Source organism: Spinacia oleracea, chromosome 6 (genome assembly GCF_020520425.1).
Source record: "Spinacia oleracea cultivar Varoflay chromosome 6, BTI_SOV_V1, whole genome shotgun sequence".
Taxonomy (NCBI): domain Eukaryota; kingdom Viridiplantae; phylum Streptophyta; class Magnoliopsida; order Caryophyllales; family Amaranthaceae; genus Spinacia; species Spinacia oleracea.
Window position 1 is genome coordinate 141,169,763 of NC_079492.1, and position 72,089 is coordinate 141,241,851.

Sequence of the window (72,089 nt, forward strand, 5' to 3'; positions counted from 1 at the left end):
CATGTCTCTATTACTTTTAGTTAATCATAACCGTTCATGCAATCAGATCTTTCTTTGACTATCTTTGAGAGTGCCAAACCGTCCGTACACCTTACATCTAATCATGATTCATGTCTTTACAACCACTAATTATTTGTTTTATTAATAATATCAACAATTACAAATATGACCCTCCATGCCTCCCATCAAGTTGCATTGATCTGTAGTATTTGACTAGTGAAGTACTCATCCGTCCTGAAATACTCGCATCGATTTGATTGTCATATAGTTTAAGATAATTTATTTGATATTTATTTAATTAGGTGGTAGTTGATATTGAGTATTTAAAAAAAAAAAATATAGTTAGTGGTAGATGTGTCAACTTTTTGAGGATGGTGGGCGTATGAGTGATTTTTTTAATGGGTTTTTCATGAAATACCCCCGAGGTTTGACTTTATTCACAAAATACCCTCATTGTTTCAAGTATTTACCCTATACCATGAGGTTTCATTTTCTCGCATGACGTGACCCTGCCGTTAAGTGACGTACTGTCAGAAACTTTCATTTTTTTCATCATATGCCCCTATGGTATCTCTAACTTTCACCATATACACCCATGTTAAGCAACGACTAGTTTTTTAAATTCTCTATAACAACATATACCCTTGTTAAGCAAAGACCGTTAGAAACCAGTGCGGAAGGATTCACATTCTCTGTAACAACATTCATATTTTAAGATATGAAATGTTATTTCCGACCATGCTTGTAAATTTCATGAAGTTGCCAGCCAACCTTATCTAACAAATGAATTATTGTGGTTTATGTAAATGATTAACAAAATACCTTGTCAAACATGGGGTATTCAGCTTTGAAACGCGTGCACGCAAACTCTATGACCTCCTCCGCGGCTCTTGATTACCAAACTGGTTAATGTGCGGGAAGTAATGTTGCTGCTTCTTTATATTGAAGAGGATGCTTAAAATATTGGCCAACGGGTTGCTTAATAGAGGTATATGGTGAAAGTTTTAGATACTATATAATGAAAAAATGAAAGTTTCTAACTGTCACTTAACGGCAGGGTCATGCCATGCAAGAAAATGAAACCTCATGGGTATATGGTGAATTCCTGAAACTACGAGGGTATTTGGTGAATAAAGTCAAAACTCGGGGATATTTCATGAAAAAACCGTTTTTAATATTTTTTTTATATGTTAGGAATACAAGTGGAACCTTAGGTAAGTGAGAGAAACAATATAAAATTTTAGAAAAAATATGTCATTTATAGAAACGGTGCAAGAATTCAAGGACGACTTTACAAGAAAAACGGTGTGAGTATTCCAGCACGGAGGGAGTACATGATCTCATATTTGCCAAACTTGGTTCATATACAATTACCCTACCCTGTATTTTAACTTTCTCAAAAACTACATATCTTGATTTAGGCTCGAATTGAATTGATTCAAGTTAAATTGGCTCAATGCATGGTGTTTATTGTAACATTGATTACTCTTTCATACATAGTAATAAGTTGTTTGTCATTAGCTTCTCTATGACTCTAATGTGTCACAACTCGTAATAAGTCTAGACGACTTTATTGCCATCTCTGCCTATAATGTAAACATATATGTATTGTGAATTTGTGATGAATCAAGATAGAGTGAAGTAGAAATATGAGAAAGTGTCCAAAAAATGAGCCCTAATGGCATGAACGCAACACAAAAGACGATTGTCAGTTTGTTGGGCAAGTCATGTGGAATCGTGACCTCTAATGCCACCCTTTATCAATTGCATATTACCATTCACCTATTTAGGTTCAAGGGAAATCGAGGAAAAGTGTTAGTATACTTAGTGACGGACCTTGAATCGTTTTTGAAGGGGGCCCGGAGAAAAATTTAAGCAATGTAATATAGAATACATATAATTATATTCAAAGTTTAGGGGGTCTAAACCAAAATTACAGTACGGAATTTTTTTTTTTTCTGGGGTTGGGGGGGGGTGAGTATACTATAGTGAAGATCCGCCTCTGAGTATACTCACACCTCTCTTAGAAAATTGTACTACTAATTTTAGGTACAATTGTACAAATATGAATGTGTTAAGATCTTTTAATATGTAATCAAAATAGGATACTCATTTAAGCGAAATCCAATTTAGATTGTAAGGGGGCGTTTGATTGGAGGTCTTTCGGAAAGGAAAAGAAAATGATGAGTTTTCATTCCATTTGTTGTTGTTTGTTTGGTGATTTTGACATTCTCTTTTATCCTCTTTTCTTTTTCACTTACCCTCAAATACCTCTACAATGATACCCTACGTGGCTACGTCCCTACCCCCAAGGTTTTCCATTCTCTTTCCCTTGACCACCCTCTTTTCATAATAAAATAATAATAAATAGAAAATAATAAATATTACTCCCTCCCTATTTAATTAAATGATACACTTTGACCGTCACGTAGTTTAAGTATAGTGAGTAAAATTTATTAAAATATGATGAAAGTGAGGTAGGGGTGAATTATTTATTGTAGTAAAAAAGTGATGTAAGTAAGTGTAACTGTGTTAGGACCACAAAGAAGGAGAAAAATATTAATATAATTGGAAGTGGAAACCGTGATAGCCAAAAAAGGAAAGTGTATCATTTAATTAAATACAACCGATTATAGAAAATGTATCATTTAATTAAATACGAAGGGAGTAATAAATAATAATAAATAATTATTTATATTAGTATTATAAATATTATTAGTATTTATTATTTGTTATTTTTTTTATTAATAGTAATATTTGTTATTTTTTATTTGTTATTTTTTATTTGTTATTTGTTATTTTTTATTTGTTATTTGTTATTTGTTATTTTTTGTTAATATTTTTATTTATTCTTATTTATTACTACTCCCTCCGTTCTTTTTGTTTTTCACGTTTGGTATTTTGCAAGCGTTTTAACGACTAATTAATGTGCATTGAGATTCCTCTATTTTTTATTTAAACAAGACAAATTACGTATATTTATAATGTTTTCACTTTTATCAAATTTCTGATATTGAGAAAATGAGAAAAATTTAATGTCCCAATGGAAAAGTGTGTGAGATTAAATGTTTCCCAATGAATTTAATTGGTTAAAATAATATTGGGAGTAAATTTTGATAGAATATTAAAGCATTTATGTAATATTATAAAAGGAAATATAAACACATTTTGGGACACCAAAAAGGAAAACGTAAAGAATAAAAAGAGTTGTAGGTAATATTATTTATTATTTATTCAGTTCAGTAACTTGGGAGAGAGAGAAGGGAGAAGAATGGGAAAACCAAACACCATTCCTTAACATAAAATTTTCTTTCCTTACCCCTTTTTCCCCTTTCCCTTTTCCCTTCCCCTTTTCCCTTTTCCCTTCATGAACCAAACAACCCCTAAATGTGATTAACCTTAACATAAACGTACAACATTGCTTGTGCCAATATTATTTTTTGTCATAAAAGGTTTATTTTCATCATCCAATACACATGTGCTATAACAATTTTTTTACGAAATATCTTACGGAGTATTAGAGTTTAGAAGATAGGAAACGACAAATCAATACTAAAAAAAATTCATAAAAAATGGTAGTCCTCCTATGAAAGAAATAACAAGTGGAAGATGTCTAGAGGACAAAATGCATCACAAAATCATTGCTTATTTCTTTACTCTCACGATTCCTCAATCAAACATGACTTTATTATTTTTAAAATATTATGGTTGATTGCCCTTGAAAACAAAACTAATGATAGAAAAACTAAAGCATTGACCAAGTTATGTCACATGAATAAGTCAAATAGCCAACTCTTCTAGCTACTCATTAACTCTATGTGGTGAGGCTGATGCCTCCAACCCTTTGACTTTTTAGGCAATAACATAAACACCAAATTTTGCAAAAGGATGCTTCTAGGAATGTTCTTATAAACTCTTATCCTTATATCTCCATAACTCCACTTGAATGATTCTAGGGAATAGGGATTCAATTGATTCTAACAAACTATGAGGAACTTTTATAATAACTTATTACAACACATCTGTAGAGACATAGAGAGGGATGCTATCAGATGCATATATCATTAAGGAAAAACAATATAATGGTGCTAGTTCTAGATTATGAACTTGGTCCCTTGTTAGTCTAAAAGAAATGAATAGCCTATTGAGAAAGCAAGGATTTAATTTTATTACTTTAAGAAAGAACGGATTCATATATGAAATTTTGATATAAGCCTTTACTCATACATATGACACAACTAATCAATGTCATTCGCAAACACAAGGTTAATATAAAAATGGTTAATGTAATATGGTAATGCACAAACGCATCCATCTTAAGAGAGTTTGATTATTTACAAATGCAAGGTGTCACTTTAATAATGTAAGACGGCTAACTCATTAGTTTTCGTTTTAAAAGGAGACGCCATATAATATGTCGCTACGATGTTTTTGGGTTAAATAAATGTCACAATTAAACTTCTTGTGTAAGTTTCTACACTAGCTTTGAACGCGGCCATATGTGTCACCACTGTGTTTTTGGTTAGATCAATGTCAAAATTGAACTTGGTCATTCGTAAGTGTTCCAAATTAGTTTCACCAGGTCATATCCGTTGTAAGTAGGAGAGGGAAAATATAAAAAACACATCCCATCTCGTAATGAGACCAAGTTTGTTTTGATCCCATGACCTAATTATTTTTGGACAAAATCTTTAATTATCATCACAAAAGATCTAAGGTTTTACTTTACATGTCAGAGAATTATACAAGCTTTTTGTGTTTATTTTTTCTTAAGAAAATGTATTTGCAATACTAAGAATCACACGGGTTATCGTAGTATACAAAGTATCTGAAAAGAATAAACGTTTATTAATCAAAATACAAAAATGTCAACTGATTAAATTAAAGCTTGACTAAATTATGGATTTCAGACAGGAACGCTTCAAGCTAATCAATATCAAATGAGTAACTAATTCAAGTCAAATTGTATAGGCGAGTCCGTACATCATTCATACGTCATCAGTTCATCACTAAAGTTTGAAACCTCCATAGTTTTTGCTCAACAAATGTGAGCTTAAAGTAAATAATCCGAAGAGATATCGTTCAGACTAGCTGCAATGAGGAGTTAAGCGCAGAGGAACAAGATGCCAACCGAGTATTATCGAGCTTAATCTTCAAATTCTTCCCGAAATCAGAAATAAAAAGAACATAAATTATGCAATAATCTTACACCAACTTATCAAGTAACCCATACGCAAGTCCCGAAAACGCCCTGGTCTCGTAATAAGTTACAATGAGACCACACAATATGATATTATGATACAAGATTCTTCTTTCATCTAAAACAACACTCAAATTTAATTACACGAAATAAATAAATAAATCAGAAACAGTCATGTTAGATGTACATTTTGGGCACCATGTTGAACATGTCTACTTGTGATGTAGAGGCTCCTTTCATGCCTTAGATTGATCTGAAACCCATTCGTCAATGTCACCACCATATTTTACCATCATAGATCTGATCTGCATTCATCACATACGCAAAAGTTATACAACATTCATATTTAATTACTCCCTAAAAGTTATGTCACTGGAGATAAAATGTTAAAAACCAGCGCACTAAAAGTCCAACAGAGTGGAACTAGGCCAAAAAGTACATTCTGCAATAACAGTGACGCAGAAACAGCAAAGAATCAGAGCAAAGAACCAGATCAGGGACCTAGTCTATATGGCAGCAGTGTTATGCAAACCGGAGAAGATTTGTCTAATATTAGTGAAACTTTAAACTACTTTGGCAAATGCATTCTTTAGCCAAACTGGAAGATGTTTGATTGTTTTCTTCCAGGATATCCAGAATATATAAGCACTATTATTTGTAAATTGTACTGTCCTACCATAGTAGTACATTCCTTCCATTCAATATGACTGTCACATTTTACTTTTAAGACTAATTTTAAAAAAATTGTTCATATTTTTTTGTTCTTAGTTCATCTAATCTATTAGTTCAGTAAAACCTATTCATTGGTTCATTTCCACTTCCATAATATGCGTGAAAAGTTGACTATGACAATCACAGTGAGCTAAGAGTAGTTTCTGGAGTTGTGTTGCCTTGCATGCAGTATAAATTATGAACAGACATCTATAAATTATGGAAGAAGGTATTGAAAACTTGAAAAGATATTCTCCGCTCAATGTGTGGAGGATTGTGGTTCATGGGGAAATGTTTTTCCTAATACATTTTTGGCTTTCCTTATACGTCTCATTGGTTTGTGCAGAACTGCAGACCATGGACCAGGTTCACAGGTGGGTCATGAAAGTACTGGATCATGTTTGGATGGTTTATTGAAAGGGTTTGTGAATATTATCCCCGGAGAAAGCTTTAGTATGCGTCAAGGACCATGCCATATGCATGCTCCCTCCACCCGAAAGATATTTCCCGCCCTCCCATTCTGATTTAACCCATTGTATAGTTCTTCTTAGTCAATAAATGCATATTTACGCTATCAACTTTCTCTATTGTCACAGCACTCACTATTACTTCCTCCGTCTCTTAATACTCGCACCGTTTTGACTGGATACGTTTGCCAATGCACAACTTTAACCACCAATATCTTTAACTACAGATTATAAAAACTTATTAAAATATTAATATTTTAAAAATATATATTACTACCTCCGTTCCTTAATGTTCTTTACGTTTACTATTTGCACGGACTCCAATGCAATATTTAACGACTTATATATCCATTTCCGTGTGTGAAAAAATTATAAAAACTTGATATTTTGAAAATACATAATGAGATCAATCTAACAAGATCTTACATGATAACATTTTGATGTATATAACAGTGAGAATTCACGGTCAAAGTTTTCACACTTTGGACACATATTCCAAAGCGTAAAGAACATTAAGGAACGGAGGTAGTAAGATAAAGCCAACAATATATTATATACTAGCATTTGTTTTCATATACTAGAAATAAAATAGGGTCAAAGTGAATTATGTGAATGGTGAAAAAAGTCAAAATGGTGCGAGTATTTAGGGACAGAGGGAGTAGTTATTAACCACTCATTAAATTTGTAAACAAAATAATTACAGACAATATCTTTGAGACAAAAGGAAATTTATGTTCTAGATACCAATGGGAATATCCATGGTTAAATGATCTGTGACTTAGACACAAATTATCTAGTAGATGGAGGTTGAGAATTTGAGATGTTGATGTAAGACATGCGAATATGCGATGGCGTAACCCTTTTTATTATAGTTATGGAACATAGTAGTTTTCTTCACCCTCGTCATACAAGGCTTTCGATGCTTATACTTGTGATATTTTATGTGCTTCAGGCTTCAACGATGCTAGTTAAGACAAAAACTGATAAATGATTGGCCAAAATGTCATTTAATGGTTAATACCTAACAAAATTGTAGAAAGCTCTAGGGTAAGAAACTAAGAATATCAGACTTCAGCTGAATTCATCACATATAATGCAAAATGAAAGATTAAATGAGTAAGACTATGTTTTAAGTATCCAGTGCACAAAAACTTGTATTGTGCAATGGATCAACTTTTGGATTAGTCATCCTTTTGTCTGTGAAGTCAGTGTTTTAACGTTATGAGTTATGAAGGGTCTTTGAAACACATGAGAAGGAAACTCTGACATGGTAATTAACAAATGGTCACTCAAAAGCATAGAAGAATAACTTAGGAAAGTGTTTACAATGAGATTATTCTGCACCCAATGCAAGCAAGACGAGTTGATCCCGACCTGGGTGAAAGTCAAACTTGAAGGACTAAAGTAATGAATATGAAACGCATTTATCACGTTCACATATAAATGCAAATTGAAGCTATACAACCAAGTCCGGCAAGACAGAAAATTTGCATAAAAACACTAGATAAAGAATTCAGATGTGCACCTTTTCTAAAGTCGCAGTAAGACCTGATGTGTCTTCAGACTCTGCGTGTTTCTTTTTAAGAAGTTTGATCCGAGCTTTGGTTGTATGTTTCTGATCATCAACCTGGTTATGAGATTCATATTAATATGCAGTAATTACTAGATTAAGACTGTTCTCATTTCTTTTTAAGAATTGTTAACAGAATATGAACATCTTAAATGGAGCCCTATAAGTAAAACACAGGTAGAGCTTAGTATAGAAAACATGAGACAAAGGCATCTGGGTAACTGCAAGGCACATAGCAAGAACAAAAAAAAAAAAAAAACAAGATTAACCTGTCTACCATCAGGTAGAAAAAACTAGCAGGACAGGAACAGCATAAGTAAAAATAAAAGGGACAACTGCCATACACTCATCTAGTGCTGGAAATTTACTAATACAAGAACAACTTTCAGCACATAATGCACAATTTGACAGTCTGCGGCTCTGCGCAAACTTACATAAAAAAAAGAATGTATCAAATGTCGGTTTTACAAATTCAGATTGCCCTGCCATATTTATTGAAGTTGTCCAGATGTAGACATTGCCGCAACCATCTGATGCTCTTACAACAAGTTTCTCCAAGAACATACTCACTAGCACTAAATAAGCATAAAAGATTCATATTTACCCATCATTTATGTTCATCAATAGGTAAGTTCGTAAGTACACGCCATGATAATACCCTTATAAGAATTCCGAAAAATACATCTGTAAAAGTAGAGATCTAAAAATCTATATATTGATGGAAACTTATCAGTGTACTTCAGATAAATTGTTTTTAAAGAGGATTACAAATCAAACTTGGCCTTTTATTTAGGGACAAAAGGAGAATTTTTCTAGCTAGTGTTCGAGAAGATAAAGCTCATTAAAAATTGGAATAAGCATGTTTTTTAACAGAAAATTACTTAAAAAGTTCGAAATAAGAAGTAAATCATCAGTTACTAATTGACATAATAACTCTTGTAAAGTAAGGTTCTAATCACAACAAAAATTTCATAGCTATGAGATGCATATCTTTCTCCACGCACAATGAATAAAAAGGAGAGCAAAATTGCAGAATTTTACAAGTTATAAATATCCTGTTCGAATGCAGAATCCCTTTAGCAAGTCCTTGGAATGTTACCTTATCTAGCAAACCCTGCAATAATCGGACCTCGTTCTCCTTTGTAGCTAATACATCATGCTTGAGATGAAATAGATTCGTTCTGCATGCATGATAAAAATACCCAGGTGAGCACAAACGGATAAGCACAACTTCTATAAGATTAATAAGCTCTGCATCCAAAAACAATTAGTGATAGCGTAATTAAAATTAGTAATGAGACAATGAAAACCGATTAAATTATCATAACCAAGATCTGGACGTTTGCGCACTTAGAGTTGCTGGAGATCAGGTAATCAAAATATCAATTACAAGAAAGGATTTGAAACCACTAAAGAGAACTGGGACATCTGAGACTAAGGGATATGTTATTTGAAGAAACACTGTCATAAAACATTGCCAAAAGCTTACAAGGGCCATAGAAACATCAAACCCCCTTACAAGCAAAAACCTCAGCCACGGCACAAAAATAATAACTCAAGAAACAGTTAAGGAAGCTACAAAGTTCCATACAGTCTATTTTGACATCTTTAGCCAATTACTAAATCCACATTGGTCAAGTAATATCTTCACAAAGCAAATTAGAGGGAAGTACAAAGAAATCTACCAGGACTAGAAGATCATTCTCTAACCAACACCCTAAAAGAAGCCCAGTTTGATAACTGTTAACAGATCAGTATTCAGTTTTGAACTCCCAACGAAAAGTTATGAAATTGGGGTATCCATTTTGACAAAAGTCAAATTTCTATACGTGGTGTCCCAAAAGATTGTCCCAACTTCAGTCACCAGTACTTTGTACACTAACAGTACAAATTATTTTGACAAAGAAAACCTTTACTATACCGATACCAATAGTGTAAATAATTTAAGACAGGAAATCTCTCCAAAAACAGCCCCTTTCCTTGGCTCTTCTTAGACAAGAAAACAGATAAAATGTTTTCCGTTTACCCACATGGCATGAATGAATATGAACTACCCTTAAGACCCCTGCCAAGTGGGGAGAAGGAGCTTACTGTCAGTCACTACATTACTAAATCTGGGTAGGATTTGTCAAATCTTTCTTTCCACCTCCCTCATGATGTTCTGAAGTTGTGCCTTTCTGTTCCCTTCAATAAGCAATCTTCTGATTTTATTTTTTTCTCAATTAACTACGAAATGAAGATTTCACTTAAAAGGCTTTAAACGTTCTTAACCCTAAAACTCTTGCTCATCATAGTTTTCAATCTTTTGATTTATCTTGGATTTGGAACTTAAGCACTCTTCAAATAGTGAAGTTTTTTATTTGGTCAGTTTTCTTAGACAGATTGCCTCACAAGAAAACCCTTCTGGTGTGGCACATCATTGATAATTACAAGTGTGATTGGTGTTAAGACATCCCTGAGGACACTATCCATGTGCTTATTGATTGCCACCAAGTAAGAGAATTGTGGGATCTTCTACACATGTCTTCCTCGTTCTTCACCCCTCCTCTTCAAGAATGGCTACTCAAAAACCTCAAAAACAAACCCCCATCTGATCAGTTTGATGTAACCCTCCCCTGGTCTATTCTCTTCTCCTTCGTCATCTGGAAGTTTTGGCTCAAGAGAAATAAGAGTATCTTTTGTCACTCAAATACCAACCCTGATAGGTGTCTTATTGAGGCCCACGCTCTCGCTTGGGAATTTTTCACCTCAAGAAGCTACAGCCTATCCGAACCCAACCAACCAACCTTCCCGGTCCATCCCCCAATTCTTGGCTTAAACTGAATTGTGATGAGTCATTTACTATGATTGGTGAAGATTCTGGTATAGCTGGGGTGTTTCATGACTACCAAGGTCCTCAGTTCTTGGTTTTCAGAAGTGCAAGGTAAAATCAGTATGAATGGGTGAGCTCAAGGCAATTCTTATAGAACTGCAAGTTGTAAACAAAAAAGGGTGGATGAATATAATCATTTGCTCTGACTTGAAACAGGTTGTGGAGCTTATTTGGCAGGATATCCAGGTTAAAGATGATAACTATCTATTGGTGGAAATTTTCTGGGCTCTAAGGTTGCAGACACATAAAATTAAGCTGGAATTTGAGCCAAGAGGTGCGAATAGAGTAGCTGACTGTTTGGCTAGGAGCTGTAGAACTAATGTATCGCTTAATTATGTTAAACTATAGTTGAACCAAAACCCTGGATTTGTGGCTGTTGTAATCTTGGAGGACATATCTCCCTAAATGCTTTTAATTATTAATTATGTCCCCTGCTTGCGTCAAAAATAAATTGCTCCTCTCCTCTTTCTTTTTCACCTATTTCCCAACCAATGAAACCGTTCTACTGAAACAATCATTTATATGCCTTCTTGTCTCTACTCTCTAGATGCTCTAATTTCAGTGGCTTCTTTCCTCTAGCATCTTCCTCATAATTTTAAAATTACGATTCTAACATTGTTCATTTGTCATCATATTAAGCCTACTGTAATTGGTACATAATTTTACAGTATTGCCATAAATCCCATCAAAAGTGTTTGTTTTCCATCTCTTTCTCCATTTCTGTCTCTGTACAGTTTAGTACAGGATTGTGTGCGGTATCAAAGAGAGAAAGGCTATCTAAATAATGGGTATTCAACATAATTACACAACTCAAAAAAAAAAAAAGATAAAAGGAAATCCCAAATGAGATATATATATTTTGTAATTTTCTGTATGGTTGACAAGGTTCTGTTGCAATCCACATGCTGTCCTTTTAGTATGGAACTATGGACTACTGTGGTATTCCTTAATTCAGTTGCTCAGAAATCGAAAATAACTAACATTCTCCACCCCCTACCCTGTACTCTCTAGAGCTCATTACAAATTAAACCCCAAAAATGCCAAAATGGAGGAGTTTGGAATTACTTTTCATACTGATTGCACAGAAAAAAGAGACATCTTTCACCAATGATCATCAAATAGTCACCAATTTGTAGTTGATGGAGCTTTAAAGTGCTTGAGCAGGGTTTAGTAGATGAAAGTAAAAAGTAGCCATTTTTTATAAGAGTACGAAAGGAAGAGCACCATGTAATTGGAACTCAAGCCTTTAAGGGAACCATTTGGATTTTAAATGTTGAATTTTTTTAATACAAGGGCACCATACGGAATTTCTCAAAATAAAACTTCCAACATACCACACAGACTCTTTTAACAGTTACAAGTGGGAATTGTAGTTTGGGATTGAAGAATGGGATAGACGGTGGAAAAGGGTGATAGAGAATCTCCTATATGAGTATATATCAACGTTCCCTTATTTGGTTCATGAGGGGATTGGTTGGTAATGTATGTATAACTTACTTTTCTAAAGTACCAGTACTAATGCTTTCTCTCCGTCTCTCTCTTTTTTCATTACCCCCCCCCCCGCCCCCCCCCCCCCCCCCCCCCCGCCCTCTCTTCCAAATTAATTCCACATAGTAAATATAGTAAGACTAAAAGCAAGTCTGTTGTAGATTCTCGCCACCTGACAGGACAAGAATCTCTACACACCAAATTATTTGGGTGGAGGCATTTGACATTGATTTGGAGTTGTCTACTTACTTTTTCCTTGGGTGGGTGGGGGGGGGGGGGGGGGGGGGTGGGGGGTGGGGAGGAGGTGGAAAACGAAAGAGATGACATGAATTCTCAAAGACGAAACTCGATGTTTAGAGGTCATTATTCAACCATTACTCTAACTTGGAACAGAAATATGTTCCGCTTAAAACATTGATCAGAAATATCTTTTGATGTTCTCTAGTGTGCTCCAAATTACATACTACCAGTTAAAGGTTTGGGGTGGGGCAAAGCATGCACAACAAAATGGGAAAAGCAATGCAAAATCATTCATGGACTGATATGACAAACTTGGACCACCACAGACAAACTAGATTCCATGCAGGGTTTTAAAATACATTAGTACAGACTTCTCAACATGCAGTAATCCAGCTGTAATTATATAACATCCTCAATGAGAGCAGAAAAACCTGAAGATACAGTAGCTTTTAGTAAACATATGATGCATTAATTCAAATCTGCTAAAATAGTATTTGCTATCTCCTTTAGTACGGAAATAACTTAATTTGACTAAGAGTGCATACATAGAAAAGCATCCTGATCAAATTAATTCAACAAAGGTATTTCATAAACATTCACTAAAATTATATATTTGACATTTCCCACTTCCCAGCCCCATAAAGCAAGAGCATTGCTTTGAACAGTTATGCTCACATGGACTCAGGTAAAGGATTCGGATGTGGTTAAGAGTCAGAATGCCCATTTCATCATGACCCAAAGTTTTGAAACATAAAGACTATCCTAGATCGGGATGTGCCGATGTGGATACATAACACAGCATTTGTGTACTACTATTCTAAGTCCACAAAATCTTTAACAATCCAATTTTACAGCTTCTTAATCAAAAGTACACATCTATAAGTCTCAAATGACCAGTACTATTAAAAACAACTTATTTTTCCTTTACCCATATTCTTCCTCTTTCATCCCAAATACCTGCTCTCTCTCATCATGAAGCAAGTGTGCAAGTAAGAAATTATTGGTAATGCAGTCCTCCTTTAACAATGGACTCCCATCAACTACATTAGTCGTATTTCCCTAGAGCAAGATTATGCAAGGGTATCCAAGGAGATCATAGCGGGTCAATTAGAATTTTATAATGAGAAATAAGAAGCAACAGACACCAGATAGGCTCTCCTCACAATTCGTCTCTGGGTACTATTAAAGTGGAATACTGAAGACTCTCCTTAGTTGAGCCACCCTAACTGTAAACTTGCAACAGTTTAAGCAACCTGAGACCCAAGTAGAGCAAAATAGTCCACCTGTTAGAACCAATAGGTCAATATCAAAGAGTAACGCTGGATAATTATCAAGCTTATACCCCTAGAAATAGTCTTCACATGATCTCATGGTCTCAAAAAGTAATAATACACACCAAGTTCATTTCAAATGATAGACCATTAAGAACTCTAAGAAAAAGTAATAATACACACTAAGTTCATTTCAAATGATAGACCATTTAAGAACTCTAAGAAAAGTAATTCTAAGAAATACATACTTCTTTGAAAATAAAGGATCCAGACTTTGTTGCTCCACAAGGTGCTCAACGGTGTCCAGAGTGGTACCGACCTGCAGATCAAATGAACATGTAAGCGCATGTTGCGCTAGATAAGATGCTTTGGATGCAACAGTGAAACTAAATGCTAAAAGAGTTGTTTAAAGTAAAAAAATATGCTCTTTTCAGTGTTCTACAGGGCATAGTTATGTCCTCAATTTAGGAACTTGTTAGAGTAGGTAAAATATGGTTGACAGATGCAGCACATACCTCCCGTCCTAATATGTTTTTAAGACATGAGAACAAGAACCTGAACAAGTGTGGATCCTCGAGTTGGAGATGGCTATTTCTGAGAGCGTTGTGTCTTTGGGTATAACTTGGTGTTTCTAAACATCGAATCCTATCTAGGATCCAAGGGAGATCCTGAGTTCCTGTGTATTATGGGTCTACCCCCCCCCCCCCCCCCCTCTCCCAATCGCGACCACTCTCCACTGAATACACATGTTCCTTTTTATCCTTTGTAGCAGGCAAACATAAAAGTTGAAATACAATCTTTACAAACCTTAGAACTAAGAATTGCTAGGACCTGCTCCACCAATGTCTTAATGGCCTCTACCAAGTTACTTGACAGCTTTCAGGTGCCCGACACAAGTAAGCACAACAAAGAAAATAATGGCTTTCCACTAACACTTAGACATGAAGCTCAGCCTCTTTCTTTTGTCCCACTTCCTTCTTAATGGAAACCCAATGTGGATAACAGCACCCCACAGGAAGAGAACAAAGCTAAATGCATTGAGCCTCCAGTCCATCAATTACATTATCATACGAAGAATGTGGCATACTAATTGAAGCTTCTACATCACTCAAAAAAGACGCAAAATATGATACGACACTCCTTTGTATGTATTTTTCATAATATTAAAGCTTCTAAATCTTGCTTTAGAAAGAAACTCAAAATTTTCAAGGGTGATAAATAAAGGATATGATTTAGAAAACAAGATAAAATCTAAAATCATGCAATCTCAACTTCGTAACAACAGGCCCATTTAAGCTTTGATCAGCAGAAAGGGATGCTGCATTTAGCTAGTAGGAGAAATCGGGAAGCAGAAGTCTGGAGTGAACTTATTACATGAGGGTGATCTGAACACAACATTCTTTCACAAGAATAAGAGAAAGGCACAAATTTTGTAAGCCATGCCACAAAATCAATAAGCCGGTGAACAATCAGAATACCCCGCCACATATGAAATAATGAATTATTGGAAGCAGATGCGCAGCTCTGATTAGAATCATGCTTTCTGGTCCTCTAAAGGAGCTCCTTTAAAAAATGCGAAGGAGATTGGGACCCTAAAACTGAGATGTTTCAGAAAAGGCTGTTGGCTTACATAACTAAGCCTCTGCCAGTTGAAGAGCACACTATCCAGCCCTCCCGTAATCCCATTTACTTGCCTTTATTCCAAATCCCCATTAGGTTTGCAAATAATTAGGAAATGATTGAGAGGAATGATTAAGGTTATTTATGATAATGAGAGTGGAAACGATTTATTACCCTGCTTTGTACTCCAACAATGCCACTTTTCATCCATACATGTATGTATTTGTTTCTCATCCTCCAAAGGAAAGAGTAAGCAGTCAATTTTAGACACAATTCCAGCGACCTTTGCTAGAGTATCACTAACCAATCGTGACCTAGCATAACATCAAGGTAACTTTGGAGCTAATGCTGAGAATACGAGGCGAAAATCGTACAATCAACAGTTCCATATTTAATTGGTGTTGCTGGTCCCTAACAGTGCACCAGCGTAGCAGATTTAGTTATTAACCAGATGAAAAAGAAAACTATAAAATAGTAAAATCCAAACATAATTTAGTCTCACGGGTGGAAGTGACTGATTAATGAATTAGGTGGTCAACCAACGAAGACGCTAACAATACGAGCACAGAAAAAAAATACACACAAAAAAAACTAACGGGAAATTTCTGGGTCTCTTACAATGTGTTTGGGAACTCTGGTTTAATGAGGAAAAATGTGTAAAATTGTGGAAATAGGCGAATTCCTTAATTTAGCTTGTTTGGCAATTTAAATGGAAAAGTAAGGAAAAATTAATGTGTGGAAATCAACTACTTATATTTTGCCTGTTTTATTTTTCACACCTTTTCCCTCAAAAGTGATGGAAAAACTATGGAAATACCCCCAATTCATTCAGAAAACGAATCTCCTCAGGGTGTGGAAAACAAAATAAAAGAAGTGAAAAATATGTCATATTCCAATTTCCCAAGTTTTCCGTAATAATTAGCCAAACAAATTAAAATCTAGACATTTCTACATATTTCTTCAGATTTATTTTTCTACCTATTTCCATAGTTTTAGTTTTCCTCACATTTACAAGTTAACTTGGTTTCCAAACACAGTGTTAAAACATAGGCTTAATACCAGTTGTTCGAGAAAGATATCATCATCATCCTCTCATATGACCGAGAAAGAAACCCTTCAGCCAAATGAGATCAACATCTACATTTCAAGTATATTATCATTCAGTGCTATCTGCAGAGTAAACTTTTTTGCTACCAGTTTGGCAATAGCTATTACATTTACGGAGATATTAGAAATAGTACCTGTGTTGCATGGCATACTACATTGAACTCTTCCTGAAAAGGTAAAACGATAAAACTAGAATTAACAGCAGCACGGGATGTTTCACAAATCAACATCAGAAACTAAACAAAATGGGAAAAGGGTTTCCAAACGTCTAGGGTATTTGCTAGATGCATGTAGTTATGTTATTTTAGCATACACTACTATGGAAACCATTTAGAGACAAGCACACTATTAATTTGATAAGGAAACACAGAAGCTAGGGAGGGGTGGGGGGTGGGGGTGGGGGGGGGGGGGGGGGGGGGGGGGGGGTGTTGGGGTAACCAGAGAAAGCATACAGGTTAACATCAGTTAGATTGTTAATAGAAAAGAAAGATAAGGTGGGATGTGGATTTTTCTTGAAAGATGAATGAATCAGAATCAGAAGGAAAGAGTTTGGTGGAGAGCAAAAACAGGGCTTAATTAGAATAAATTTTAACGCGACCCAGAAACAACAATACAAAAGGAAGGTTAGCTGGCTAGAAATCAAACATCGCTACGTGACAATGCATGCCAAGTGATTTTCCATCTCCTCACTAGCAGACACAAGAAAGAGGATGAAGACTTGTGTGGTCTCCGACAGTTTATCACAAGTATTGAGTTCCCCAAACTAGCAAACCCAGACAAATCTATCACCCATTAAGGAACCTTAGCCTTCGAAACAGTAGAAAAAAGCAACTAACATCCCCATTGTTCCGTTGAAAACCATACAGCTAGCGATCACTCTGCGCCAAAGACAAACACCCAGAACATGTCTCAACCACTTCCCTACCAAAGAGTTGGTTTCAAACACCACATTACCAAGAGCCAGACCACTCTCTGCCTTAGACCTAGAGTCATGCCTCATAGGTTGATCCTTTTACAAATACTACTCTAGATTGCAGAAAAACGAATCTTAATAAGCCTCCTCAACCTCTTAATTATACCCACAGGAAGCTAAAAAAAAAGAGAAATAGAAAAGGGAGTATTAGAAAGAAATGTCTGAAATTCTGAATTGGGATTATACGGTACTCTAAAGAAAAATGAGCCTTCCATCCATCCAACGTCCTAGAGAACTTCTCTACAACCAGATTTAACTACTTCGGGTTGAACCTTAATCCATTTATCCAAAAGACCTGATAGCAACTCGGAAGCATGAAAGAGAGTGAAGACATTTTTAAACCAATGCAAAATTGCAAATCATTTGACAAGAAAAAAGCAGCAGCATCAATGTAAGAGAGACACGACCACCCTTTCGCTTTTTATCTGAAAAACATCTACGAAGCCCAACTTTTTTTTATAAGAAAAATTATTTTTTTAAGAAAAAAGAGAAGTATATCAAGGTGTCCTCATATGGAAACAATAAGCTAATTACAAGACAGTCCAATTTTATTGTAATTCCCCGATTGAATAAATTTTAGTATCCCAGCTGCCTTAGCCCACACGGATGCCAATAAAGTTACTTTTCCCTACACTTAACGTGAAATTAATACTTCTGTAAAAATCTGAGTATGCCTTTCCAATGAAACCCAACTATTCTCCCCTCGAAACCATACGGCAACAACCACCAACTATGTTCCTCGTACTCTTCTTTTTACGTCAAACACCCGTGTCGGGTCCTCGACACTCAAACATGGGTATGGACACTTTATTTTGGGCTTAAACCATAGAAAATTTTCCTAATTTATCCGAGTTAGACACTTGGACAAATACCCGTGTCCGACACTAGTGCTCGAGTCCCAGTAACATAAAAAGTAAAATGAGGATTACCCTATCTTGAACCACGAGTACCCCAAACAACCCCCGGAAAGAAATCCTAATACAAATCCTTCACCTCGGATCAAAACCGAATTTTTTCACCACCTTGTACAAAAAATTCCAACAAACGAACATAGGTTTATCAAAACCAAGGATTTCGAAACTCTTTAGCTAACAAATTTAAACACTTGTGAGAGATTAAGATTCCAATTACCTTAACTTGATCTTTCCTTCTCATGAACTATGGTGAAAAGATTCTTTCTAAACCCATCAAGAACCACAGGACATATCAGCCTTCATACCAAAAAGTGAAATATATCAAACTAAATGGGCCAACAATAATAGGACGACCAACCTTCTCAACCTTAAAAAGGGACTTGTAAAACAAAAAAATATCCACCAGAAAGAGTATCATCTTCTCTGATAAGATCCTAAATCTCAACTTCAAATCCTAGTAAAAAGGCACCTTTTCCTCTCACTAACATCTTTAAAGAACAAACTCGGACAATGTCCCCCACTTTAGCCCAAAACATTAACAAGCTACATATTACCCCAAATTGTGATCCGCGCCAAATCAAGGAACTCCTAATTCCAGGATCATCAAATTCTCAATTGAGTTATTCTTACAAGAAAAGACAAGAAAAGTATATACTTCCTCCGATTTTTAATACTTGCAACGTTTGTGATTTCTACACTATTCACATATTATACTTTGACCATTGTTGGTGATTTATACGTAAGATAAAACATAGTCATGTGAGATTTTGTTAGATTCGTCTTAATGTGTATTTTCAAAATATTAACTTTTATAATTTTTGCTTAAAGAGAATTAAAGATATCAAAGTTATGCATTGGCATGCGTGAAAGTGACAAAAGTTGCGAGTAAAAATGAACGGAGGAAGTATAAGAGAATGGGGAAAATCAATATAAACTTCGTGAAAGATTGCTATTTCAATAAACAATCAATGATCCAGCCAAATCTAGAAAATAGTTATACAATGTGCAGAAAGAAGAGAACTATTGTGGGAGACTACAGAAAGAAAATAACTTCACCTTTTCTTCTAAAAAATTTGACGCGTTGGATATGTTAGCACGAATGAAACTTGTCACTAGTACAATCTCCGTTTTTCTAAGTTCTACTCACTTTCCGTTTCATCAGTTTCTGAGTTTTACTAGCTCTTTATTATCCTCCATATCAACATTTCATTCACATTTTATATCTCTCACTCCACTTTGTGGAACGCAGTTATAATTAATAATTCTCTTAGTCTCTATCTCTCCCCTCTTAAAAGGAAAACTAACCACATGAGTGATCCCCCTCTTGAGTTATAGATGGCATGAAAAATATCGTATGGATGGTTTGGGCTCCCGACAAAGCACAGAGGAGGAGACCTAAACTAAGACTCTGCTTTTAAAACACTTCATGCACAGAGGACCACTTAGAATATCCCTTGTATGTACATAATCATAAAGCATTAGCATTCAGGAATTCAGGAGAACATACTGATTTTTATTTTGCATTCTCTAAGTAAAGAGGTTCTTCTGGGTGATAACGCACATGTCCTCCACTCCTCTTGCATAAGTGAAATATGTTACCTAGCAGGAAAATGATATTGAATTTCCATTTATAGGAGTTGCAAATTTAACATGCAGAGAAGGGAGGACGATGAATTTCAAACAAGGTAAACAAACCAAAGACCCTTCCTAATGTCCTTATAAAGGTCATTTTCATATTTCCAATTGAAACCTTGCTTTTTGGCATGATCATTGAGGAAGAGAAGAGAGATACTAAAGAGATAAGAATCTTCTCTTTGGGATGAGGGGAGAGAGAGGGACCCATGTGTCAAGTTTACAAGAAAGGATACCTCACTTATTCTAAAACAGGCACAAAAGAAACTGTTCCAAATATTGGGAGGGAGAGAGTATAATTTGCAAATGACATTTATCTTTTGAGAAAAAGAAAAAAACCAGTTGAAGAAGAAAAGAGCAAGACACAACACCTGCATATTTTCATGTAACGATGTGATGACCTGCTAAGAAAACAGAGAACATAAAGTCAGCTAAAATAGCAAGATATTTGAAACCATAAATGTTTGAGGCAATTAAACCAACCAGGGACAAAGTAGAATAGCAATTTAACTAAAATAAGAGTTATCTATTTACTGCAGAAGGTCAATCAGTATATAGTACACAAATTTTTGGTGTAAATGGAAGTGATTCAAATTCAAGGTAAGAGTAATCTGTGCCTCTATCCTTTATCAATGAAGCCGCTATTATAATACTACTGCTCTAGTTGTACATATAATACCAATCCTACAGATTGACGTACAGTCGATGGTGCTAACTGTCAAGTCCGTCATCTAATTCTAATCAATGCGCAAGTTTTTGGTCTAAGGGCTAGGTTGACGTCATATTGAAGAATGGGCTTGCTTAAAGATTTACATGCCTGTACTGCATTATTTCTAGGCTCTTAGATATTATGGACTTCAGATATGGCCTCCGACAACCTTAAAAAGAAGCCAACAAGCTAATAAGCTGCAGCTTATGCCAAAACAGTACAGTATGAGGTATAAACATAATTATTTTCTTTATGAAGATCACGAAGTGCATTGTCTCCAGATTCATGTTCTATTGCCAATAGCCCCCAACTTCTGCAAAAGTCTTTAGTAGTTAAAACAAAAATCTCTTGACTGCATAAAGGCTATAGCAATCTAACAGGACAGCAATATACAAAGCTCAACTTCAAAGAGTTGAAGCGCCACTGCATGGTTGAGATAGACTCACCACATGTTAGACACCATATGAATCATAGAAAACCTGAAGGACAAAAGGTGCAAAGCTAAAATGTTCTACTTAGATGATGTGTGAGAACAACTGGCCAGAGGAAAATAGTAGATGCAGAACCTGAAGTCACGATAGACAATTTAAATCTTTCATGACTCTACGTCCTCAAAAACTACTCAAAAGTGAAAGATTGCAAGGCTTCATGCATGATTCACATTGACGCACAACCAATGGCCTTAGAGTGGCTCCTGCAACATTTTCTCAGAATAAACACCCAGGCCCATCATCCATGTAACTATATAAGACAGTAAGGCTCCGTTTGGTATGGTGTAAAACGTTTTCATGGAAAACAATTTTCCCCTTTTCAATCATTTACATTGTTTGGTTGGGTAAGGGGTGGAAAACAATTTTCCATGACTCCTCAAAGGTGGAAAATCCTTTTCCATTTGAAAGGGAGGGAAACCACTTTTCATTCCTCCTTACCTCCCTCTCCTTTCTTCCCCTCAATTTTCACCATCTTCTCCCATTTTCCTTTAAGGTACCAAACAAAGGAAAACTAGTTTGGAATTGTGTTTTCCCTTGAAAAATGTTTTCCATGGAAAATCATTTTACGATGAAAACATTTTACGCCCTACCAAACGGAGCCTAAGTTATGTAAGCCTAATCAAGGGAACATGCTACAAGCCTACAGTGAACAGTTTAATGGAGATCGCGTAATTTGTTATTTGGTAGAACCTGGTGTATCGGCTTCACGGCTTTCACCTAGGTGCTATGAAGGAAACGTCATAAAGGAATCTATGCTGCAAGTAGCATGACTAAAATTCTCAGCAAACTACTACATTAAAACATGATCAATTCATTGAGTAGAATATAACAGACATCTTTCTTCAGACCTATATAATGTTCTTGGACACCATAGGAGTCTTGTTGACTCCTTTTGAACTCCATCATTAGAAAAATGTCTCCATTAACAGTCAAGCAGATCAGCTGACTGTTCATTACAACTCTCAATGTACTAGCAATGTTCTCTCACCAATGGACGAGCAGGGTGGAATATTGCCAACATACATGTCGAAATACCATATACGAAATACAATAAAATATTTCCGCATTGAACAAAGGAAATAAGTCAAATCTACTTGTACAACGTTGAGAAGAAGAACCTGAACATATAGCTGGTAGAGCAGATCCTGCTCGGCTCCGGTGTATCTCGGAAATGCTTTAGCGAAATCCTAAAAATGGCATAACAACATAAACATGTAAAACACACACCATCAAACGATTGAAAGTTGAAACCTAATACACTAAACTATACTCCCTCCGTCCGGGTTAAGTTTCATATTACAAGTTCAAATCACACTATCAACGCGACCACTAATCCCGAACAAAGGGCATAAGGAAGATCCTATTCACGCATAATTACACTTCTAAAGTTAATAATTACAGAGTACCTCGAAAGGAAAAGCCGTAAGCAGGAAACCAAGACACTGCCTAAATGACGTCTTCAAATTGGAATGTCTAACTCCAGGGATAACAGTTTCACTTTTAAAAGCTTCCTCCATTTTTCAACACTTCAAGCAAAGCCTGCACAATAATTCCTACTTTTCAACTTACAATTTAAAAAAAAAATACTCTCAATTTCCGAAAACCCTAAATTTGCAAACTCTTATTGATGATTATACAAAACTTGGGTCGTTGATCGCTAAAAAGAGCTCACATTTCAAATAAGGATGCTAATTTAGAATTATTTCATGAAATTGTTGACGAAAAGTACTGTTTGAATTGAATTTCATAGCATAACTACTCAATTGCTCAAATTGAAGAGAGAGATTGAATAGTGGAGAGAAAAAATTGAAGAGAATGTACCTGAAGCGAATTGAATATTCTCTCCTCCCCTTCACTACTTGAATATTTTGAGGAATTGGGGGTAAGCAGTTGATCTTCGGCAGTCCGACACCTTCTCCGGTCCCTCACTTGTTTTGGCACCGTCTAAATACTTGGTGACATTGTTAGTGAAGCAATGTATTTTCGTAAATAAATGGTTATAAAAGGTAAATTTGTAAAAAAAAAAATGATTTTTTATAACCCAAATTTTATTTTATTTTGTAAAAACATATCTTGTTTTAGTCAAAGGAAAATTCTGGCATTAACTGAGCTTTTTCGGTCATTGACTTACATTTGACCATCACGTGTGGATTCATTTTACATTTTAACTTGTGAAAACGAGCATGTTTAGTGGATACGAAACAATTTCCGTTAACCACGATACAATATATCAAAATTGAGCACTACCAAAATAAACATCACTTTAACAATGTGTTTTGTTGAAAATGTAGCAAAATGAAGCCATATATGCTTCTCACGTGCAAGTCAATTGCCGGAAAAGCTCAGTCAATGCCGAAAACTTCCCTAAGGTTGTCCTTTCGCGAAAAAAATTTACATTAAGGTGCGATTTCATAAAAAAAATTATATTAGGTCCTTTCTCGCAAAATTTGGGTTATAAAATGTTCTTCTTGGCAAATTTGTCTTGTTAAAATATATGGTCCAAATATTAAATATAAGTGTTTTTTTTATTATAAATTTATTTTCCTTTTTTCTTATTTTCTTAAAATATCAATTAGACTGTATATACACTTTTAAAATTGTATATTTATTTTATTATATTTACGGTAATGTTACTAGATTGACATATTTGCCAATCAAGGAGGTTGTTTAGAGATTTCTCGTGTGACTATAGCGCACAATACTCTTCATTGCTTAGTTATTGACTACTTCGTGGAAAAAATAGGTTGTGTTTGGCAATTCGACGTCAACTTTGTACTCTGTAATTTTTAATTGTTTGTCTAAGCTCATTTGACTCGCTAGTATATAAGCAGTTTGGGTAAGTGACTAATGAAATAAATAATGATGAATAGGGCATTGAAATAATTAATAAGAGCTACTTTACATATATTCCTAAGAAACTCGTTAAAAGTACTAAATTTGACCAACTTTAGAATATAAGAGACATTTTCACTAAATATTACAAACTGCGACTCACACCAAAGAGCTCAAACCTCTATTTATCTCAGACATCTCCTAATCAAATATTGTCTTTCAATTATAGTCCTACAATTTGGAGATGAGAGAGAGTATGTTTTTTTTTTTATATATATACAAATGTAGGGGGGATTTTGACACAAGAGAATTACGTTTAAAAAAGAGTTCAAATTACCAATATTGGTATTAATGAGTCCTTTGAAACTAGTGAGTACTAACAAAAAAAGTTGATTTACAATGAGATCTTGGCCTACTAGTGGAGATTAAAAGATTACGTTCGATATATCTCGGGTTCGACTCCCCCTCCCCATATGTGATGCTTTTATGTTTCATTTACAAACACGCAAAAATAAAGTTAAACGAAAAGTGAATTGGTACCCATAAAAGCTAAATCTTACCAACAAAAAAAAATGTTGGTACTTAGTTGGGTGGAGTTTGATTATATTGTACATGTCAGAATGGATTGGAAAATTGGAATGCATCTCATTTCATTCCATTGGTAAGCTAGGCGTTTTAGCTATATAATATCATACCGATGGCTTCTAACTTTATTCCAAATCCTTAATATCACACCAACATAGACTTGTTTAAGGACATTTTTTAATATATTACTCCTAATATAGATTTAACAAGATTCATTAATTAGTTGAATCTACTAATTAAATTGGTTGCATAACTCATTTTTCCCCTTCTCTTGTCCCTTTCTTGGTTGCATAACTCGTTTTATCCCTTCTCTTGTCCTTTTCACTCACCCTCTCTCTTCATCGTTATTTAAAAATCAAGATTAGAATAAGTTGTTGTCAATGATGAGGGTTTCACAACCAATAAAGTAAACCAAAGTTCACATATTCCAAAACCCTTCTAAGACAACAAGCTAGATTGGGAATACATTTTTTTTATTAATTTCTTTTAATAATGTTTAATGCTTAATCTGTTACATACAATACATTCCAAGCAAACAAAATGAGAAACTAACTACTCTTGCTTCAAAGAAACCCCCTTCTTTCCAACCACCACATTCCCAAAACACCAACTTTGATCATATTATAACGTGCCGGATTTTTACATGGTTTACTAACAATGTGTTAAATACGTCCATATATGTTACCATTATCCTCTCTCCTCTTATCAATTTTGATCAATGCTCTGTTTCTTTTCAACCGCATCAGAAACAGAGCACATCCATTGATATGGAAAAAACACAGCTTTTCACATATACATTAACATTATGTACTGTACTATCTCTTGCTGTTCTTGCATTCGTCTTTTGCATCCTTGCCGAGTTCAAGAAGTCCAAGGTAGACGACGAAATCCACAACAAATCATCAAAATTTCCACTTCTTTTGGATTTTCAAATGAAACTGATTGTTCTGTTTGTATGATGAACAGGTAGAGGATGTGAAAGTAGATGGGAAATTGTGTGAATTGCCAGAAAATGAAGCGTTTTGGCTAGGAACTGCAGCTTTGATATGTTTTACTATTGCTCAAATCATAGGAAACTCCATTTTTTTTGTAGGATATTGGTCAGATTCAAAGGAAAGAAGATCATGTTGTCAATTTAAAAGGCCAACTGTTGCTATCATACTCTTAATAATTTCCTGGTAAGATACAAAAACTATCCATTAAATTTTGTTGGTTTAATACGGAGTACTATTGTAATGTATTCCTTCTACCTACGTCCCTAGAATTAACGAATTAAACACCTACATGACTATAATTTTTTTACCCATAAATCTTACAATTTTGTTAATAATTTTCTGGTAAGATATAAATACGTTACTGTCGATGAATCCACGATAATCAAATTGAAGTTTGTAGATAGTGTTTAAAGTTAATCCGTAACAATTAATATGAAACAGATGAATTACAGAGCAGTAAAATTCTTATTCGATTATAAGTCACGTGTATTGTACAACACTCTATCCATTTTTATATTTTACCCATTTTCCTTGTTTGAACTTTTTTATAAATAGTTTAGCTTGTAAAGCAAAAGCAAGTACAGTAAAAAAGTTAACTAAATCTCTTCTTCTTCTTCTTCAAAAGGAAAAAGTTTAATAATCTGCCTTCATTCTTTGTTGACTGAAAGTCTGTCATGGACTCATTGAGTCATTTCTGAGTAGATGTTGCCAAATTCTAGCTATCATGACATGACATAAACCAATTGCCATCCAATGAATTCGCGTTTTGGACGATCTTCATTAGAATATATTGTAACCGTCCTAGATGGTCTAATTAATTAACAACCAACCAATCTTTTTTAAGAATTTTCAAGTGTGATAAATTAATTTTCTTGTTACAGGATCAACTTTGGAATTTCAATAACATTAATAAGCACAGCAACAAGCATGAATAGAAGGCAATCTTATGGAAAAGGATGGCTAAATGGGGAATGTTATATAGTTAAAGATGGGATTTTTGTTGGTGCATCAATTTTAATTCTTGTTACCTTAGGATGCACTTTAGCTTCTGCAGTTGCTACATTAAGGAAACGATATCAAGTTTTAGCCGTTGAAAAGGGGAAAAACAATGGATTCCCAACCGATCAACGTGTAATTTTGTAATGAAAAAACTAAAATGTTGTAAGTTGTATATTTGTTTAATGTTTATACATAGTTAACTCTTAAGGCTGCATATATCATAACCGAAAGCCTTGTTGATCTGCGAGTTTGGTTTGATTTATTATTTTCCTTTAGTCATATATCACGCAGAACTGCAATAATTAATATACACTAATATTGACAATTTTCAATTACCAAAACAAAACAGTAACTATACATTGGTTTATATATACATCACACGCATACATAGTACGTTTTAAATTTTACATTTTCACCCTCTTTTTTTCCTTTTGAGATACTCAAGAACTGACTGAGTCGTACAATAAGAAATTGCTTGGACAGTGACCATAGGATTTACACCCAAAGCTGTAGGAAACACACTAGAATCAGCTAAATAAAGCCCCTCAACTTCCCAACTTTCTCCCCTTTGGTTAACCACCGATGTCCTTGGGTCAACCCCCATTTTACAACTCCCCATTTGATGGGCAGATGCAACTGGCATAGCAAGACCTTTTATAGCCTTTGAACTCTCTTTCTTTACAAACATCTCAAACTCATGACAACTAACTTTCTTCACGTTTATGCTTGCCCCATCACGGTGGTGGGTGCCGATCTCCTCCGCCCCCGCCGCCGCTAGTATCTTCAACATCTTCTCAACACCATTTTGTAGATTACCTTCGTCTATTGAGTGCATATTGTAAGTAATATCGAAAGGAGAAGTGGAAATGGTACCCGACCCAATATCACGGGCAAGGGCAAAGATATGGGCGGTTCGAGAAAATCTTGTCATTCTATGTTTCATACTTGACCCGGAAGTCCACGGCATTATGGCCGAGAATAACCCAGGATGTAACGATGGAGTTTGAATCACGGCACCATAACCCGACTCGTTAAACTCTGCTACCACCGTTGACATGGTTGTCATTATACCACCTTCGTAACTCTTTTTCTCCTTTTCCGGCCACACTTTCCCCTCACCCGTACCCGATAACAAAGATGATAATGGCTCCGTATCCGGGAAGTATCCCCATGCCATCACAACCGGGTGGAGGTGCAAATTCTTTCCTATGTTTGGGTTCTTCATTCCACTCTTTCTCAACAATGCTGGTGTGTTGAGTGCACCACACGCTACTATCGTTGTCTTTGCCTCAACTACACATACGTAACGACCACGACCACGACCACCATTATTGGTTTTATGCTCGAACATGACTCCTTTCGCAGTATCTCGATTTCGTCCTCTTTTTCTTTCATACAACACTTTCCCAACTTCACACCCTGTAAGTATAGCCCCATTCCTCGACCTTATCACATCTTTAAGCCATGTCTCACAAGTACCCTTCTTCCTCCCATCTTTACACCCAAGACCACACCAACCACAATAGTGATCAGCAGGGGCATTTCGGGGAATATCCACTAAAGAATACCCTAATTCCAAACAACCCTTCCTAAGCACTTCGTTATTAAACCCTTCATTGTTAATATCACTTTGTACCTCCATCTTTTCACAAACCACATCAAGAGCCTCCTTATATAAAGGACTTTCAAAAATCTCTAGTTCATGCACGTGAGCCCATTCTCGAATCACGTGTGGTGGGGTCCGTATTGAAGCGGACCAATTAATAGTTGATCCACCCCCAAGAGTTGATCCTGCTAATATACTCACCCCTAAATCCCTTGTTGCTAATATCCCTGCACCTTCGTACATCTGATCCAAAGTTGTACCTTCTAAAAGAGATAGATTTTCCCTAGCAAAATATTCTCCCTTTTCTAAAACCAAAACTTTGTAACCTTCCGAAGCTAAAGCCCCTGCAATTAGACCTCCACCACTACCCGAACCTACCACAACTGCATCACATTGGATAGTCATTACCGGATTTTGATAGCTTTTGTTTTTACGGTTGATTGACACGTGGAAGCCTGAGTTCTTCAGATATTCACTTAGGATATCTTGGGAGTTGTTTACGTTGATTACACCTTTGTAAAGTGGTCCAAGGAGATCTTCTTTGGTTTTCGGTTGGGCCTGATTTTGGGCTTTTGTATTATGATTGGGTTTGGGTGTGAGGTAACCCAATGGTCGATTTGGTTCGTTGTGCTTTTTTGATTTCATGAATTCCGGGTCTGGTCCACAATACCCGATTGCTTCCCAAGATGGGTTTTCTTCTTTCTCGTCCACCTGACATCATTCAACAATGATTTTAGTGACATACGCACACCAACTTGCATTTGGATTAAAAAAGTTGCATTTGAATAGTAGTATTTTTTAAAGAATTGAACATTACTTAAAGAAAATTAAGTTATTATTTTCCTTCGCTAGATATTTACTATACTAGGGTTTCAGGATTGTTACATACATTCAGTTACGTCGTATAAATTTTAAGGTATAAATCGTATATGCGCTAACATGCAAGATACCACCAATGTTATTACGTACGGAGTACTTGATCAAACTTTTATCATGCATTGTCAAACGAATTTCAGTGTAAGAAATGCACTCCGTGTTAAACAGTTATACCTTACTCCGTTATATATGTACTCCATTATATATGTAGTAATGGTTTAAGTTGTGTGTTTCAAAACACGCTAATGCTAATTAGAAATCGGATACAAAACAAAATATGGTAAACGTGCAAAAAAAGAGTAGACGGGGGCAGGAGCATTAAATCATTAATGCATATGATTACGGAGTACTATTGTACTTGTATAGTAGTATGCATCAATTTGCCAATTTGCCAAGTTGGTGTTTTAAAGATCTGTTGTAATAAACTTGGGTCCTTTGCTCTTTAATTTGATATTAATTGCAACCCATTTAAAAAAAATAAAATTGGCCAATACAGTTTGACATAATATTCAGTTGTCAACGGTAATGTGTATACTACAGGGTACTTAATTGAATCAACTTCAATAATTAGCTACTCCGTACAAGGTAGGGTAGTTTGATTTGCCACATCAAATTTGAAGTTATAAAATCTCTTCACTAACTGTTGGCTACCTGCTCAAAACTTTTAACCTTTTGCAATCAGCTCCTTTTTTTTACACCATTAAATCGAGTATCTCTTACTATTCATGCAACAAATGTGAAAACAAAATTAATTGATTGCATGCACTTAGTAAGTTGTAAAAAGAAAATAAATTCTCATTTGAGATTTTATTAGATATGTCTCAAAGTGAATTTTCAAAATATTATGAAGTATTTTTTTCTATAAATTTTTCAAGTACTCCGTATCCATATATATTAACAGTCAAAAATTTTAAATCCTGTAAATTACAAGTGAGCAAAGTGCTTCTAACTCTCTTTATATGATTTGTTTGACTCCTTTGTAATGTACCAGTATTAGGTTAGACTCCGTGCTATACGCATGAAAAGATCATATCTAATGTAACTATAAGAATTCATATATATATAGTCCTATATTAATTTCATTGACGAAGACTAGCTATTTGTTATATTAATTATCACTTTAACTCTCTAACATAAACATCAAAGAGACTGGTAGTTGGAAAAATTGTGAGAAAAAGTAGCTTTCACATTAAATTTCCAACTTTTTCTAATCTTATTAGAGATGCATATTGAACCAAGTATATGAAAGGAGGGGATGAAAATGATGTCACAACAAGAGAATTAGAGAGCACTGATCCATATATGTTAAAGTCAATATGTAACCGACTGAATGGTTAGTTTACTCACGAGAAGTTTCTGGTCCAATAAAATCAATCCTACGTTAATTCTTAAAAGAATTAAATAGTAATTAAATTCTTTCATTTTTAAGAAGGGGTTGATGAAATAAGTTGGATTTACAAGGACATGCATGATGTCAAGATGTGTATTGTAAGCAAAGGGCATTAACCTTAGAGCAAGATTCGCTAGTATAAGCTAAGACTTCCACGTTATTTTTTTTATTAATTTTTATTTATTTTCAATTAATCAGATTCTTGTTGAGACCCTTTCAAACTTACTTAATTTTTCCACTTCACCCCTCGTACTCATTAAAAACTCCTCAAACTTATGAAAATAATAAAATAAAAAAGAATAAATAATAATAATTAAGATTGAATGTACTGTTTAAACTTTAAACGTTTTAAGTATAGTCTTGGAATTTCAAGACTCTTGCTCAGACTTTTATCATACTCTTACACATAGATGGGAGGTCTTAAGTTAATACTCAATAAGACTATTGCTCAGACTACCGCTAATCTTGCTCTTAGTTTTTAGTAGGGGCGGAGTTAGGGGGGTTGGCGGGGGCCATGACCCCCCATGATATGTTCAAGTGTTAAATATGCACTATAAAACCACATATCTAGTATAGCTCAAGTGGTTATTTTCCTTACAAATTGGAGGTGCATAAGATAAAAGGTTCAATTCTTTGCTCCTCAATTTTATACTTAGTTTTTCTACTTTAATCCTATATTGTATTCCGTATTTGCATGGGAAGAGAAAAAACGTGACAAACAATTACGGGAGTACCAAATTCATCTACATTAAGTGGTATTTTTCTCAGAAGTTACAACAAAATCAAAAGCCATTTATTGTAATTCTATTTCAAATATTTAAGACTTCTATTATCGATCAACCTTTTATTTACCTTGTCAGATCAATTTTTTTTAAAAAAAATTTATGTCCCTTAGAATTACACGATGTAACTTATACCGTTCTATCAACATTTAAGATTTACTATTCCTTATGTTCCTAACTACTTGTAACATTTTGACTTTTGCACTATTCGTACGCCAATTTTGACCAAATTTTCAATAATATATAAAAATCAAATGTTGTTGAGTAATACGTAATATGTTGTTGGATTAGTCTTAAATGTACATTTTTCGAATATCAATTTTTTAAAGTTTTTACTAGTGTTTTGATTGACAAAAAGTCGATCAAACTATTACAAATATTTAGGAACAGAGGGAGTTGTATACTTTCTCGGTAGTTTTTGAATTTTTTTAATCGAAAAGTGAAGTATAATCCATTTTCACAAAAACTCTTAAAATGATAAAGAGAAAGATATTCCGTACCTGAGTAAAGAAGGCCAATAGAATAAGCAACTTGACACCGATAAAGCCCATCCGATATAGAAAGAACCAACTAGTACTCATTGAAAGAATAAATTGTTGGCGTTTATGGAGTGGCAATTCTGAAAACTTGAGGAAAAACGGGAAACCAGTTGACAAACTGTGTATTCCTCCAAACAAAAAGGTTCCTAACCTTGTTGACAACATAAACAACATTAATCGTATGAGGAACACATGATGCCGCATTCTGTGGCTCAACATCCTTCCCAACTGAAAAATTCATGGACAAAAATGTTAGCACCTCAAATATATATATCTCACTACCATTTTCATCACTATATATATAACAATGATGATAACATTACTTGGACTCGTGTACCCATGTCAGACATGGATACGTGAACAAGTGTCTGACTCGACGACTTTGTGGAAGAAAAAATCAAAAAAAAAAAAGGAAATAAATGATGCCTACATACATGGTCAGGAGTTTTAGCCATGGAGGCAGACGTTTTGTAAAATCGGATGACGGAGTCCTCCGTAGCCGACTCCGGTGGGTCGACGGCAGGTATGATGGTGTCACAAAGGGCAGTAAGGGAGTCCATCTCCCAAGAAGACAATTCATTTGTATAAGTTATCTTATTATCTCCCTCATTCAAAAGGCTTTGTGTATCAATACTTCCTAAATCTATCACCAAATGTTCTCCCTTTTGGTTTGTAATTTTATTGTGATCCGAACTCATTCTGTCCAAGTTTTTTTGGGTGTGGGTGGGAAGTTGCCTGTTGGTTACTTTCAGGTTTTCTCGTATATGTGTATATATAGTACTTGTAGTATAGTACGTATGCTACCATTCATGTGTGGTTCTCAATAAATACCTACGATGACAAACCTAACACAATTATTACTATCAACAAAGGCAAAAGGATTGAGCTTTGAGTCCTTCACAATTACGAGTATGATTAGTACTCCTGAAATTATTGTGCTTGTGTGGCATGGTTAGTCGTTGATTGCAAATTCTTGTAAAAGACGGTTTGACAGTTATTATCTAGTCAGATGAAGTACTGCGTACAAACTACTTCCTCTGTTTTTTTTAGTTGCAACACTTTATTTTTTGCTCTATTCACATGCATATCATCATCACCTATTAAGTAGATTTTTTATGACCACTTAAGAAAAAATATATTCACGTGGATTCTTGTCAGATTCAGTTTGATGTATATTTTCTGAATACCTTTTTTTATATATATATATTTGGTGCTTATCGATAATTAAAGATATTAATTACTCAAATTATGCAATAAAAAACGTGAAAAATAAAGTATTACGACTAAAAATAAACGGATGAAGTAATAGTTAAACATTATTTGCTGATTAGTGCTCGAAAAAATAATCTAAGTTTGCTTTACAAAGATTTTTATATGAAGTACTTATTTTACTGTGCAGTGCTTTTATTATTCCACATTTTATTTCACTTATCACTTCTCTTCGAAATAAGAGTTTATAGTAATTGAGTACAAAAAAAAACGGAGAGAGTAATAAGGGGGATGTGGCAAATAAACCCCATATAAGCTATCACAAATTCTTGTTTACAAGTGGTGTACAATAAATATTGTATACCGGAGTAAAAGTTACCTCAAAATGCTTAAAAGTTACCCTTAGGTAAAAGTTATGTACAGTATTTTTTAGTGATAAAAGTTTTCATTTATTTCTTCAAAATCACTAATAATGTATAAAATTAATGGGTGATGATAAAGGTCGCAAGTTGCGACAACATTTAGTTGTTGCAATCTTACGTGTCGGTGTTTAACTGGGACATATAAGCGCCACGTAGGCTATGAGTCATCATAATATTTTTACTATCAATGCAAATTTTTTACTATAAAATATGTAAATAAGGTAATCGATATATAGAAAGAAACAAATTAGAATATTAAGATTTTCCTACCTTTATTTTAAACATGTATAATAAGATACATAAGTTAAATATTTTAGATTCCAATTTAAATCATGACACATAAGCATGTCATATCATCATTGTGACACGGCTTAAAGGTCGCATGTTGCGACCTTTATCATTTTCAAAAATTAATTATTCAACCCTTTAAAAGGTTTATCTATCAACTTTTTTATAATATATAAAAGTTAATTAAAACTATGTTAAAGTTGCAAAAACTGGTTAAAAGTTATCTTGGTGTACAATAAATTTATTATACCCTTGTGTGCGAAAGACATTTTGATAAACTATTGATGTAGACTTATAGAGCAAGTAAAGTCTTAAAGTTACTATTTTTAGTATATGTGTTACGGAGTAGTTGACAAATCCACCAACCAGTTGCGCAACTAACCATAATTAATTTAGTGACCCAATCAAATATTGTATAAATACAATAGTCATTCTATCTGATACGGAGTATATAGATATGTTGTGACTGATCTTTTTCCAACAATGCTGATTGATTGTGATCTTAAGTTAACTGACTACAACTCATCAACCAATTGTTAGGAGTCAGCTGGGATATCAATGTTTGATTTTTGTCTAATTTGAAATTATTGTGTTATAGAATTTTTTTCATTTCAATGGAGAAGAATTGTTTTTGTTTATTTATTTATGAAAATGCTATAAAGCCACCGGCTTCCAGTCGAAATCAAAGTGTAATCGGACGCAATGAGTTACTCTGTACTTCGTATATCCTTTGGGCACGTTTGGATTGGGTGTAATGGATTATGAGGGTAATAAAAGTCAAACCATCATAATAAAAGGACAATGAAGGTGAATTGTGGTGGTTGCATTGAGGGTGGTGTGGTGGTATTGTGATGAGAAATTGTGGTAGTGGTGGTGTTGTGAGGAGAAGGGAGGAAGGGGGGAAGTAATTACCCCCAAATGAGGGTATTAATCACCCTAGTGGGATGGTGGATAACTATTCCCCCCATGATGAGGGTATTTGTTCCCCCTTCCCTTTTATTTTCTTCTTGCCAACACTAGCTTGTTCCTTTTGCCACCACTTCATCCCCTCATCATCACCTTCAATTACCTTAGTTTGACTTTTATTACCCCTTTAATACATTACCCTCAATCCAAGCATGCCCTTTTAGTAAGGTGAGTCAGAGCGTGTTCAGCGGTAGCACTTGAGGTAGGGCGTAGCGTTTTGTCCTAGTCAAGACGCTACTTGTAAAATTTGTAAATATTGGTCACGGTAGCGGTTGGTTAACTTTTGTCAAACGTTAAAATTAGTAGCGTTTAAGGTAGCAGATATCGTTTGACAAATTTATACTCCCTCTGTCCCAGATTAGTTGTTACACTTACCTTTGCACAAAGTTTTAGGTGATAAGTGGTTGTTTGGTTATCAATTGTTATTTTATTGAAAAACTAGATGTGATAGAAGTTAATAATGTATTTTTTTAATTGAATGAGAGAGGATGTGGGGACAAAAAATAATTTAGTGGGAAGAGAGAGACAATATAATAATTGTGAAGTCATTCCTAATTTAGAAGTGTAACAACTAATTTGGGACGGACGAAAAAGGAAAGTGTAACAACTAATCTGGGACAGAGGGAGTAGTAAAGTTTTATACGATATTCGAGCTTTAAATTTATTTTACAATATCAACCGCTACTTTTATTGAACACTCATATTAGTTACACGCTAATTTGACCGCTAACCGCTACCCGCTACTATTTACCGCTACCCGCTACTCAACCGCTAATTACCGCTAACTATTATCGCTGATTTTTTCGAACATAAACTATAAGCTGCTAGATTAGCCTCTCTAAAAACATGATAAAACGAGACGGTTTTCAGATAAGCTAATAAAGGCACGAAACTTCGGTAACAATCACATCTAGGTAAGACACTAAGAAGCATGATTTTGTTTACGGTTATTTCCACCATGCGCCCTTTGAGTTTTTCACGAATACTACGTAGTTAACAAAGTTTTTCACGAATAATTTGGTAAATGAAGGAAAATGGTCTCATGAACATATATGCATGTGTTAATGGGTTAATTAGGTATTGGATGGATAGAATAAGGGTTAATGAAAGAGAAAAGAAACATTATTTCGAGTTAATTAGGAGATAGACCGTTTAACTATAAGAGTATAAGGGTTTCTGGTACATTTTATGTAACAAAAACTCAAAATTTGATAGCAAATTGTGAATAAGTTGAAAACTCATACGTGGTAGGTATTTAGTGAACTTTATTTTTTCAACGATTAAGTAAGTTCGCTATCAACATTGAACTGTGTAACATGGCATTGTATGGCCGTCGATCTTCATTATGCATAAAATGGAATTGTATGGTCATCAATCTTCAACCCGACGACCGTGCATGTTACACTAATGGAGAAGAATTTTTGTTGTAGCTGTCGGTCTTGGTGATGTGCGTGATTGAATGTTTGGTATACATATGATCATCAGAAAATTAAATTAAAATAAATAATAAAAATTACTCATTCGGCCAGTTTTTTTTTTTTGGTGTTAGCACCCGGTTTACCCTTAGGGCTAATTCGGATTCGGGGCGAGTTCTGGGTGGTTAGTGTTAGTTTTACAGAGTTCCTCAAGAGGGGGGGTGAATTGATATTTTACGTATTTATAAATATTAAACTACAAGGAACAGAAATAGTAAAATATGCAAGCAAGATTTAGCGTGGAAAACTCTCTAGGCCCAATAGAGAGGAAAAAAACCACGGCCCCTTTGGGGACTTAAACACTTTCACTAATTAGGCAAAACAACTTAGTTTCTTTACAAACCTAATCTACTCGGGCCACAATCTGCCAATCGCCTCTGATTGCAGATGACTAGGAACAACCCTCTTTGTTCCTTCCCTTATGAAAACAGTCCCTCAACTGTTCCAACTCTCTGATCTCTCGTGAGATCTTCTCTCTTGCTCAAGTAAGCCTGACTCAGGCTTAACATACAATAACTCAACACTTTAATCAAACGTATAAGAATTAATTAACTACTTAACATACGATATAAGACCAAGTAACAAATACTGCTCTATATGGGAACAGGAACAGACTTCTTCAAAGATTAAGACTTTAAGGGTGATACCTGAAAGCTTCCGGTTGATGTAAATAAGTCTGATAAAAAGTTTCGCAAAGAACAAAGGTTGTATTTATACGAATCCAAGTGTTTAACCTAGATTCAAATCCAACCCAGTTTAGGACTCTTTTTAATAGATAGATTTTCGCAAATCTTACTTCAAACGCGTTTAGGTAAAATCAATCTTTTCGTATTTTGAGAGTTATATGTTAACTCAAATTCAAGAGTATAACTTCAAACAGTTTTGTAAAATCAGTTTAAAACATTTGACGTTTATCTTTTTGTAAAAGTAAAACTGATTTATTTCGTTTCACGATATAACTAGGACTCTTCAAGATACTCTGTTCCCATACTAAGCATGTACTAAATTACATTGGTCTTATACCTTTCGACCCTTATAGAATTTGCTTGACTTGATCCTTGATTTAATCTTGCCACGTACTTTGAACTTAATTACTTCATAGCTCCCTAGCTTGCTTCGGTTGTTGCATTTGTTCTTCTTTAAATATTAACCTGTTCCTGACATTCTCCAAAACGAACTATTAGTAGAAGGTAAGCTTGTCATCATCAAAACCAGGAATCAACAATTTCCCCCTTTTTGATGATGACAACCTTACAACTTGATAGGAGTAAATAACTTAAGGAATGAGATATGTAACCTGACAATCCAGAGTCAAAAACTTAACCAGGAACAGATGAGTCGCGTAGGTGGTAAACCCAAGTATAAAAACAAATATAATGGAACACAAGTTGTCCTCTCAATATCTTCCCCCTTTGGAATTATCAAAAAGGGAGTAGGGAAAAACACCGAGCCAAAGGAAAAGAAGAAGAAGGAGGATATGGGAATCATATTACCCTAGCAAGCAGATAGTCATCATGCAGCTCAAGTCGGTCAACGAGTTTGACCGCACCCCTGCAAGCAGAACAAGATAAACGCAACATATAGCACAACACAAGCAAAAATTCTACAAGTCAGAGTGGGGCAACTATCAGAACGTAGGAAAAGCGCACTAATGAGCATTAGTCATAAACTTGGCGCATCCAAAAACCAAACCAAAAAAAAAAAAAAAAAAAAATTGTTTAAAGAGCCAGCAAAACAAAATAAAATGTTTGATGGACAGCAGATTATATGGGGTAGGATAAGCAAAGATTTTGTAGCAGGGTCAGGTTTGGGGAGATCCAGGAGCAGCATCCTCAGCATGTGTCACCTCCTCGACGATCATGTCAGCAAAACGTTCTGTCATGTCATTGAAGAACTCTGCCTGATCCTGCTGCATCTTGTGAATGAGCTCCTGCAAAGAAGTAACAGCTGACAACAGAACCACATTGTCCAGCTGCAGTTGATCCACTTTAGCCATCAAGAGCTGCACTGAACCGTCTGGTGAGGGAGCAGCAGATTGGGTTTCACCATCTTTGTCTGAATCTGAATCCTCGACCCTGTAGACCGGAGGAATTCCTTTGGAAGAGCTGGCTAGACGGCTACTGCGACGGATAGGCTGATAAGATGATGTGGTTGGAATGTTCTTGGGAGAGGAGGTGGCTTTGATTGGACTTGTCTCCTTTGGACATAGGTCAACAGGAACACCCTCTGTCTGACCCTCTGTCTCCTGGCAAGGAAATGGTGCCTCCTCTTCCGCATCTGACAGTTCATCTCCCTCATCAAGCTCTTCTTCTACACCTTCTAAATCATCCTCCTCCTGTTGGGCTGTGTCTCCAACCAACAGCTTCCCAACGCAGACAACCCCATCAACAACACTCAGACTTACACCATGTAGACAGGCTTTGTTTAGAATGTGGGCTGGAGTATGTGGTTCAGATGTATATTTTGTGAGATCAACCCCCACTTTGCGCATGATAAAGGTCAAGAGGGAGCCGTATCCAATCATGTTGTTTTGAGAAATGTTGTGGGTTAGGTGAGCAATGAAGACCATGGGAAAGTTGATTTGGCGTTGAGACTCAAGAAGAAAGATGTAAATGAGGTCTAAACGACTGGCTAGGGCTCGTTTATCGTGACGCGGAACAAGTCCTCGACGTACCACATTGAATAAGACTTTCTGAAAGGGAGTGAGAAGAGATTGATTTAGGGCTTTTGGGTGTTTGCCCTGTCCCCCAAAATAAGAGTAGACGTCTTCCATGGTAGCACCCCCCAATTCAATTGGACCTTTCCCCTTATGGTAAACCTCCTCACCCAGCACAGGAACCTTGAACCAATTCCCCAATTTTTCAGCATCAAAACTAAATGACTTCCCATTTACCTCCGACTGACAAACCCCCCCTTTGTTTGAAAAATTTGAACAGAATTCTCCCATAGCCTCAGGGTACATGCAAGATTTTGAGCACACCTCAAACAGATATGTCCACCCCTGTGACTCAATAGATTCTAGTAACTCAACAAAACCAACTTCACGACACCAGCCAAAATCAATACTCAACCCAGGGAGCATGCGATCGGGGGGAAAATAATGAAATTTTGAGGATTCAAGTTTTACCTTTTTCTCCATTGGAAGGTGTGGTTCCCCCTGAGTTGGTGCAGCTACCTCTTTATGTAGAACGAGTTTCCTTTTTGTGGTCAGCTTGGCGGTGGACTTGGCGGCCGATGGTTTTGGCGTGGGTTGCTTTGGAGCCATGGATTATGGGTATACTGTTTGGAGAGGGATAATTGTGATTATCGGTTCCGAAGGAGAGGAAGCGTTTTTAGGGTTTGGGAATTGAAGTTTGTAGAGAGTCATGATTATTTATAGGAGAGGTGGGTGGCGAGTGGATAATGAGAGAGAGAGAGGGTTTTTGAATTTTAAATTCTGGGGTTTGGCGAATGATCGGCGAAGTTTATAGGGAGAATGATTTGGGAGCTGAAAGGTTTTGTTGGGAATTGATTTGTGGGAAGCGTGTTTGAGTGAACAAAAATGAATAGTAATGCATGCACCGTGTTCGTAAGATTCACCGAATCAAATTAATTGCTTTCCATTCATTTTTAGTATTCCCACTTAGACCTCGAATTGAATGCAAGTATTGGGAAAAAGTGCGATTACCTTAATAATGTGCAGACGTGGCTGTGGTAATGCACAGCTGGTTTTTGCAATCCGAACCTGGTTGTTAGTCCATTCAGAAAATATGGTGCAAACAAAAAAAATAATTAAAAACATTTTTTTTTTTTTTTTTTTTTTTTTGATATTTTCCAGTGAGGTTAGAAAATTGTTAAGGACAACCGGTATTATTGTATTCGTATCATACCGAGTTCTAACCTGAGCTTGTCGTGTCTGTCCCTGTTAAGTGGTTTGGTCAAGATGTCAGCTACTTGATCTTCTGTGGGACAGAATTCAAGTTTGACTAGTTCCTTTTCCACATAATCTTTCAAAAAGTGATGTCGAATGTGAATGTGTTTGACCCTTGAGTGGTGCACTGGGTCTTTTGATATGCAAATTGCACTTGTGTTGTTGCATAGGATAGGAACACACTTTAATTTCATACCAAAATCTCTAAGTTGTTGTTTGATCCATAGCATTTGGGAACAGCATGAAGCCGCAGCTACATATTCAGCTTCTGTTGTGGATAATGCCACTGTGTTTTGTTTCTTTGAAGCCCAGGAGACTGCACATGCTCCTAGGAATTGAACCATTCCTGATGTGCTCTTTCTGTTTACTAGGTCACCTGCATAGTCAGCATCTGTATATCCTTTGAGATCAAAGTGATCATAGTTAGGGTACCATAGGCACAAATCGTCTGTTCCTTTTAGATATCTTAGAATTCTTTTGACAGCTGTAAGGTGAGATTCTTTTGGATTTGATTGGAAGCGGGCACAGACACCTACACTGAATGCAATGTCTGGTCTGCTTGCTGTAAGATAAAGTAGGGAGCCTATCATACCTCTGTATCTTGTTTGGTCTACACTCTTACCTTCTTGATCCTCATCCAGTCTCGTGGTTGTTCCCATTGGAGTGTGGTTGCTCTTAGCGGACTCCATTCCATATTTCTTGATGAGATCTTTTATGTATTTCTGTTGATGTATCATGATCCCTTGTTCCGTTTGCTTGATTTGGAGACCTAGGAAGAAGTTGAGTTCTCCCATCATGCTCATTTGAAATTCTTGCTGCATTAGGTCAGAGAATTCCTTGCATAGATCTTCGTTAGTTGCTCCAAATATAATATCATCAACATAGATTTGAACAATTAGTATGTCTGTATTTCTTGACTTAAGGAACAGAGTTCTATCAACCTTACCTCGATTGAACTTATTGTCTAGCAAAAAGTGTGAGAGACGTTCATACCAGGCTCTTGGTGCTTGTTTCAGTCCATACAGTGCCTTATCTAGTTTGTAGACATGTGCGGGGTATTCTGGATCTTCAAAGCCTGGAGGTTGTTCCACATAGACTTCTTCCTTGAGATTTCCGTTTAGGAAGGCACATTTTACATCCATTTGATAGAGTTTGAATCCCATATATGATGCAAATGCTATTAGTATGCGTATTGCCTCCATTCTGGCAACTGGAGCAAAAGTTTCTTCAAAGTCTATTCCCTCTTGTTGGTTGTATCCCTTGACAACTAGTCTGGCCTTGTTCCTGGTAATCGTAGCATGCTCATCTTATTTATTTCGAAATACCCACTTCAGACCTATTACTCGATTGTTCAATGGTATAGGCTCAAGATGCCATACTTTATTTCTTTCGAATTCATTAAGCTCCTCCTGCATAGCAATGATCCAATCAGAATCAGTTAGTGCTTCTTTGTAATTTTTAGGTTCAATCATGGATAAATAAGCATAGAAAGCACATAAGTTTTTGAGTTGGGATCTGGTCGTGGTTCCAAGTCCAAGATCACTGATTATTTGGTCAAGGGGATGTGAGCTTTGATGTTTCCAAGGTCTGGGTTGGAAAGGTGTGTTTGTTTCCAGAACCGACTGTTCAACTTGCTCATTTGTTTCTGCTTGATCTTCGGCCTGTGCTGGTTCCTCTTCAACTATGTTATTTTCAGAAGTTTCTTCGACTTGGGTTTGTTCTTCTGTTTGGGAACTTTTCCTTATCTCTTCGTCTTCTGTTTCTCTAGTGAGTCCTAGTTCGAAGTTTCCATCAGAAGTTGTACCTGCAACATAATTTTGGGAGTCAGTTTCATCAAATATAATATGTATACTTTCTTCCATGCACATGGTCCTTTTGTTGAATACTCTATATGCTTTGCTGTTTGAGGCATATCCTAGGAATATTGCTTCATCACTTCGTGCATCAAATTTTCCCAGTTGATCCTTTCCATTGTTGTGAACGAAACACTTGCAACCAAAGATTCTAAGATGGGTTATAGAGGGTTTTCTTCCTTTGTACAGTTCATATGGAATTTTGTTTTTGATAGCTCTAATTAGCACTCGATTGAGTACATAGCATGCCGTATTTAGAGCTTCGGCCCAGAAACTTTTTGGAAGTCCACTAGCAATCAACATAGTCCTTGTCATGTCTTCAAGAGTTCGGTTCTTTCTTTCTACAACACCGTTTTGTTGAGGTGTTCTGGGAGCAGAGAAGTTGTGATCTATTCCTGAATCTTTACATAGATCATCAAATCTTTTATTTTGAAATTCTGTACCATGATCTGATCTGATGTGGACCAGCTTATGATTGCTTTGTCGTTGAACCTTTGTGGCGAAAGACAAAAATTCTTCAAACGTCTCTTCCTTGTTGGATAAGAAGATCACCCATGTGTATCTTGAGAAGTCGTCTACAATTACGAGTACGTACTTCTTTCCGCTTCTGCTTTGTGTCCTCATTGGTCCACACAGATCCATGTGGATCAGCTCCAGTGGTCTTGTTGTGCTGATTACCCCTTTTGATTTAAAGGACGTTCTTACTTGCTTTCCTTTGATACAAGCATCACAGACTGATTGTTTTGCAAACTTTGTATTTGGGAGACCTGTGACTAAATTTTTCAATTTTAATTTGTTCATTAGAGAAAAGCTAGCATGACCAAATCTTTTGTGCCATAACAAAGGATCATCTTCAATAACACTGAGACAGGTTAGATTGGAGTGAGGGACCGTGTTGAGGTTAACCACATATGTGTTCCCTTTCCTCTGTCCCTCTAGGATCACTGTCTCTGTGTTACTATTGATGATTAGACATTTATTTGAGAAGAATTTTGCATAATTGCCTTTGTCACAGAATTGAGAAATACTTAATAAGCTGTGACCTAGTCCCTCAACCAAAAACACATTATCGATGGAATGAGACTTTGACTTACCAACCTTACCAATGCCAATGATGTTACCTTTCTTATTGTCGCCAAAAGTCACAGTTCCACCTTCGTAGGTCGTGAGTGAGAGAAATCTATTTCTGTCTCCAGTCATGTGCTTGGAACAACCACTGTCTAGGTACCATGTGTTGTTCCCCCTCACTTCGACCTGCATGAAGTTTTTAGTTAGAGTTTTTAGGAACCCAGCATAGCTTGGGTTCCTTACTTGGAATCAAATCACTTTTCTTTACCCATTTAGTTTTGGTGAATTCGATGTTCTTTTCCAAGTACCTTTGGTTTTTAGGACAAGAAACTCTATAGTGACCGATTTGACCACAGAAGGTGCATACTATGTCACTGTATAAATCTACTCTGGTTTTTCTAGGATGATGCTTTTTGTGGTTAAAACCTAAACCTTCTGTGCGTTTGGTTCTAGCTTCTTCTATCCACTTTGGTGTTCCCTCTATTTTGTGTCTGGTCCTTTTAGTCAATTCACTTTCTAGATGGGTCTTTTCTTGGTGAATTTTCACTAGTTCTAACTGAGCTTTTTCTAGTTCTTCTTTATAGAGTTTCTTGGTTTTGGCTATTTTTAGGTCAATCATATCTTGTTTTAGCCAGGAGTTTTCATTGCGTAAGGCTTCACACATTTCTTTTATATGAAGGTTTTGATCAAAGAGTTTAAAGAAACGATTGTCAATATCTAAGTTTGAGTTTCTGGTCCATTCCAACTCCTCTGTGAGTTTATTGACAATGTCTTGGTGTTTTCTGTCTGAGTCTAGTTTTTCTTTTAGGAGATCCTCATAGTCACTAGTGAGACAAGAAAGTAAGTCAAACAGTTCTACTTTAGACATGGATTCAAGCCTACTTTTAATATGAACAAGACTTGCCTGGAATTTATCAGATTCTGAGTCGGATTCTTCATCTTCATGTTCAGCTACAAGACACAGGTGAGCAATTTCTTCGTTGGGTTGTTCTTGTTCCTCATCAGAAGAAGTATCTCCCCATGCAGCAATCATGGCTTTCCTTACCTCAGTTTTGGAAAAGGAGTTTCTGTTGTCTTTGAATCTATCTTTTGTTGTTTCCTTTCCCTTTCCTCGTTCTTGATCCCATAGAGGACATTCCCTAATGCGATGTTCCAAGTTTCCACACTTATGGCATCCGGTGTCAGTTTTAGGGAATTTTCTATTTGGTTTGCTTCTGTGTTCCACATCTTTGTAGTTCCTAAACATTCTTCTGAACCTCCTAGCAAACAGAGCTGTCTCTTCATCTTCTTCAGAGTCTTCATCATTTTCGATTTTTAGAGCAAGAGCTCTATTTTTGGTGTTCTCTGAAGGTCGCGCGTTTAATTGAAGTTCATGAGTTAGGAGAGATCCAGCCAGTTGTTCCAGGTTAAACTTTGTGAAGTCTTTAGTTTCCTGGAGGGCTGTGACTTTAGCCATCCAGGGATCTTGTGGTAGACTTCTTAGAACCTTCCTGACTTGTTCCTCAGGAGTTATGATTTTGCCAAGAGAGTTTAGTTCATTGATAATGTTTGTGAAGCGAGTAATCATGTCTTGAATCGTTTCAGATGTCTTCATGGTGAACAGCTCGTATTGGTGCATTAAGAGATCAATCTTCGATCTTTTAACTTCGTTTGTTCCTTCATGAGTAACCTGGAGCAGATCCCAAATCTGCTTTGCGTTCTTGCAGCCCATAACTCTGTTGTGTTCATTTGGACCTAGTCCACAATGAAGGATTTTGACGGCCATGGCATTGAGTTCAAGCTTTTCATAGTCGGCTTTGTCAAATTCATCAACAGGTTTGGGAACAGTTTCTCCAAGGGAGTTCAGCTTAGTGACTTGGAAGTCTCCAACTTCAATCACTCTCCATACTTGATAGTTTTCAGCCTTAATGAAAATCTCCATCCTGTTTCTCCAGTAGGAATAGTATTTGCCGCTAAACATTGGAGGTCGTTGTGTTGAGTATCCCTCTTCTAGTTTCTCCGTAGTGTTCATAGCTTCAGAATCGTTTTTCCCGTCAGCGTTACCTGCAGTTTAAAGGGTTCTGGCTCTGATACCAATTGTTAGTTTTACAGAGTTCCTCAAGAGGGGGGGTGAATTGATATTTTACGTATTTATAAATATTAAACTACAAGGAACAGAAATAGTAAAATATGCAAGCAAGATTTAGCGTGGAAAACTCTCTAGGCCCAATAGAGAGGAAAAAAAACCACGGCCCCTTTGGGGACTTAAACACTTTCACTAATTAGGCAAAACAACTTAGTTTCTTTACAAACCTAATCTACTCGGGCCACAATCTGCCAATCGCCTCTGATTGCAGATGACTAGGAACAACCCTCTTTGTTCCTTCCCTTATGAAAACAGTCCCTCAACTGTTCCAACTCTCTGATCTCTCGTGAGATCTTCTCTCTTGCTCAAGTAAGCCTGACTCAGGCTTAACATACAATAACTCAACACTTTAATCAAACGTATAAGAATTAATTAACTACTTAACATACGATATAAGACCAAGTAACAAATACTGCTCTATATGGGAACAGGAACAGACTTCTTCAAAGATTAAGACTTTAAGGGTGATACCTGAAAGCTTCCGGTTGATGTAAATAAGTCTGATAAAAAGTTTCGCAAAGAACAAAGGTTGTATTTATACGAATCCAAGTGTTTAACCTAGATTCAAATCCAATCCAGTTTAGGACTCTTTTTAATAGATAGATTTTCGCAAATCTTACTTCAAACGCGTTTAGGTAAAATCAATCTTTTCGTATTTTGAGAGTTATATGTTAACTCAAATTCAAGAGTATAACTTCAAACAGTTTTGTAAAATCAGTTTAAAACATTTGACGTTTATCTTTTTGTAAAAGTAAAACTGATTTATTTCGTTTCACGATATAACTAGGACTCTTCAAGATACTCTGTTCCCATACTAAGCATGTACTAAATTACATTGGTCTTATACCTTTCGACCCTTATAGAATTTGCTTGACTTGATCCTTGATTTAATCTTGCCACGTACTTTGAACTTAATTACTTCATAGCTCCCTAGCTTGCTTCGGTTGTTGCATTTGTTCTTCTTTAAATATTAACCTGTTCCTGACATTCTCCAAAACGAACTATTAGTAGAAGGTAAGCTTGTCATCATCAAAACCAGGAATCAACAGTTAGGTTCCAGTCCCCTCCCAATTGTTGTTGCGGGGGATCGAACACGGGTTCTCCCTACCAAGTTCAGCCCAAATCACCACTGAACCAACAAGTAATTGGTTCATTCGGCCAGTTGTAATGTGCGCGAGTAGATGGTTTGCTATAACGTACGGTCCAAATTCCAAACACCGAATATGGGTCCTTGAAAAGAAAAGGTTAAAGACTATTGAATATTTGTGAAAGGTGGTTGTAAGTTGAGATTACATCTACGTGCCGCAAACAAATTTGAAATACATATCGTTGAAGATCGATATATTTTACCGTCTTTGAAGATGATCTGTATTTTTTGAACTTTTATCCTTTTTATCCTATACTACGAACTATATACTACGGAGTACGGAGTATATATGTTGGCTAATATATAGTCCATTTTTGATATCATCGTGACAAATATTACTCAAAAGCTTGATTTTATCATTAACCAATGTAAATATTTATACTGCATCATATAAAGAAGTTAACTCATACAGTCATACATTAATTGTACTTCAAGTTTGTACGCTAATCCTAATATGCAATACTATCCTTTGCATATTAGGATCCTAATATTACTCTAACTCTATATTGTACCACATTGTTTTTTTGTTGAGCCATTTTTTCGCTCTTGATACGATTTAAATGTATCACAATATCATATGGACCAGGGTATGATCTTACTATATAAATACCATTTTTTCATTTTTTTTATACAATTGTCTTTGTGTTTGTACCATTTTTTCATTTTTGATACCATTGACTCATTTTTTTGGTATCATTTATATGCATTTATCACAATACCATAATCCATACTCCGTACAATGGCTATGTTTTTATTACTTAATGATATCCTTAAAACAGTAAAAATAACCATAAAAATATTATTAAATAAAGAGTAAGGACATAAGGTTCAATATATTTACAAAATTTTCTTGTTATATTTTTACTTATCTATAATAGTTATAGACTTATAGTTCCTCTGTTTCTATTAGATGACACCATATGATTTTTGACACTGTTTATATAAGCTCATTTGACTTATTTTTGTTATTTATATTTAACAAAAAACATAGTCATGTAGGGTCTTATTAGATTCATCTTAATGAATATAAGTATATTTTAACTATCAACTTTTTATAATTTCTTCTTGTCCATAATTATAGATATTAATGTTTGAAATTGTACATTGACAAATGTGCTTAAAATACTACTCCCTCCGTCTCTTTTTGTTTTTTACATTTGAAGTTTTTCACGCGATTTAACGACTATTTAATGTGCATTAAGATTCCTCTATTTTTTATTTAAACAAGAAAAATTACGTTTATTTATAATGTTTTCACACTTATCAAAAATATGACATTGGGAAAATGAGAAATATTTAATGTCCAATGAATTTAATTGGTTGAAATAATATTTGGGCACAAATTTTGATAGAATATTAACGCATTATGTGACAATATAAAAGGAAATGTAAAGAACAAAATAAAACACCCAAAATGGAATACGTAAAAAACAAAAAGAGACGGAGGGAGTATATGATGCAGGATACTCAGATCACTGCCATTGATCTTCCATTTGAAGATCGGATAGGGTAGAATATATCGAATAAGAAGAAGAAGAGAAGTACAGAAGAAGAAGAAGACAGAATTAGGAGAAGTTTAGGGAGAGAATGAGAATGAGATTGTAATATTATTCATTAAGTGTTGTAATGATCCAAAACATACATTTATACTATTGCTAGCTTGAGAATGAAGCAGTTGTTACAACTGAATTCAGTTACAGAATTTGGCGCCATTTGTAACTGATTCTCAATAGAAAGTCAAAGAGTTGACTTTCCCTTATTAGCTCAAAACAGTAAACTTCCCTTAACATTCCTCCCCCCTTAAAAACCTTGACCTCAAGGTGAAGGAACAGTAAAGTTAGGATATTTGGACTGAAATGAGGCAGCTGCTTCCCAAGTAGCATCATGTAACTCAGACCCTTCCCAATGGATCAAAAATTGAACTTGATCTTTGCCTTGGAACTTCACAGTTCTCTGATCAAGAATAGCTAAAGGAACTAGGTCAGAAGATGAATGTTTGCCTTGCAACCACTGTGGGATATGGATAGCAACAGGCAATGGACCATGGAAAAGTTTAAGTTGTGATACATGAAACACATCATGTATTTTAGAAGATTCTGGTAGCTGTAACTTGTAAGCAACCTGTCCAATGACAGCAGTCACTTGGAATGGGCCATAAAATTTAGGAGAGAGCTTGTGATTCTGTCTTTGCTGAATTGTGTTTTGCCTATAAGGCTGCAGCTTAAGCCAGACCCAATCACCCACTTGGAATGATCTGTCAGACCTACCCTTGTCAGCTTGCTGTTTCATCCTAGATTGAGATCTTAAGAGATGAAACTTGACCAACTGAAACATATCTTCTCTTCTCTGTAAACTCCTGTCAACTTCATCAATATTGGATTCCCCAGGTAAATATGGCAAGTGCAAAGGTGGAGGTTGCCCATACACAATTTCATATGGAGACAATTGAGTGGCAGAATGAAAATGAGTGTTGTAACACCATTCAGCCACTGGCAGCCATACATTCCAATCTTTGGGTGTATCACTACACATACACCTGAGATAGGTCTCAATACACCTATTGACTACTTCAGTTTGGCCATCTGTCTGTGGGTGATAAGCAGAGGAGAGCAAAAATTCAGTGCCATGGAGACTGAACAACCCCTTCCAAAACTGACTGAGAAACACAGAATCCCTATCACTTACTATACTTCTTGGCCAACCATGTAGTTTGAACACATGATCTAAATATGCTTGAGCTACTTGTATTGCAGAATAAGGGTGTGATAAAGCCATAAAATGGGCATACTTGCTGAATCTGTCAACCACCACAAAGATAACATCTTTGCCCCATGACTTAGGTAACCCTGTGATAAAGTCCATAGAAACATCAACCCACACAGCAGCAGGAATTGGTAAGGGTTGTAACAAACCAGGGCTGGCAGCTGTGTCATACTTTGAAGCTTGACATACTTGGCATTGCCTAACAAACAGCCTAACATCAGTAGTTAACCCTCTCCAATAGAACAGATTTTGTACCCTTTTTATAGTTAACTCTCTGCCAGAATGGCCACTTTCAGGTGTAGAATGCAACCAAGCAATTACCTTAGTTTTCAATACTTGATCAGATCCCACTACTAACTTGCCTTTTCTTCTCAACAATCCATCTTGCCAAGTATAGTTATCAACTGATTCTGCATTCTGTAATCTGGTGATAATACTCATGAGATTATCATCTAATATGTAACTGGATTTGATCAGGGATGTAAGATCAGATTGCACAACTGAAATAGCCAAACACAAAATAGAAGCTCCTTGCACCCTAGACAAAGCATCAGCAGCTAAATTTTCCTTGCCAGCTTTATATTGTATATCATAGTCAAACCCCATCAGCTTGGACAACCAAAACTGCTGAAAAGGAGTAGACACTTTTTGTTGTAGAAGCCACTTAAGACTCTTCTGATCTGTCTTAATGGTGAAATGAGAACTCATGAGATATTGTTCCCATTTTTGAACTGCAAAAACAATAGCCAAAAGCTCTTTTTCATACACAGACAATTTCTGCCATTTAGGTCCAAGGGTTCTGCTAATATAGGCCAGAGGGTGATTCTCTTGCACTAGCACAGCTCCAATTCCAGCTTTAGATGCATCAGTTTCTACAACAAAACTCTTAGAAAAATCTGGTACAGCCAACACAGGAGCAGTGACTAGAGCTTGCTTCAGAGATTTAAAAGCAGAATGAGCCACATCAGTCCATTCAAAAGCACCCTTTTTCAATAGATCAGTTAAGGGTTTACTAATCAGAGAATAGTGCTTGACAAATTTCCTGTAATATCCTGCCAACCCAAGGAAACTTCTTAATTCTTTGACTGTTTGAGGCACAGGCCAACTCTCAACTGCAGCAATCTTACTTGGATCTGTTTCCACTCCCTTGGCAGAAATAAGTGACCCAAATACTCTACCTTGTCTATAGCAAAGCTACATTTGCTAGCTTTAGCAAACATCTTATGCAACCTCATTAATTCAAAGACCTGCTTCAAATGTCTCCAGTGTTCAGCTTGAGTTTTACTGTAAACTAAGATATCATCAAAGAAAACCAATACACACTTTCTCAACAAAGGTTTAAACACACTGTACATCCAACTTTGGAAGGAAGCTGGTGCATTAGTTAAGCCAAATGGCATTACCAAGAACTCAAAGTGCCCTGAGTGTGTTTTGAAAGCTGTTTTGTAAACATCTTGATCATGCACCCTTAACTGATGATATCCAGCTCTTAAATCCAACTTACTGAACACAGTTGCACTTGCCAGTTCATCAATAAGCTCATCTATGACTGGTATTGGGAATTTGTTCTTAATAGTCTTATTATTCAACTCTCTATAGTCCACACAGAGCCTCCATGTACCATCTTTCTTGCCTACCAAAACCACAGGAGAAGCAAAAGGGCTAGAACTGTTCTGGATTACTCCCCTTTCCAGCATATCTTGAATCAACTGCTCTATAACATCTCTTTGCTTAAGTGGATACCTGTATGGTCGAATGTTAACTGGTCTAGCATTTGGCTCCAGTGGAATAGTGTGATCAAACACACCCCTATGAGGTGGCAACTCATCTGGATCAGCAAAAATATCTTTAAATTGCTCTTTCAACTTTTCTAATGAACTAGAATCCTGCTGCTGCTGTAAACTAGCTTTAGGTGCAACAGATACAAAATCAACCTCTCTCACTTGTAGTATGCATAATTGTACTGCACTACTGAACAATTTTGCAGAAGGTGCTCCTTCTACAACCTTCACTTTCTGTGGATGGATGCCCCTTAAGACAAACTGACAGTCACCAAGTCTGAATTCCATTAGTAATGCTTTGAAATCCCAACAAATGGATCCTAAAGTGGCTAACCATTGCACTCCTAACACCATGTCACAACCCCCTAAAGTAATCAACATCACGTCTGCAGTGAACACTTTGCCTTGCATTTCCCAAGTAAAACCCTTACACACATGTTGGCAGGCTAAGTGGTTGCCATCAGCAACTGTAACTGCTTGGGATGGTATGGACTCAATCATGCATCCCATTTTCTTGGCCAAATCAAGGTCTAAGAAATTGTGTGTACTACCTGAGTCAATTAAAACATGAAACACCTTACTCTGCCTGTGTCCCTTAACTCTCATAGTCTGAAAATTCTGGTTACCAGACAATGCATTGAGTGAAAGAATTGGTTCTGTTACTCCTGTATCATCCAAATAATCTTGCTCTTCTTCACTAGTGTCTGAGCTCTTGTCTTCATTACTACTGGATATTTCCACAGTGAACAGCTGTGGTTCTTTGAACTGACACTTATGAGACCTATCATAAGGTGCATCACAGTAGTAGCAAAGACCCTTAGCTATTTTGTCAGCCCTCACATCTGCTGGAATATGTCTAGAGTTCTTAACATATCTTGGGTTATATTTGGTTAGTGAAGTTGGCTTTGTGTTTGGGGTGGGTAACAAAGCAGGTAGGCTGGAATTTGTGGGTTTATTTGTGTTTAGGGGAATAGCTTGTATAGCTTTCTGGGAAGAATAGGTTGATCTAGGGGTATACAATTTCTGTGAGAGAGCTGTAGTTTGCTCTTCCTGCAATCTGGCAAATTCTACTGCTTCAGCAATAGTAGTGGGCTTAAATGCTTTGACAAAAGGTTTGACTGTAGCATTCAGACCTCCAATGAAGCTTTCTAACACAAAATCCTCAGGCAAGTCATGATGTACATTCAACACATCAGATTTCAAATCTTCAAAACTATCCAAATATGCTTCTATTGTATCAGTCTGTTGTAGCTTGTTAAATTGTTCAACAGTGTTGGATCCTCTTACATCCTTAAACCTAGCAGATAAATCAAGACAAAATTCTCCCCAATCCACATTTCTTTTCATAGAAAGGTAGCTGGTGACCCATTTTTCAGCTTTGTCTACCATATTCAGAGAAGCTAAGTCTACTTTGTGCTCATCACTAACATTGCACAAACTAAAGTATCTACTGCATTTCTTGATCCACACTCTACTGTTGGTACCATCAAATTTTGGAAATGAAAGTTTAGGATTATAACCAAAAGTTTTAGCAGAATTACCCTCTCTTGTAGTTTGATGTCTGTTGGTGTCAGCACTGGAATCCTTCATTTGATTCTTCATTTCCAGCAACACTGTCATCAAGCCATCAATCTTCTTTGATTGATCTTCGAGTTGAACAGACTGGTTCTCCACCCTCTGAGCTTGTTCAAGCAATTTTTCCTCTAACTGTTTCAAGTGTTCCTCCATTACCCTTCTTGTTGCTGGAGCCAGGTTTCCTAATTCTTTAAACCCAATTTTGATTTCAAGAACTGCAGATTTCCGGGATCGATCTTGAAGATTACTGAAGTTGTTTCAAATTGATCGAGTAATCAACTTGCTCTGATACCAATGATGCAGGATACTCAGATCACTGCCATTGATCTTCCATTTGAAGATCGGATAGGGTAGAATAGATCGAATAAGAAGAAGAAGAGAAGTACAGAAGAAGAAGAAGACAGAATTAGGAGAAGTTTAGGGAGAGAATGAGAATGAGATTGTAATATTATTCATTAAGTGTTGTAATGATCCAAAACATACATTTATACTATTGCTAGCTTGAGAATGAAGCAGTTGTTACAACTGAATTCAGTTACAGAATTTGGCGCCATTTGTAACTGATTCTCAACAGAAAGTCAAAGAGTTGACTTTCCCTTATTAGCTCAAAACAGTAAACTTCCCTTAACAGTATATCATGTAAAAAAACCCAGAGGAAGTATATATTTAAAACTAGCCACAACATCAATTGCCAATGTTTGGGGAAAAGTGCTGCACAGTACTTGTCTTTGAGTTATGATTTGTCTCTCTCTATATATAACTCGATAACATAGTTAATTCACTATCTTGAATACGGAGTAACTATTTTAATTGGAATAAAAAAAAATAACTCTATAAGAAATTGTTCCATTAACCAATGCGGATCTTATGTATGGCTGGGGTGGGCCTGGCCCTCCTGCCGAAATTTTTTATAATGTAATTTTAGTTACGGCCCCCCCTAAAATTTGTATATAATTATATAATTACATAGTATATTGCTTAATTTTTTTCTACCGGCCCCCCTCATAAAACCGTTCAAGGTCCGCCACTGCCATTAACGACGGGAAATTTCGTCGCTAAAGGTCAATTGTGATTGAATTTCCTGTTGCGATTCTGTCATAAAAGGGGTCGTCATTGATGGAAAATCTCATCGTTACTCCGTCGTAAAACGCATTTGTGATAGTTGTTATCGTCTTTATTTAGTTGTTAACCCCGATGTAAAAAGCATTTGCGATGTAATTTTTGACTCGTCATTTTAGTAGTGAAAAAAGTAATAGAACATTCAATGATCGATTTTACGGGAAAGTGTGAAACTATATATTCGAAAATAAATTTCATTTCGATATAGAAATGTGAATGAGATAATGAAATATAGATACGTTTAGGGGGAAAAAAGGTTGACTTGCTGAATTATGTTTGTAACTTTGCATACATAGACACATACTTGGAGGCAATGAGGCATGAACAAGAATATTACGTACAATTCAAGTTTGTCCTTTCAGCTCGTTCCTCTTGAATATCCTCTCTTGTTTGGTGAATTTCCATGGTGTTCAGTTCCAATAACAATGACTGACTAGTGACTAATACCCTGGCCTCTCGGATAGCCAATTATTTTTTTACGTTAACATTAGAATTCCAACCCTAAACTAGTTGGTTAAACTTAAGAGACCAAGTGAGCAACCAGTATAACAGAACCAACTTGTTTGTGTAAATTGTGTTTATATACGATGAGTTGTTGTGGAATACATGTTTTTTGAGATATGAAACACACATCACGTGCATCTTAATCATGTTATCAATTGTAGCTTAGGGGTGCTGAATTGAACCCTAATTTCTTAATTGCAATGTTAAATATGGATTTTGAGTTGCAATAATCATTCTTTTAAAACACATGTGATGTTTGTTGGAACTTGACACCGTGGGGAAACTATATAATTAATTAGGGATAACTAGATAAGATTCCTTCATACAGATTTTTCAAACAAAATAATTCAACATTTATGTTTTGTTTGTTTTGGGAAAAAATAAACGACAACTTTTGTGTAAGACTGCCTTATCAGAAATATCATTTTGATTGTTTAACTAATTGGTTCTATTGGTTAACTAATTATTTTCATCGGAAATTTCATGAAATGCCCTCGAGTTTTGCCATAATTCACCAAACGCCCATCAAGTTTCAATAATTCATAAAATACCCCTCACAATTCGTACAAATACCCAACATACCCTTACTAATAACGGGCCGTTAGTCCGCCGTTAGCCAAGTTTCCAATTCACCCAAATGCCCCTATTCTGAAACTTATTTCACCAAATGCCCCTAGTAGGAAACTTATTTTACCAAATGCCCCAAATTTAAATATAGCTATTCTGATGTTCCGACAGCTAGTTTTTGTGTTTGAAAAGTGGTTCTTGGTCATGGTTGGCTATAAAAACCCCTTTGCTGAATGGTTCTTGTATTTTAGATGTTATTTTACTTTACTTTGCTAATTTTATAAGATTTGTGTCATGAGTTTTCTTTCAAAATCATCTTCCACACCCAATGAGTCCACATATATTAGGGTACCTAACAAATTTTGTTATTGTAGTAGGAATGGAGGTTGAAGTGGTGTTCCACAAGCTCTTCTGGATAGCTGCTAATGCTTTTTGGGGTAGTTTTTTGCACATCTGTTTTGATCTTGCACATATTCATTGAGTAGAAAATAACATTAAATGTAGTTGGTGCAAAGATGTTTTGTAAGTGAAGCTAAAAACAGAAATGCTTCCCAGTTTGGTATTTTGTGCAGATTATGCAACATCAATTATTTATGAAATGTGAATTTGTTTCTCATTACTTGTGTTTACTTCATGATTACAAACAGTAAAATTACAAACATCAATATCCCCATTTGTATTACAACTTTGACTAATTTTTGTTGTTGTTTTAGCTTCTTCTTCATTTGCTTCAATTCTTCTTGCATCTTACTGTTTCGCCTGTTTTCAATACTTTCTCCTTCGCCTAAGCTTCCCCCGCATTGTCCTTCGTGTTGTTGCCCCTTGTTTTTTTGCTCAACTACTCCCTTTCACCATCTCAGATTGTTTCAAGGATCACACTTGTAGTACAACCTTTGTGGATTGAGTGTTGTATCAAAGCTTCGAATGACAAATTTCCTACCACAATAACAAAAATTGGTAGGTACTCTAGTATATGTGGACTCATTGGGTTTGGATGATGATTTTGAAAGAAAACTCATGACAAAAATCTTATGAAATTAGCAATGCAAATCAAAATAACATCTAAATTACAAGAACCATTCAGCAAAGGGGCTTTTATAGTCAACCGTGACCAACAGCTACCTTTCAAACACAAAAACTAGTCGCTGAAACATCAAAATAGCTATACATAAGTTTGGGGCATTTGGTGAAATAAGTTTCACAATAGGGGCATTTGGTGAAATAAGTTTCAGAATAGGGGCATTTGGGTGAATAGAAAATTTGGCTAACGGCAGACTAACGGTCCGTTATTAGTAAGGGTATGTTGGGTATTTGTACGAATTGTGAGGGGTATTTTATGAATTATTGAAACTTGATGGGCGTTTGGTGAATTATGGAAAAACTCGAGGGCATTTCATGAAATATCCGTATTTTCATTGTTTAATTAATTTGTTTCAGTGTTCAACTAATTAGTTCAAGTGTTTTAACTAATTGATTTCATTACTTAATTTATATGACATCAAGGTGGTCTTTTGTGTAAAACCGCCGTATATAAAAGTTTGTGAAAAATAAATTAGCAACGCCTTTTATATTCAACGTACCTAAAAAAATGGTATAGAATATTTTGAGCATGTTCAAGAATCTTTAGAATGGACTAATGGAGTAAATTGTAAGAAGTTCCGAAGTACCGAATGTACGGAACATATGTTCTTCACAAGTTCACATAACATCGATCCCTCATTTTTTCCCAAAAGCTCCAAGAGCTTAAGCAACTTCATACCTTAAGCACTACTACAAAAATGTCCAAAGAGATCTCTAAAAACAGATCCCTTAGAGTAGTTAACGGGTCTCTTTGATTAAAAGGACCTCATATAACAAATAACAGGTCTCTTATACTAACATAGACCCACTTACTAGACAATGAAAGATAAAAAAGAGACCCGTTGACATTGATGAGAGGTCTTTGGTGTCGGGGGGGTCCACTGAGGGAAAAAGAAGAGACCCGTTATCTCTGTAACGGGTCTGTTCCTAATTCAATTAAAATTAATACGCAAGACAGAACTTGGAATCAAAACCCCTAAATCTTCCTTCCTTCCTTGTACCAGCGAAAACCAAGCCCCCTCCCCCATTTTTAGATCTAATCAAATTCGCAATGAATTCTATCATTCCCAAATTCGCATCCCTTTTCCCTCAATCAAAAACCCACAAATATATCTTTCTACAGCTCACCGATTTCTTCAGCTCATCGGAGTTGAATAACAAACCCTAATTTCCGAAATTTGAATTTCTGTTTTTGAGCTTCAATTGTTTCAAATGCCAATGTCGTCATTGAAAGATGTATCAGCGTTGAAGGTTTTGTATGGGGAGTCAAGTCGCATAGCTCAAATAGAAGCTAACAGAACAAGGGATGAATCGCAAGCTAAAAGAAAAGTTTAAGAAATTTTTGGTAACGAATCTATAAATCTATTTATCTCTCTTTACATTTTCAGTTGTTTTGGTGATTTGGTGTTTTACTTTTAATTGAATTTCGTTTTTTGGATTTGGTGTTGTACTTTTAGTTGAATGTTTGAGTAATTGCAAAGTTTTTTCTGTGAAAATTACCCTGCACTTTGGAAATATTTCTTCCACAAATTTGTATGATTTCTGTGAATTTTTTGAATATTAGATTTTTCTAACAAATTTGGTACTATAGGTCTTGTTTCTCTTCCTCTAAATCCTTTGAAAACTGTAAATTATTATGCAGGGGGGTTGAGGTTTTATCATGAGTCTTGAAAATTAAATCTTACCCTTGATTTATTTCGTGAATGATATTGATATTATAGATGTTCTTTAGAAGGTGCTTTGATTATCTGAATAGATATGATAGGTTGTGATTGTAACTTTTGACATATCAAGTTGACAGGACACTAGTCTATCTTCACTAACCATCTAAACTGGTTGTCTGTAGAAATTAACTCTAGCTTATTTAAGTTGTTAACTTGATTTTCTAATTTCCTGATGATTAGAGTGCTTGGTTGCTCGACCTGGATAGATGATGTTGGGTTTTCCTATGGTCATTGCAGATTGTGCCGTAAGCAAAACTTCTGCTAACATTCTCAACTTTGAGTCTATTTTAAACTTGGTAAACTTAGTAACATATTGTCATATTGTTGTATGTCTTAAATTCTGGTATATATGGCGGAATTTACTCGGAAAGATTTTCGAGGAGGGCAAATTCGACGTCGTAACTAATGTATAGTCTATAAGCAACTTCTTGTGCATATATTGTCTTGTGAAATTGAGATAAGACATTTTAATTAAGATAATCATGGGCAGAACTAGGCTATTGAGTCCTTTTTTTTTGTCGAACATGTTGCTCCAAAAAGAGGGATCTACCTACATCTCACAAATATTCATCATATTTGAGATCAAGCACTGTGTGGTTGTTGAGAACTAAGTAGAGTGAACCTTTTATTTCTCGCTTAATTTCTTTCATGTGCAAAGTAGTTTTGCTGATTCTTTAGAAGCTCAAGTCTTTGTTTCTTGCCTTTCATAATTCTGTCAAAATTTAATTGGACCAGATAACATATTGTTTTATTTTGAGGCATCGATTGTTGGTATTTTGTCTATGCAGGTTTCCGTTTAGGTAAGAGTAAAGTTCTTATTTGAATAGCTTAACAGAGATAAATAAGGATCTATCCTTCAAAAATTGAGTTTAACACCATCATAGGATAAAAAAAGTGTATGTTTGAATTTCTGTTGTGAGAGTCTTGCATATAAAACAACCCCTTCCACGAGATATTAGATTAGTTGAAGTAAATGTTTATCTTTTAGGTCTATCACTATGAGAATTCAGCTCAGGATACCTGGTTGTGTCACTATGCATGGTAAGCGGTTGATTCGCTGAGCTTGTGTAGTCTTAGATCCGTGTAACAGAAGTACTTCTAGTCCTTATTCGTTTGCCTTTTTTGACTGGACCATTGTTTCTCCTGGTGATGTTGTGGGTTGCGTGGGTTGCTTGGGTTGAAAGATGATGTTGCCTTTAGTTCTCAGATCTAGAAAGTAAACCATTTAGAAAAGTTTCACTAAATTTTTTTTTGGTGGGGGAGGTGGTGGCTTTGTAACTGGAGTGTGATCAACATAACTCTAAACCATGAATCAGGAAGTGAGCATCTGTTGTATATTAGAGGTCCTCTGAGAAGTTATGATTGTCAAGGCGTAGAAAGTGTATGAGTTGATCCGTAGTCAAATTACAATTTATGTGCATCCTTGAAAAATATTTTAAAATTAGGTTAAACACCCTGGTTGGATGACCAAATTGTCAGAAGACTTGGATCAGGTGCAATGTGAAAGGGGGCACATAGTAGGAGTTTGATTAAATGCCATTTCTGGTTATTATTGGACCATGCAAGACAATACCTATATTCCTGATTACTAATCTGTTCTGTCGTGGAATTCATTTGTTTAATAACAACTATAAACTTTTGTTTTTGCAGAGTCCATGCGAGCATGCCTACTGTCTTGATTGCGCGAGGAGTGATTCTATTTGCTATCTGTAAGTGCTTATAGCTTTTGAAATTCTGGCTGGGATTTTTCCTTTTAGATATATGGCGTATTCCATAAATGTTAGTTACTACTGAATGATGTTTCATAGTTTATGAAAGTAGTTCAATACGTCCAAACGGGGCTTGTAGTTTTCAATTAACCTTTGGTATGATGTTGATGAACTGTCCTAAGCCCTTAATCGTAAGATTGAGTGAAATTGGTTACATAAAGCATGGGCAACAATTACCTTATAGGCTTATAGCTATCTTAAGCCCTGATGCGGATACCATCCCCATATAGTATGTTAATATTTATTTTATGCTAATGCCAGTTACGAATGTGAAGAGTTGCTGCATTATTCAACTCTTTAGCGGCTTATACAGTAGGTGGTAATAAATGGTAGTAATGCAAATATATTTATGTCATTCACTAAATCACGAAAATAGTTCTACAATCTTGTGCTTATCAGCTTGTCTTGTTCTGCTTTTTTAACTGGAGTTTCTTCATGTTGTTCTTCACAACTTTGGCTTGTGAATTAGTGATCTTATGCTTTATGTTTATGACTTGTAAAGTTGTGATCCTTGGACTCTCTCTCACTTGCTTTAGTTGTCTTGTAGTTATTTCTTCGAGCCCCCGGTGCCTACTCCGCAAACTAATATTGATGAATTCAAGGGCGTGATTGTGGATTAGATACGAATGTTGGAGCATGTTACGTTAGAATCATGCTTTGGGTGATCTTTCAAGACACAACTTAGGAAAATATAGGTGGTAGTATGAAATGGCTTAATGCCATTTAATGTTCCAGCAAAACTTAATTGCATATGTATTTAGTTCTAAATTTTTGTTGTTAAGCATTGTATATGATACTAAATATTATGATAATTTTGTTTTTGACGTTTTTCTTTTGGTGTTTATGCTACAGTTTTTTTATTTATTTAAAATATAGCTGAAAAGAGACCCGTCATCTATAATAATAGGTCTCTCCTTTTTCATAATAAAAAAATGTTAAAATGTCAAAGAGACCCCCTGTCTTCAATATTGGGTCTGAACTTTTTAACAAAGAGACCCCATTTTTTTTAACAATGGGTCTCCTCTATTTATCAAAGAGACCTCATTTCTCTAATGGTGGGTCTCTTCCGCTATTAAATTATTTTTTGAGTCACTAGGAAAACAGACCCCCTTTCTCTAATAAAGGGTCTTTTCTTTCTTAATAAGAGATCCCCTCTAATGAGGGGGTCTCTTCATCAAAGAGACCTGTGAGATAGAGACCTGTCCAGAGAAGGTCTCTTTGGCATATTTGAAAGGGTCTCTTTGCCAATTTTTATAGTAGTGAAGCTCGGTTTTCTTGTATCGTGCTCCATTCCTTTTTAAATAATTAATAACATTTAATTGAAAGTCAATTTTAGGAATTTATTTTTAAAAAAAAATATTTCAAGTTATATATCTTTCTTCATGTAATCCTTAACTTGGTTTTGTCATGCAATGGAAAAGCTGTAATAAACTTAATTAAGTATTTGGTATACTTGCAAAGAAAAAAAGAAGTTGAATGGTAAATTTCTTAGGAAAATTTGCTAATTATTACTTGGGTTTTTGGTGGCTTTGTAAATTACTACTTAGATTTTTAGTTATTGTTGTCAATTACTACTTAAGTTTTAATTTGTTAAAAGTTGTCAATTATTACATAGATCTTTAGTTGTTGTTGTCAATTACTACCTTAGAGCAACATCAGCGCCAAGTCTTAAGACTTGAATTTTGCTGGCATGGCATATGATTCACCTAGTCTTAAGATAAGACATGTCAGTTTGTAGCATTGAAGTGGATTAGTCTTAACAAAGTCTTAAATTGAGTCTTAAAAAACTAAGACTCAACTTAAGACTCAATGTGTGAGTTAAAAAAATAAAATATTTAAGATGTTATATTAATTGAAATATTTTAAATGTGTTTGAAGGGTGAAGAGATAAATTTGGATGAGTTGACATGGCATATGAGAAAAATGTTAGTGGAAAGTTGACATGGCATATGAGAAAAATGTTAAGATAAGACCCCCTTAATTGATGTTGCTCTTAGTCAAAATTTAGGCTAATTAATCACTAATCATATCATAATCAACTGTTAATCTTGTTTTAATTATTAATTAATTAATAAATTTTAAAAAAATCAAAAAAATACTCCCTAAAAATCACTGATCTTCCTCTTATGTGTTTTCTACTGCCACTGTTAGAGCTTCTCTTATCGGTTTTTTATTGTTCTTCATCCCAAAATACGAAATTTACTAATTTACATGTTGATTTGCGAGGGCAGCGTGCCCCATATCAGAGATGTATTTAGCAAATACATCTCACCCCACTAAACGACAAAATAGGGATAAGACAAGCATTAAAACATGTGCCATTTTTCAAAGAACAGATGCCATTTTTCTAAAACAGGTGCCATTTTGGAAAAATGGATGCCATTTTTCAAAAACATATGCCATTTTTCAAATACGGATGGCATTTTCCAAAAGAAATTGATTTTGTCCTTTAGCGCTTGTCTTTAGCCTATTTTGTCGTTTAGTGGGGTGATATGTTTTTGTAAAAACATATCTGAGATGGATTTATACTTCATTGTTAATTTGTTGCTACTCGTATCTCTCTCCCCTCTCCTCTCTTTGTTGGTGTCTCTGCTCATCTCTCCTCTCTTCTCTTTGATTTTCGCGGCCTTGCATTACTGTTCTTAATTGCTAGCTCTCCTTCTCTAACGAGCGAAATTAAACTCTTGCTCTCTATACCAAGGTTCATTTTCTTGCAAACCACATGTCGTGTATAGAAATTTAGTTAAGGTAAGGTCAATTTCCTGGTAGTGTTTAATTTCAATTCGTAAATTAGGGTTCTTATTTCAATTAAGTTGGGGTGTTTTTTTTGGAAAATTTGGAGCTTTTATGTTTTTTGACCAATTAAGGATATAATTAAACACTTTGGGTATAGAACTTACTCAATTATTCTACATTTGAAGAATTATTTCATGGAAGGATTATAATGGCTTGTTGTTGGACGGTTTGGAATCAAGTTCAATAAATCTTAATTAATTCGTGCTAAATATCATTGTCACTATGGCTACACAAGTCTTAATACTAATGGAGTAGATTTTAACTTGTCAAAGTTTTATGCATTTATGCAGGAGTCGTGGGATGGACATGTAAATGTGGTTTGAAGGCTTCAATTAGGACGGAATGGGCCAAAGAAAATCCAGGAAAAATGTTTATTGTGTGTCCGGATTACAATGTTGATACAAACAGGGGAGGATGCATTTACTTTATATGGTATGATGAGGAAATGACATTCTTGAGCTCCTGGCATGGGAAGCAACACCGGTTCACGCAGCCATTTACCTTTTCTTTGAGTAAAAGTCATCAACATAATCCTCTAGATCAACTCTCATGTATAAAATATAAGCATAGGCATGATGGCATGGAATACTAGTCAATTCCCAACTGAAACAAGTGCATTTCCTATCCTCTAGGTTTAGGTTTACCAAAAACCTCTTACTGTTATTCTCTACTTCAAACAAATGGTTAATGCTCCTATAGTCAGATTTTTATACTTTCTAATCTTCTCAACCCAATCAAATTGTTTCTTCACATAAGGCATGAACCTACCAGCTACAGAACACACTCCTTCCCTTTTCTAGCATTTTTTTTTTTGCATAACTTACCTTATAATCTACTCCATGTGTGTCAAAATAAGCTTGTCTCTTGCTTGCTTCAAGACATTATTGAAGCTCTCACACATGTTATTCAGTAACATCTTAGACTTAGATTTTGAAGAGAATGCATACCTACTCCAACACTTAGGGAAATGACTTTCATATATGCATGAGCAGGCTTGTACATGCTTTTTAAGAGTAAGCAAGTGGTTGTCAAATTTCAATTGAGACAGAACACAAGAAAACATACAATTACAAAAAAAAAAAAAAAAAAATCAAAGTTAGTCATTTAGGTCAATGTTAGTCAATTTAGGTCAATGTTAGTCAAATTAGGTCAAAATTGGTCGTTTTAGAACAATGTTAGTCATTTTTAGTCCGTTTTGGTCGTTTTAGGCCAAAATTGGCATTTTAGGTAACTTTGGGTCAAAGTTGGTTCATTTTGGTCAATTTAGGAAAAATCAAATATTTTAGGTAATTGATAATTTTAGGCCAATTTGGGTCAAAGTTTGTCGTTTTAGGACAATGTTAGTCATTTTAGTATGTTTTGGTCGTTTTAGGCCAAAATTGGCTTTTTAGGTAACTTTGGGTCAAAGTTGGTTCGTTTTAGGTCAATTTAGGCCAAATCAAACATTTTAGATCAATGTTAGTCATTTTAGGTCATAATTGGTCATTTTAGGACAATGTTAGTCATTTTAGTCCGTTTTGGTAGTTTTAGGCTAAATTTGGCTTTTTATGTAACTTTGGGTCAAAGTTGGTCCATTTTAGGTCAATTTAGGACAAATCAAACATTTTAGGTTAAAGTTGATCATTTTGGGTCAATTTGGGTCAAAGTTGGTCATTTTAGGACAATGCTAGTCATTTTAGGCCAAAATTGGCATTTTTGGTAACTTTGGGTCAACGTTTGTAAATATTGGTCAATTTAGGACAAATCAACATTTTAGGTCACATTTGATAATTTTAGATCAATTTAGGTCAAAAAGTTGGCCGTTTTAGGACAATATTAGTCATTTTAATCCGTTCTGGTCATTCTCTAGTATTAAGTGAATTTAAGTCAATAATTGAAGAAGTAAGAAATTGCCAAGTATGAAACAAGCAGCAAAATCTTAAAACTAAATTTAGATGCTCTAGCATATATAGAACTTCTGAAAACTAAGTCATTTATGAACAGAACTTCTGATTTTCAGTTTGAAGCATACCTTTGTTGTAGCTTTGGCATCCTCCTGAAGTAGTTCCTTGTAAGCAAGGTCATTCCACTTCTCGTTAAAGTTACACCAAATGTGCCTCCAAGAATATCTAACATCAACCTTTGGTACAACATTCTGAAAGGCTTGTAGCAGTCCCTACAGTAGGATACAAGAAAACATCAATATACGAAGAAGATTAAGGCTTGCAATGTAAATGAAACAATTGAGTGAGAGCTTAATTTTTGCCTATCTGACATGAATGTGTAACCTTCACCATTCATTGTTACTCCAAGAGCAGAAGCTAACAAGTCTTTTCAACCTCAACAACACCCCAAGCAAGAGGATAAATGAGATGCAATTTTGATGAGTCATATTTGTATAGCGTATTTTAGGTGCATTTAAGTTGCATTATTAGGCATTTGTATCATTTTAGTTGCATTTAGGGTCGTATTTACATAAGTCGTCGTTATTGTACTCTAATACGCTCCGTTTGTGTCTTCCTTAATAGTTCAGGTGATTTCGTAGTCATTTGAATGCTTTCAGAGTATCTAGAATTTATACGACAACTATCGAATTGTTCGTGTTGAAAACGAAGACCTTGGTCGGAAAAAAAAAAATTGAATTGGCATTGATTATCTATGGTAGTGGTCAAGTTGAAGTTAGGTTATCGAATTGATTTGCAATCTTGGATTGGTATAAGCATGGTGGACCGAACGTATGCCCTAGACCTTTAATTTATTGATAATTATACATTTATATTATTGTTTTAGTTTCATTAGTTTATAAACCAAAATTTACATTTCGTTTATTGAAATAGTTTACAATAAGTCTTTGTTTGGTTGTTAGCCCCTTACGACGAGATTTTGACCCGTTGTTATTAAGTTGTCATACCAATTTGCATTTTCCATTGTTGATTGTTCAACCACCTTTATCAATTCAAAAGACCCACAAAATCATCCAATTTAAGTCAATTAAATCACAAGAGCCTCGTGTATTGAAAATGTGGACAATATAATTCACAAATTTTATTTAATTGATGAAAGAAAACTTGGACGATTTTGGTTCTCTACTTCTTACGGTTTAATTTAGTTCATACTTTATTCATCTCAATTATCAACGTGCTACGTGCTACGTGTTGGTAATTCATTTATATCACGTTCATTATTTATAAGACTACGTTTAGAGATGTGGAAAGTAAATGTAACACGACAATTTTGTGGATCTGATGTATGGTATAGGTAACGCAATTATCTATTTACATAATACTATATAAATTTTTAAATATCAAAATGACCTCTATTTAAATCATATATTCTCTCTGAAATCTAAATCTCAATAAATTTAAAACTTAAAAAGATAGACTAAATAACCACTCTATAACCGCCTCGTTCTTTGAACGGGCTAAAAAACCAGTTAGATAGTCATTACCGAGTTCATATAGCTTTTGTTTTTACGGTTGATTGACACGTGGAAGCCAGAGCGCTTTACAGACTCCGCGAGCATGTCTTGTGGATTGTTTAGGTTAACTAGCTCTGAGCCCGTTCAAAGAACTGACAATTATATATCAGTAGTTTAGCTATCTTTTAAAATTCTAATGTTATTGGAGGTTTGTTTTAGTGGAAATATACTATTTAAATAATCTATGTAATTTGAAGGTTGAAAGAATATACAGACCGGAGTATATGAATTAAATGGAATATTAATATTGATCGAGATGAAGTGGAAATGGTTTAATGGATATATAAATTAAATGGTGAATTGATGTTGAATGAGGAATATGAAGTGGAAGAAGCGTTAGAAATATAGCGAACAACAAAAAGAAAATAAAAAAAATATCAAAATCATGGATAAAGGGAGGGATGACACATTCAATTATCTATGGTTTTGCTTTTTATAGACTAGGTATAGATTACGCCTTTGTATAGTGCCTTAGAGATCCTCCTTTGATTGTCCTTGGGCTTTCGTTTGGGCTTCTGTATTAGAATTGGGTTTGGGTGTTAGATAACCCGATGTTCGAGTTGATTCGTTTAGCTTTTCTGATTTAAATTCCGGGTCTGGTCCACAATACCCATTGCTTTCCAAGATGGGTTCTCTTCATTTTCATCAACCTGGCATTATTCAAAATTTGTTTTAGAGACATACACTTTAGAAGTAAAGTATTATTTTATACATTCATGAAGTAATTTTTTTATTTTTTATTTTAAAGGTAAGTAATTGGTTAGGTAAGTATTATTGCATAACTAGGTATTCACTAAACTGTACTCTAAAATAATAATAAATAAATAAAATCGTACTCCAGTTATTTATTATTGTGTGATACATTCAAATGGATAGAAGCACATATATATAATGAACCACAAATTCTTATTTACAATGGTTGTACAATAAATATTGTACATTGGAGTAAAAGTTAACTCAAAATGATTAAAAGTTAATTCAAAATGATTAAAAGTTAGGCATATATAGGTAAAAGTTATTTATTTTTGAGTGATAAATTTTTTCATTTTAGTAAAACTTATTTCTTCAAAATAATTAATAATGTATAAAATTAATCATTTAACCCTTTAAAATATTTATCTATCAATTTTTTTTACTAATATAAAAGTCAATCAAAACTAGGTTAAAGTTACAAAAAAAGGTTAAAGTTATCTTGGTGTACAATAAATTTATTGTACACCTTGTGCGCACAAGATCTTTTGATAATGAACTTGAATATACTTGATACAAACAGATGCCGTTTTTGTTTACATAAAGCAATAATCACATCTCCTTCTTAAATCTGATAAAAATAAGAACATCAAATGAAATACTACCTCCGTATTTTATTAAGTGATACACTTTTCTTATTCGGTCGTATTTTAATGAGTGATGCACTTTTCATTTTTGGCATTGTTATAATCCCACTCTCTATTATATTAATTTTTCTATCACTTTTATAACCCCACACTTATTCACATCCTTTTTTTTACTACAATATATAATTCACTCATTATTAATTTCTTACAATAAATAATACTTCGTAACTTACTATTTTACTTTCATTTTATTTAAATAAAATAAACTCATCTTTCTAAAACCATGTCAAGTAAAGTGTATCACTTCGAGGAAGTAAAAATCGCATTCTATTATGTTTTTGTAAAAAATAACAGCAAAAATTCAATGAAATGGTACATATTTTAATTCAAATGTACTTTGTTTTTAATGAAATGATACTCTTTTTAACTCTTTTTAACGAAATGGTACAGGTTTTTATCAAAATGATACTCTATTTAACGAAATGGTACTCGTTTATTAATGAAATGATACCATTTTTTAAAGAAATGGTACATATTTGACGCTATGATGTGTTTGCTCACACATCACAACATGCCGCCTCGCCGAGCTCGTATCATTTCAAGTAAGTACTTAGGGAGTACGAAGACTTTTGGCTAATGGGGCATCGAACGCATCGTGATCGTCTGGCCAACCACTGTCTAGTGTCTGCTAGATTTTCTTTTGTCCATAAGCGTGGTGTAGTCTTACAATCTCACCAAATCACACTTTTTTAACATTATTGTTTGAGGATTTTAAGGTTTCTGAATTTTGATATCCCTCAAAAATTAAAAGGTGGAAGTGAATGATTGTGACTCGATCAAGTATATTTTATCAAGGATATATATATTTGAAAGTTAAAAAAAATATACTTCATATAAATTAGACGGTGAAATAATATTGATGAGGGAGATGGAGTGGAAAATGTTGAATATGGTGAATTGATGTTGAATGAGAAAAATAAAGTCGAAAAGGTGTTGAAGCTGTAAAATAACAAACAATAAAAGAAAAAATTGGAAGAAAAACAAACAAATTTATGGATGAAAAATGGAGGTGACACATATCATCCAACTATCTAAGATTTTCTTAGGTATAGACTAGGTATAAACTAGCTATAGATTATAGCTACATCATTGCAAAGCAATCTGCAATTACTATAATGCCTAAGTGCTATAACTGCTATGGAGTATGGAGCATATTCGACTTTTTACTCCGTAAAGGATTCTAGCAATAAACGAGTAAAGTATCAATTGTCTGTTGGTTTAGTGGTGATTGGGGCTGAACTTAGTAGGAAGGATCTCGTGTTCGATTCCTCACAACAACAATTGGGAGGGGACTGGAACATATCCACCCATAACTCGCCCCGAATCCGGATTAGTTCTAGGGTGAATCGAGTGATAACACACAAAAATAAACGAGCAAAGTAAGAAGGTCGGGTCTTGAAAAGAATCACAGACCCACAAAGCCTGAGCCCGACCCGTGTGTGATCCACTAACCCTCTACCACTCTCTCAAACAAGTTGTATTTACACTCCCTTACAATATCATGGAAATGGGCAATGGTCACAACATTGGAAAAGAATAAATTCTACTAGGATCCATATCAAATTAGGAGATTTCTTTTCATTACGCCTAATCACCTAATTAAGGAAACAGAATAGCACAACTTCACAGCGGGTTTCCCAAACCGCTAACTATAATTATAAAATAAACATTACAACTTCTAATTAAGAAACAAAGATGACTTAGCTTTAAGACAAATGCTTAACAACATTAGTGGAACAAGCATTTTGTTTATCTCTTTGACAGCTATCTCTTTGCAATTTGTTTCTTAACTTTTTTTGTCCTTTTTCTTTGCTTTCAGTTTTGAGTCAATAAAACTTGTACATGTATATATAGAAAGTTTTTTCCCCCTTTCTTTGGGCGAATGAGCTATGAGGGCACATATTAGTAGATGTTCTTATACTGCAAAGTACTGTATAGTATAATTGTTACGCGCATTTTCCATCAATTAATTATTTTATTTGGTGAATTATCAATGTGTACGTCCACCGCCGATAACAATGAGTAATCCCCTTACCCTGTGTGCTTCAATTAAAGATAAAAAGATTACTACTGTAATTATATTTTTTTTTTCACTCTCAAAGGTTAGGATTCATACATCTGAAAAACAAAGATGTTTTTACAAGGCTATGTTATCCTTATCTGATCTGGTATGATTTGTCTAGTTTCTGGTCTGATATAGTCTGACTTTAACTAAGAAGAATAACAACGAGTAACCCCCTTGCCCAATGTGCTTCAATTAAGGATAAAGAGATGACTAATTGTATTTTTTCATTCCCAAAGGTTAGGATTCATACATCTGAAAAACAAACATGTTTTTACAAGGCTATATTATTCTTATATGACGTGGTCTAATTTTTCTAGTTTCTGCTCTTACGTGGTCTTATTTTTCTAGTTTCTAATAATCAATAAAAATTAGGTGAACAAAACATAACCTAGTCCTGCGACCAGAGAATAAATAACACTTCCTCCCTATTTTATTATAAGTCACATGTTGACCGGCACGCGTATTAAAGAAGAAGAGTTGTATCTAATAAAAATAATACTTTTTTTTTTGAGGGGAAATAAAAATAATACTTCATAAAACAAGTGGGGGAGAGAGTAATAAATAAATAGAAAAAGTATTTTAATCAAAGTAGAAAAATAGTTTATTTAGTAATGGTCCCTAGAGAAAATTAGATATCTCTATTATATAAGGGAAGAGCCGAGGGTAATTTCGTAATCACATTTTTGGTGTCTCATGTGGAAAAGACAATAGTACCCTCAGTTAATTCACAATTTAATTAATTAATGCCCCTACTAATTGCAAAGTTTAAATTACTACTCCGTTAATTATAAAAGGAAATATAAAAGGTAAAAGGGAGTGTTTAAGACTTTTAGTTGATAATCAATCTCTTATAATTACGTTAAAATTTTTAAAAAAAGTTGGTGGGAATATTAGTTAATTACGGAATTATTATCGTTTCGTTTTTTAAGTTTTCAATTTATGCATCATTTTCGTTAGTTTTCAGACTATGATCATGCATAATTGTCTCTACAAATTTGGTGGATCTCAATCTATCGTTTCGGTTTTTAAGTTTTCAACTTACGCCTTTTGTTGCTATAGATCTTTCATACCATTTTCTTAACTATTCGATTAGTTATTTTTTACGAAGTCTTGAAATAGGTATTAAGAAATTGGTTAAGATGCTTTCAAAAGAAGAAAAAAAAAAGAGGTAATCATTTTACGATAGTAAAAATTAATTTCTCAATATCAGCCTACATGCATTCTTAAAATTCACGCACGCATCGTGTGCATAAAAGACTAGTATTAAATAATTAGAAGGCATAGTAGAAAAATTACTAAAAATAAAAGTATGACTTCTAATAAAATACGACCGGAATTGAAATGATAGATGTGACTTCTAAAAAAAATACGAAAAAGTACCCCACTCCAACAACCACCGTAGTATCTATTTGTATCAACGGATCCAAAAATAATTTGCAATTTAAAAGAAATTGATGCACTTTGATGACATAGTGTTGTCTAATCAATGAAAGGCCGTCCTTTCCTTAAAAATGAAAGATGAATGGCTCAGGTAATGCTATCAGTCAAGACTCAGATTCTTTACAAATATGGAATTATTCGCATGTTTTTTTTTGGCATGTGTATTTAACTCATTTTTAAACATCTTTATTTATTTTAAGCCAATTTGCTTTAAGATGGCCTCTTAATTATCATCTTAAATAGCCCCTCACATCACAAATTGCTTCATATCACACAATAATAACCACTCTCAAGTCTCACCTATCCAATTCTTCTCTTCCACGAAGTCGAATTTTGGCAAACTTTGATAACAAAAATTACGTGGTACGAAGTATATCTTATGGCAACCTTTCATAAGGATACGACTATTATCACGGTATATTTGTTCATAATTGTGCTAGTAATCTTACAATTGTCGTTTGAACCGGTAACAGCTGCAAGACCACCTCCATCACGTGATGGCGATAACATACAAAGACCTCCTTCGACGAGGTTGGTTATAAGGATGCATGCTCCAACATTAAGTGGTTACAAGGTGAACCGCTATAAGAAAATTGAGATTGAAGCTTTTCGACCAACTACTCCGGGCCTTAGCCCAGGGGCAGGGCATGAAGGACCACCAGGTTCACATTGAAGATGATTGTTTAGCTATATACGGAGTATGTAAACTACTTACTACTGTTATATCCAAAAAAAAAAAAAAAAAATTACGGTTTTAAAAAAGGTATAAAGCTATTTTGTTTAATGACTACTAGCTAGTAGTAAAAAATTATGAAGTATTTTTCTTATGATATGTGTAATTGTAATTTGTTACCCCTCCACCCCTTAGCTTTTTGTTTGAACCATATACTAATCGTTTTTGTCACTCTGTAACAGATTGCCTCAATACTAAAAATAAGCATAGGGACTACAATTGATAACATACGGAGTAAAAGATAAACTCTAATCTAAAGCTAGTGTACAATAAATATTATAAAGTGAGACTCTTAATTATGTTTAAATGTTATCCCGGTATAATGTAAAATATGATTTGCTTGGGCAAACAATAAGGGACGAAGGGAGTACGTCCAGGATCTGTAAATTTATTTATAACTAGTATAGTACCCGTGCGATGCACTGTTTATAATCTACATATTAATTTCTATGAAAATTAAACTTTGGTTATTGACAATTATCACCAATAGAGGTCATAGGTATTTTTCTAATTAAAATTAATGATGGATATATATATATATATATATATATATATGTTATGGCCTCGTAACCTGTTTGATGTCTTGTTTTATTTTATTTTTTAAAGTAAAACCACTAATGGTACGTATATAAAATTATTTCACCCTTGTTCATCATACGTATAAAAAAAAGTCATTTGAATCCACCATTTAATTCGATAATCATATCCTGATCCACCTAATATTTGACTCACTATCTACCCTTGTACTCGATCACTTAACACCCACACACGCAATCTACTTTATTTAGTAGATATTATATACTTTGAGGCAGGGTGGGTGTGGAGGATCGGTCCCTCCAAAAACGTACATGTCTATCCTGTCCACAACCCGGCCCGCCATCCACGATAGGCCATACACATAATCATCTCAAACTCAATCTTAATTTCGATCTCAATCCCACCCTCGCGGGGTACCCAAAAAAACTCTTCTCCGCTCCATCACCCACC

The 72,089-nt window shown here is 35.1% G+C and overlaps 4 protein-coding genes across 5 annotated transcripts; 1 reads left to right on the forward strand and 3 right to left on the reverse strand.

Annotated features, from left to right (window-relative positions):
- Window positions 1–5,137: 5,137 nt before the first annotated feature.
- LOC110788346 (uncharacterized) lies at window positions 5,138–23,245 on the reverse strand. 2 transcript variants are annotated; one of them, XM_021992982.2, is made up of 9 exons: window positions 23,087–23,245; window positions 22,672–22,804; window positions 22,384–22,452; window positions 20,437–20,466; window positions 16,681–16,713; window positions 14,068–14,138; window positions 9,048–9,129; window positions 7,904–8,005; window positions 5,138–5,505 (listed from the first exon to the last, which is right to left on the reverse strand). In XM_021992982.2, the coding sequence occupies exons 2-9, from the start codon at window positions 22,780–22,782 to the stop codon at window positions 5,437–5,439; spliced, it is 567 nt and encodes a 188-aa protein (XP_021848674.1). In that variant the 5' UTR covers window positions 22,783–22,804; window positions 23,087–23,245; the 3' UTR covers window positions 5,138–5,436. The 2 variants fall into 2 exon arrangements, with proteins under 2 accessions (XP_021848674.1, XP_021848673.1); XM_021992981.2 differs by having other exon boundaries at window positions 20,437–20,469.
- Window positions 23,246–25,189: 1,944 nt separating this feature from the next.
- Window positions 25,190–26,934, forward strand: LOC110788301 (protein MODIFYING WALL LIGNIN-1). Its single transcript, XM_021992926.2, has 3 exons — window positions 25,190–25,557; window positions 25,649–25,860; window positions 26,559–26,934. The coding sequence occupies exons 1-3, from the start codon at window positions 25,450–25,452 to the stop codon at window positions 26,818–26,820; spliced, it is 582 nt and encodes a 193-aa protein (XP_021848618.1). The 5' UTR covers window positions 25,190–25,449; the 3' UTR covers window positions 26,821–26,934.
- Window positions 26,935–26,970: 36 nt separating this feature from the next.
- LOC110788347 (long-chain-alcohol oxidase FAO4A) lies at window positions 26,971–32,663 on the reverse strand. The gene is made up of 3 exons (XM_021992983.2): window positions 32,304–32,663; window positions 31,831–32,097; window positions 26,971–28,993 (listed from the first exon to the last, which is right to left on the reverse strand). Exons 1-3 carry the CDS (start codon window positions 32,565–32,567, stop codon window positions 27,089–27,091), a joined length of 2,436 nt encoding a protein of 811 aa, XP_021848675.1. The 5' UTR covers window positions 32,568–32,663; the 3' UTR covers window positions 26,971–27,088.
- A 17,503-nt stretch (window positions 32,664–50,166) lies between these two features.
- On the reverse strand, window positions 50,167–53,059 carry LOC110786481 (uncharacterized). Its single transcript, XM_021991037.2, has one exon. It carries the CDS (start codon window positions 52,602–52,604, stop codon window positions 50,169–50,171), a length of 2,436 nt encoding a protein of 811 aa, XP_021846729.2. The 5' UTR covers window positions 52,605–53,059; the 3' UTR covers window positions 50,167–50,168.
- Window positions 53,060–72,089: the final 19,030 nt, after the last annotated feature.

Excerpts from the sequence above, each read along its gene's own strand:
- LOC110788347 (XM_021992983.2), bottom strand. The coding sequence starts at position 32,567 with ATGAGTTCGGATCACAATAAAATTACAAACCAAAAGGGAGAACATTTG. Across the intron at positions 32,098-32,303 it reads TGGCTAAAACTCCTGACCAT|TTGGGAAGGATGTTGAGCCA; the intron begins GTATGTAGGCAT and ends TGAATTTTTCAG. Across the intron at positions 28,994-31,830 it reads TATTGGCCTTCTTTACTCAG|GTGGACGAGAAAGAAGAAAA; the intron begins GTACGGAATATC and ends GAATGATGTCAG.
- LOC110788301 (XM_021992926.2), top strand. The coding sequence starts at position 25,450 with ATGGAAAAAACACAGCTTTTCACATATACATTAACATTATGTACTGTA. Across the intron at positions 25,558-25,648 it reads CCGAGTTCAAGAAGTCCAAG|GTAGAGGATGTGAAAGTAGA; the intron begins GTAGACGACGAA and ends TATGATGAACAG. Across the intron at positions 25,861-26,558 it reads ATACTCTTAATAATTTCCTG|GATCAACTTTGGAATTTCAA; the intron begins GTAAGATACAAA and ends TTCTTGTTACAG.
- LOC110788346 (XM_021992981.2), bottom strand. The coding sequence starts at position 22,782 with ATGGAGGAAGCTTTTAAAAGTGAAACTGTTATCCCTGGAGTTAGACAT. Across the intron at positions 20,470-22,383 it reads TCTACCAGCTATATGTTCAG|CAGGTCATCACATCGTTACA; the intron begins GTTCTTCTTCTC and ends CTGTTTTCTTAG. Across the intron at positions 8,006-9,047 it reads TGCAGGGTTTGCTAGATAAG|GTTGATGATCAGAAACATAC; the intron begins GTAACATTCCAA and ends TCTCATAACCAG.
- LOC110786481 (XM_021991037.2), bottom strand. The coding sequence starts at position 52,604 with ATGGAGGAACACTTGAAACAGTTAGAGGAAAAATTGCTTGAACAAGCT.